The following is a 72,089-nucleotide window of genomic DNA, read 5'->3' as shown; positions in this document are numbered from 1 at the left end:
ATCTCTTTTTGCTTTGAAATTCTCATCTACCTTTTCTACCTCTACAGGCTGTTCCAGACAGAAAACTTAACTCTAAAGAAGTTCTAAGGTCTTCCAATAATGGTCAACAAAGGTAATTTAAAGACATTAAAACCTTGTAAAAGCACAGCAAACCAATGGCTCTGAGATTTCAAGGTCTAGTTCACTACTTACTGGAAGAAAATTAGAGCAAAAAATAAAGAAGCAAGGATTATGGCTAAAAATAGAAAAAGAGTGGGTGGCAGAATATATAATTGTATAGAAGTTTGAGAAATATAAAGGCTGGCAAATGAGCTTAATATTAAAATGTCAAAGAAAGAGTCTGGAAGGGATAATTGAAGGTCAAGAGCAAGCCAGAGAACCTTTGGCTGAAGAAGCCATAAATATACAGAACAGGAAGAAATACAGGAAATAAAAATCTATTTAAAATGTTTATTTAAACAAATGAAGGCTATAAAGCATGTGCCGACTACAATAAGGAAGAGGGAAATTAATTCGCATTCACCGAATACCTGTTATGTGTCAGGCATTGGGCCAGGTGGTTTACACAGCCTAGTAATTTAAGAGTTCATTGGAGACTTGAAAAGGGAAACCGGGAGAGTCATGAATAATTATTGTTCATTATGCACAAGCCTGGGGGACTCAAAAGAGTCTTGCTCGGTGGTCCTACATTTCGGTAGGACGTCAGCATAGGCTCGTCATCCGTAGTTTGAGGTTTCTCAGGTGAGCGTGATACATAGCCAGGCTTGAAAATCACATCCTTTACCCTGGCAGGTTCACATTCGATCGGTGAACGCAATACATCACTGTCATTGTGCACAAGAGAGTGGAAGATTGCGGGGCTGTGAGGAGACCGTCCCGAGAGCTGGAAAATGGAAGGGAGAGGGGAGATCAAAGCAGCCCCAGGGGCTGGACCAGACCTGACCTACTGAGGAGGTCTCGCTAAGGTGGTGAGGATTTCAACCAGGATGAGACTAGAGAGGAAGATATTGTCATAACTGACTAATCTTCACTGCTGCTCGGGGTAATATCAGTTCCTGGTAAAGTAGGGCTGGAGAGTGACGAGGTCCTTAGGAGAGTCATTGCCAAGTACAAATCACCATAGACCACAGTTCCATCCAGGTTTGTATCCAGGATGCTGTGAGGTGTGCGAACAGGTGCCCCAGGCAGGTGACAGTGTTGAGGTCCCACAGCAACTGGGCAGTACAAGGGCAATTCTTAGATGTGTCACAGGGAGAGGGGACGGAAGTAACACGAACTAAGCAGCTCAACGGGAAGGACCTAAAGTGAGCAAACAGGAAATGAGAGTTTGAACTACAGGGTTTGAAAAGAAGAGAGGATTGAAGTCACACAACAAAGGACAGGTCAAGAGGTCTTGGTGACAGGCTGTGGAGAAGCAAAGGCCCTGTGGAAGCTTCCACAGAGCACTGAAGCCTTGCTGACTGGGGTGTTATGGTAACTGGGCCAGAAATAGGAAGTATTTCTGGAGAGAGGGTTTGGCAAGAAGAAAAGAGTGAGTCAGAGATACTGGGATTTGAAACTACAGAGATGAGTCAAAGCCCCAGGTGGTGCTTGGGGATCCGTCCATAAAAGCCGAGAGAGACGCTCAGGTAGGGGGGCAGGGGGACGGAGACACGGAGAAGCAGCCTTGAGGGGAAGGCCTGCAGGTGGGGGGAGCACACACGGCAAGGAAGAGCAGAATCGGGACTGAGAGGGGGCAGCTCCATGCGGGGAGGGCAGCAGGAACAAGGAAGGGACAAAAAGCCATCAGATCAAGCAGCAAGTAGCTAAGTAGGTGAGCCCGGGTGGGTCCTGAGGATGCCCAGGAGCTCATCATCCACCTTGACTGCTGGGGGAAGAAACAGCCTCGCTCAGGCCTTAACCTTCCTCTTCAGTGAAAAGGGAGCTACCAAGTGATCTCTTAGGGCCTTTTGTCCTGTGGCATGCTGTGTGGAACCAGAGTGGTGGGGCAGAAACCAGGCTGTGCAGAATAATAGAGCTCTTTAAATGGAAGGCAGCAGGGGGGAACACGGTCTTTTGCAGAATTTTTAAGGTGAAAGGAACTTGTACAAGTAGGGTCAAAGGGGGGGGGGCAGGGACGACAGGCGCAGAGTACTGACCTGCGTTCCAGGGGGAGAATAGAGCATGCGAAAACGGTGGGCATGCTAGAATCAAATCAGCAAAAGAATCCAGTGAGGGGTAGCCTTTCTCTCGGGTAGTCTCTGCGAAGCCTTCTGGTTCTTGCAAATCGAATCGAACCCACTAGAGCCTGGAGAGGCAGGAGAGCCAGGACCACGGGGGGTCTTGGAAACCGAGAAAGTCCTTTTTGGAGAGGATAAATACGCATTTAAAGATTTCAAGGTTTTGGTTAACTGCTTATGATTTACCACGGACTAGCAAAAACCTACGTGCTCACATCCATATGCTGCATGGACCTCGTACTTTACATAAGACTGTTTGCTCCACCACTAATGAAGTCGGCAGGCAACAGTCTCTCGATACATAAAGTGCGCGTGAGATTTCACATTCACAGACCTTAAGGTGAAACGAAGTTTAACTGAGCAATAAAAGCCTAGAATTTCGGCGGTGTGCTGGCAGCGACAAAGCTCACAATTTCTTTATTATCGTGCTCTGTTTCACTATAAAATTGTTCCGGGCAAAACAAACCTTAAGTCTATGGGCCCTACAATGCAGCACACATTTAAGGGCAAACAGTGCAGAAAAATCTCAGCAGGTAATTATCCAGATCATTTAATGGGCTAGGGCCTTTAACAACGAACAGAAGATTTCTGCACCCCCCCCCACCCCAAAAAAAGATTTTCTCAGAAAAAGAAGATTGCTTTTTCACAGATGATGATGTCATTAAGAAAGTGTTTTGGGTTCAAGAAGGAAAACCTTGGGCTTGACAAAAACTTGTTGAACTGTAGCCCAGAAAATCTGCCTGGATTTTGGTTTAACATTTACCGAGTGTATCTGACATACAGATCAAGACAGATATTGGTAACAGAGCTCAATGCTGTGAGATTAGAGTTTCTGAATTTACCTCTTCCCTTAGGTCACACAGACTTTAGTTGACGCATAGTTTCCTTCCAAAAGGCAGTAATTGGCCCTTGACAGGCTCCTTAATTCACTATAAAACAAAGACAATAGGGAGTCTTAATTTTGGTATTCAGGAAAGTTTCTTGGTTGCTAACCCGTGGACAGTTCACAACAACTGGTTTCTGCTTTTTGGATTTTTTTTTGTTTGTATAGAGCTTGATTGTTTATAAATCATCTCAATAGAAATCATCTCATTATCTCTTTATAATCATCCTGAGATGTAGTCACTATCCTCATTTTCCAGGGCATTTTCTCCGTCACACAACCCTTTGGCTTGTTCGTTCATTTATTTAACAAACATTTGTCTGTTACAAACAAAGTACAAAGAAAGTACAAAGAAAGGAAATACAAAAAGCATGCCTTGGGCACAACCTAATGAGCTCCTGTACAAATAGTTTGAAAAAAAGAAAAAAAAATGGTTTGAATCTTCTTAGTCATAATCCTCCAAAAATGACTCCTAATATCTCTAGCAAACTAAATGGGAACCTATTGATATGGCATTATAGTTCTGGCCTGGTTTTACTAAGAAACAGAATGAAAATAAATACAAAGTGTCAGTGCGATATTTTCTGGAATACTGAGGTGAATTGGGTGGGAGATGGGATGGAAAGATTCCTAGGGAATGAGAAATTTGGGGAGGAGACAACACGAAGGGAAGGGCAGGAGGTGGGCCGATAGAGTCGGTCTGAACATATGAGATTTCACAATGATTATTCCACCTGGACCCATGTCATGTCAGGAAAAGAGTGACCGCCTCCTCTGAACCTACAAGCATAAGATCTAACCTGAAATTTAAGATGGAGACCCTCTTGGAAATATTCAGAACATGTGGTTGACATAGACATGTAATCGACCCTCCAGAGCTGAATTCAATGTTGAACCCATGGACTGTTAGTCGGTTGGACCTTTAAGATTTCTCCCTGGTCTTTAGACTCACAGGAATTAACATAATGAATCTTGGACCTTTTTTCTGGCTTGTGATTTTAATCTGTTTAAAATTAAAACCATACTAATGTTCTAGAAGAACTGTACATTCTCAAAATTTAAGTGTGCATTCTCTATACTAAAATGATTATAAGAACCACTCCATTTTATTTGTTTATTCAAATAAACAAAGAGAAGTCTTTTGTTTGTTTGTTTGTTTGTTTGTTTGTTTTTAGCACCTGCTAAGTACAAGGTGCTTTTCCAGGTTCTAGGGAGAAAATAAAGAGTTTAATTGTTGCTTGTTAACCCTGAAAATATAAATGTAAAGTACTTGTGCCACATAAGACTCTTCATTGAACTTATTTGGGCACTTCAATTTTCCATACCTAATATTTAGTGTATTCATTAAGGCAGAGTAAGCATATTTAATATTCAAGCCACAATGTTTAACATGTCAGTTCAACAAATACTTGTCACACATATTCCATGGATTCTACACCATGCTAGTCTTTGAGATACACAGATGGGTAAACCTCCTCTCATCATTAAACTCATTGAGACCCAGAGCCATTAACACCAACCACACTGCAAAATGTCCTGTGGTGCTTTAGAAATACAAGGACCTCTCACTGTATTCCTCCACGTTGATTTCGGAACAGGGCTTGGTATCTATTATTTTTTATGTCTCGTGGAAGATTCCAATACCCAGCGAGTGAAAAGGATCGCTAGCCTCACGGAAATTATTTTGCTTACGATCTATTCTTTATTTTTCAAAGCACCATCTACATGAAGCTTCTCATAAAACTAAACCTACACCAGCCCTATCACCCAGCACTTTTACTCCTTGGGTTACTCAAAACAAATAAATCCACATGTCCACAAAAGGACATGCACAAGAATGTTTATGACAATTCATAATAGTTCACATGCCCAAGAAAAGGAAAATGGAAAAAAAAAAAAAAAAACCTGATATACTCAAACAATGGAATACCCGCTCACCAATACCACTATCAATACACATAACAACATGAATAAAACTCAAAAAACACTACGCTAAATGAAAGAGGGATTACACAAAAACCTGCCACCGAATCATCCTATTTCTCTGAAGTTCTAGAACATGCAAAAGTAATTTATGGTGGAAAACAAAACAGTGATTGCCTTGAAGGGATTGGAAGTTGAGAAAGGCCAAGAAGGACTCTCTAACACGATAGCAATATTCTATTTATTAACAGAGGTTTGGTTACACTGGGACATGTATTTATCAAAACTCAAAGCATGCTGCCCTTAAGAAAAGGAAAAAAAAAAAAAAAAACCTCAAAAGAAAAAAAATTGTAAACAGATCTTGAGCTCTTAATGGATGTCATGTATGTTGAAGTATCTAGGGGAGGCATGTACTGAAGCAGCTTATAGTGGTGGACGTAAAAATGAGATTGATGGATGGAGATCAGGACGGATAGATAGATTTAATAAAACAAATAGAATAAATTATTAATGTAGAGCCTACGTGATGGATATAAAACTGGTTCAACTTTTTGTACATTTGAAAATTTTTATAATTATCAGGAAAAATTGTACGTGCACGTCCACAGTGTTTAAGGCGTCTAACATAACTTCAAGCACCTTGTACGTGTTAACCCATGCAATTTGCGTAAGTCATGTGACAGAGGCCAGTTGCGCACCGAATCCACTTTGTCATCTCCCTGTTGGTGCAGATGGTTTCCAACCAAGCATGTGCTTGCCTGTGGTCACATGACTGAGCCTGGCCAATGGACTGGGAGTGGAAGCGATGGCTACCATTAGGAGGCCTGGCCCGTAGGCACCTTTCCCGCATGAGACTGGATGGAAACCTCAGAACCTTGGTGCCTTCTGTTGCGGGTGATGCCCTGACCTATGCTGGCCTATCAGAAATATTTGTCTTGGACTTCTTGTGAGCTCAGAATATACTTCTTATCATATGATAGAGATTGGTGTATTAGTTAGTACTGCCTTAGTTCGTGCCACTCTAACTTGCGTATCATTCTACCGCGTGGGTACTGATAGTGTCCTTATTTAACACATAAGGACACAGCCCACAGGTAAGACAGCTCAGCGGCCACCCTGGGATTCAAACTCAGACATTTTGGCTCCAGGGTCTAGACTCCTGAGTATTGCACTAATTCTGCCTCTTCCTTCCTTGGAGTGGAGGTACTGATAAATAATTGTTTGTTTCTCCTTCAAGCAAGTGATGTAACTCCGCGACAGAGGATCACCTTTCAAAACACAAATTGGTATTCCCAGAAGCAGACTTGTAATCCTGCTCCTTGTCAGCCGGGCCGGGTGTCCAGTGTCTGGGAGGAAGGTCGAAGAGGGCTCAAACATCAGCAGCGCTGACCTTTGCACATACTCTATCGCCACTGTTGCTCTAAATAATTAGGAAGGGGGAGGGGTCCCCAATCTGTTGTCTATAGCTCACTGACATCTTTTTTGACCCGAACTTCCTCTGGCCCCTAAAAACGCATCTCAAAATCAGGAAGATTGAGCTTCCTCCTTGACCTCCACTTGGTCGTAGCTCGTCCGTAGCGATAATAACAGAAAAGAGAGTTGTTCCCCCCAGATCAATACTTGATATATACCATGTGTATTGATTTACTGAACTCCTGGTAAGGAAGCAGGTGCCCACCGGGCCCAAAATGCAAAATGGAGATGCCAGAAGACAGCCTCTGGTATTTTGCTGGACGGAATTTTGATAGGTTCACCATATTGCATAGAAATAACGATGAAAATACAACACGGGTCCTCTACTATGCACAAAGAGGCAGGAAGCGGAAAAATTTACATATAAACCTATTACATTACTGTGGTGTCTCTGGAACTTGTACTAACCAGCAGCCTCCTAATTACCAGATGCCATGCAGCTTGGAGTCACATTTAGGAAATTGTTGAGGTTGCCAGATTCACATTAAAAAAAAATAACAAGGTACCCAGTCATATCAAATAGCCTTGGGAACCAACACAGAAGCACATGAAACTCAGCCATGCCCTTCCTGTTTTCCTGTTTGTTATGCCTTATCAGGTCACTGAATACGAAAATAAATCAATACAGATCTTTACTTTTTTTATGTATAGTCGCAGGCTGCAAGCCAGCAAGCAGTCTGGTGACAGAACTATTGGCGATTGTTTCTGAATATTAGTGGCTAAAAGTCAACAATTTGAAATTCCAAAGTACAATCTTCAAAGATCTCTAGATCTTTCTCAAACTTTACTCCTTCAACTTAACCTTTAAAAATTTTTCACCGCTGGAGCCTGAGTAAGCCAGTGGCATTTTGTGATGGTGTTGACACAGCTCTCAGTGTCTTCCATTCGTGTTAGATGTCGGGGTTTGCTTTGCAAGCTTTGGTCAGCTGAGTCCTCAGAGATGACCATAATCGCTGACCACAGTCATGGCTCCCAAGGTCTGCTCTCTTGGTCACTGTGACAAAATAGAATTGGATCCTAGACTTTTTGCTCTGCTCTACCACAGAATTCCTCAGGGGTAAATATTTATTTAACCCTCCAACTTCCACATAGTGTCCCCCCAAAACTTCATGTCTACCCATAACACCAGAATATGACCTTATTTGAAAATGCGGCTTTTGCGTCTTCTTCCATTTCTTTCATAAGCTTTCGATGGTTTTCAGTGTATAGATTTTTTTCACTTCTTTGGTTAGATTTATTCCTAGTTATTTTATGGGTTTTGGTGTAATTGTAAATGGGATCGATTCCTTGATTTCTCTTTCTGTTGCTTCATTGTTGGTGTATAAGAAGGCAACCGATTTCTGTGCATTGACTTTATATCCTGCACCTTTGCTGAATTCATGAATCAGTTCTAGCAGTTTTGTGGCAGAATCTTTTGGGTTTTCCATATAGAGTATCATGTCATCTGAGAAGAGTGAAAGTTTGACCTCCTCCTGGCTGATTTGGATGCCTTTTATTTCTTTGTGTTGTCTGATTGCTGAGGCTAAGACTTCCAGTACTATGTTGAATAACAGTGGTGAGAGTGGACATCCTGTCTTGTTCCTGACCTTAGGGGGAAAGCTCTCAGTTTTTCCCCATTGAGGATGATATTAGTGTTGGGTCTTTCATATATGCAGCAACTTCTTACTCAACACATCTCCAGAGGCAAGGGAAACAAAAGCAAAAATGAACTATTGGGACCTCATCAAAATAAAAAGCTTCTGCACAGTGAAGGAAACAATCAGCAAAACTAAAAGGCAACCGATGGAATGGGAGAAGATATTTGGAAAAGACATGTCAGATAAAGGGTTAGTATCCAAAATCTACAAAGAACTTATCAAACTCAACACCTAAAAAACCAAATAATCCAATGAAGAAATGGCCAAAAGACACGAATAGACACTTCTCCAAAGAAGATACCCAGATGGCCAACAGACACATGAAAAGATGCTCAACATCACTCATCCTCAGGGAAATACAAATCAAAACCACGAGGAGATACCACCTCACGCTTGTCAGAATGGTGAACATTAACAACTCAGGCAACAACAGATGTTGGCGAGGATGTGGAGAAAGAGGATCTCTCTTGCACTGCCGGTGGAAATGCAAGCTGGTGCAGCCACTCTGGAAAACAGTAGGGAGTTTCCTCAAAAATTAAAAATATAGCTATCCTACAACCCAGCAATTGCACTACTAGGTATTTATTTACGGGTGTGCTGTTTCGAAGGGACACATGCACCCCCATGTTTATAGCAGCACTATCAACAATAGCCAAAGGATGGAAAGAGCCCCAATGTCCATCGATGGATGAATGGATAAAGAAGATATGGTGTATATATATATACAATGGAGTATGACTCGGCAATCAAAAAGAATGAAATCTTGCCATTTGCAACTCCGTGGATGGAACTGGAGGGTATTATGCTAAGCGAAATGAGTCAGTCAGAGAAAGACAAAAATCATATGACTTCACTCATATGAGGACTTGAAGACAGAACAGATGAACACAAGGGAAGGGAAGCAAAAATAATTTAAAACGGGGGGGGACAAAAGATAAGAGAGTCTTAAATATGGAGAACAGAGGGTTACTGGAGGGGTTATGGGAAGGGGGATGGGCTAACTGGGTAAGGAGCACTAAGGAATCTACTGAAATCGTTGTGGCACTATATGCTAACTGACTTGGATGTAAATTTAAAAAATAAAATTTAAGTTAAAAAAAGAAAGAAAATAGGGCTTTTGCAGATGCAGTCAAGTTAAGACGAGGCGTAAGTGGATTAGAGTAACCCATGAATCCACTGCGCCTGGTGTTTTTACAAGAGGAGAAAACACAGACAAAATGACACACAGGAGAAAAGCCATGTGATTGTCCTCAATTCAGGGAACACCAAGGATCTCCAGCAGCCACCAAAGGCTAGGAAGAGGCAAGGAGGGAGCCTCCCCTAATGGCTTCTCCAGAGAGAAGCTTTGGCCATTGGTTCTGCCAGTGCCTTGATTTCAAACTTCTTGTCTCCAAACCTGTGAGACAATAGCCTTTGTTGTTCGAAGCTACTCAGTTTGGGGTTCTTTGTTTGCCAGTCCTAGGGTCTCGTACAGAAAACGCCTGGTAAAGAGATAACGTTTTCGAAGATTTATTACTAAGTATTTGACACCAAATCCACACAGGTACACGATGGGTTCCTCTTTTTGCTCCCAAGCTACCCTCTAAATGCAAAAAGGAAACGACCGTTTTTGCCGAGGCAATAGCTAGTCGACTGCGGGACATTTGTCGCCCTCCACTGCTGTGTCTTAAGACATGAAAGCCTTGCTGTGGTAAAGGGTAGTCAGAGAGTATGACCAGGGCCCTGGGACCTCTTCCTCCATGACCAGCAGTGTCTTCTGAGATGGTGCCTGTGACACTGAACCTGAGATCACCCTTGTGGTTTACGGTCTTTTTTTTTTTTTTTAATTTTTAATGTTTATTTATTTTTTGAGAGAGAGAGAGCGAGCGGGGTAGGGCAGAGAGCGAGGGAGACACAGAATCCGAAGCAGGCTCCAGGCTCTGAGCTGTCAGCACAGAGCCCGACGTGGGGCTGGAACTCACGAACTGGGAGATCATGACCTGAGCCGAAGTCGGAAGTCAGATGCTTAACCGACTGAGCCACACAGGTGCCCCAGTTTTGTAGCTTTCTGATAGCAGTGACATAAAGGTCATTTGTGCACTATAAGAAGACCTTTTCTTTCACCTACTTGCATTATATATGCAGAGCACTCTTGACCTTTAACTGAGCTTCGAGCCAATTTTAAAGGACACGTTCAGTAGAGCGGGCGCCAAATTGTCCTCCTACAACACGGGGGCTTTGGATTTCCTCCGCATCTGAACCAGGCTCTTGGGAGGCTGACAGGACATCTCCAGGGCTCAGAAAACTCAAGTATCTTCACTGGCAATTTGATCTGCTCCGTGGTGATGTCTCCTTGGGTTCGTCTTGACTGTTGACAGTCACTCCGACTTTCATGATTCTGGTTGATCCGGACAGTTTTGAGGAGGAGTATTCCTTGGGAATTTTCTAGTGTTCCCGGCTCATCACATCATCAAGAGTGCATACCATCAACATGACATATCATTGATTTTGGCCTCAGTCACCCGGCTGAGGTAGTCAGTGTTTGGCACGTTTCTCTACTGCAAAGTTATGCTTTTTCTCCCTTTCCATTCGGTACCTTCTGGAAGGCAGTCACTGTACCCAGCCTGCACCTAAGGAGTGGGGGGGTTATGTAGTGCCTCCTTGAGGGGGAAATAGCAACATAAAGTATGTAGCGTCGGCCTCTTCTCTCCTGTGTACGGATGTAGCATGCGTCCAGTCATGTATTCCAGTATGGACTCATGGATGTTTGTTCTGCCCCTTGAGGTTATAATCTAATACTTTTTTTTTTCTTACGCAAACTCTTCCAGCTTTAGTCACGGGAAGACCACCCAGTTAACCATCAGTGTTCTTTTGAGATCCCCTCGGAATTATGGCTTTATATATTCATTTGGAGCGCATCCTCACTTCCCGGCACTAAGGCCGTACCAGGCCCTTCTTGTATATTCCCCACCTCAGTCCTAGAATCAGCCTTGGTCACTTGGACTTGAGGATACTATTAGAAACCGTGGTCTGGGTACGAGATGTGCTCCTTGCTACCGGGGCTTCCTGTCTTTTGGCCTTTCTCAGTTGACAGAGTGAGGAAATTGATGTCACAGGACAATACAAGTATATCCACATAACGACACTTTTCTATGTGTAACTGTCTCTGTATCTGTATTAACGTAAACATGGGGTTAGATCGCGGTCTCCATCTCATTGCCACATAGGGTATTCTAGCGTCCTCCCCTTGCTTGTCTGTAAGCTCCCACTCCAACTAAAAAAACTGGGCTCACACCATCGGCCATCCATGCACTTAACTGCTCAACCCCAGTATACATGTGTGGCCCTCTGGGCATTGCTAACTCTTATCCTCTTGGGGAGAAAAAACGTTATCAACCCGAGTTCAGTGCTTACATGCAGTTCCTTTCTCTCTAGTCTTACAGACTCTAGTCATTTCCGACTGGTCAACACCTTTTCCCCCACCCCTTCGGTGAACTTGTTTTATATGTTTGTCATACAGTTAGAGTCTCTTGTCATGGTTTGCATTCCTTCCCGGGACCCCCCAACCTCCTAAATCATTCTTAAAATTTGTCTACGTTAAGGTTCGCTTGTTGTAACGTAAAGTGCTGAGGGTTTTGACATATGCGTGTTATCACACAGCCATCATTACCGTATCAGGGAAATTATTTCACTGCCCTCCAAGTCTCTTGTGCTTTACCCATTTAATCTTCTCTCCTGTCCCTGGAACCCGTAGCAGTTAGCAATCTTCTTATTGCCTCCATAGTCTTGCCTTTTCCAAAATGTCACATAACTGGAGTCACGTACCGTGCAGCTTTTTAAGAGGGCCTTCTTTAACTTGGAACTATACATTTAAGTTTATGCATATCTTTTTCGTGGCTTAATAACTCTTTTTTTATCCCTGAGTATTCCATTATATGTATACACCATAGTTGTTTGTCCATTCACCTGTTGAGGGATAGTTTGGTTGCTTCTGGTTTTCAAATCACTTGGGTACATATCTAGGACTGCGATCGCTGGTTTGTATGGTAACACCGTATTTACCTTCGTAAGAAAGAGGGACTTCTGGCACCAATGTTTTATGATCCTACCAGAAGGTAGCATTAGTTGCATTCTATAGTAACGGTTAATAGTAATAAAATACAAAATATGAATATGGGAATAGTGAACATTAACCAAGGTATACCATATCAGCACCATTCCTCCCCTCCAGAGTATTCCGTGAATTAATACTTTATCTTAACTGGTGTATTTGGGATTAACAACAAATTTACATAGTAAAATATGTGCGGATTGTGACTCCGTCTCAGAGATCGCAAATAAATCAATGTATTTTCATGCTAATAGTCATTAAGAATTCATTTTCTCTTTCAGCGTTTCAAGGAATATTCGTTGGTGCATCTCTGTCATTGAGTGGGATCTGTTTGTGGCAGATATTTCAATGTTGCATGGTCATGCGACATCAGCCCAGGGGTTTATGCACTGACTTTTAAAACTGATTATAGATAGGGGCACCTGCGTGGTTCAGTCATGATCTCACTATTTGTGAGTTCAAGCCCCACGTCCGGCTGGCTGCTGTCAGCCTGTCCGTACAGAGCCCACCTTGGACCTTCTGTTCCCCTCTCTCTGCCCCTTCCCCACTTGCACTCTCTCAAAAACAAATAAATATTTAAGAACTTGATGAAAGATAACAATATCGTACAATATACCTGAAAGTTGTAGAAGAGCGGATCTTAATTGTTCTCACCGCAGAAAAAGTAATGGTAATTATGCAACATGATGGAGGTGTTAGCTAACCTGGTCATAATGGTGGTAATAATAATATCCCAATATAAAAGTGTATCACATTGACATAGTATATACTTTAAAGCTATATAGTGTTATATGTTAATTATATCTCAATAAAACTGAGAAAGAATTGAGACTTTTTGGGAAAGAAACCTGGTGATATTTGGAATATTCTGGAAGTTTTTTTTCTCAGCTTGTCTAAAAGGTTTCCAAACTACACTTCAAAGCACCGTGCTGGGCTCCGAGGAAATACACATTTTGTGTAAGACTCCAGAGCTGGACTCAAAAGCTTGTAATTGTATGCAGGTGACTAAGGGAAAGGGATCGGAACACGTTCCAAAGTGTTTCTAGAAGATAGTTTAAGTATCTTCATAAGTATCATATGAATGAAACAGAAGAATGCCACAGGAAGAGTAAAGATGAAGAAAGTTCTTCTTGTGGGAGTGACCAATAAGGTTAAGAATCCCACAGTTGAACAGTATAAACAAGTGGCCTTCTATATCTCAAAAAAAGTCATTAAGTGCCAACAGGAATCTTGATCCCATTTGAAAAAGATGCTTCTTAAACCAAGCCTTTGGTTGGTGTAGAGAGGTAACTCTCGGATACCATATGAGTGGCCTGCTATTAAAATTAATTCTTGACAGTTTTTTAACAACTGGACAATGTTACCACTCAGATGATAGTATTAGTATTTTATGAAATTGTTCTCTGGCTCTCTCATATATCTGTGTACGGATATGTACATATATGGAGAGTTGTGATTGAGAAGTATTTAATAAAAGTCACGTAAATCAATATGAAAATTTACCATCCAATGCAAAATATTTAAAACTATATTTCCGGGAGTCTGGGTGGCTCAGTCGGTTGAGCTTCCCACTCCAGCTCAGGTCATGAGCTCACAGTTCGCAAGTTCGAGCCCCGTGTTGGGCTCTGTGCTAACAGCTCAGAGCCTGGAGCCTGCTTCGGATTCTGTGTGTGTCTCTCTCTCTCTCTGCCCCTCCCCCACTCACTTTCTATTTCTCTCTGTCTCTCAAAAATAAATAAATGTTTAAAAAAATTCAAACTATATTTCTTTTTATTTTCTACATAAACAAAACTGTATGTGTGTATGTAGCATAAAACTGCTTTCCAAATGATGTAAGTTCATGCCATTTCAATCATTTCCAAATCATTTATTGAGTCTTAGAATTTCTTTTCCATGTAGCCCATTATACTGCTGGCTTATCACTGGGTGTCCAGTGTAGACCAAGCTGTGGTGAAGGAATGGCTGGGAGTGAGGGTCCGCTCTTGGGTAGCAGTGGCTCTCACAGGCCCTGTGTTCCTGCCCACGGTGCCTCCACCAACGCCACCAGCCTGATTCCTCCTTCAGTTCTCCTTCCGGGATGGCGGTCACCCTCAATGCTTCCGGTACCCTTTCCCCCTGTGCCTTCATGCCAGCTCATGGCCTCTGCTGGGAATATGCCATCCTTTTAGGCTCTTTGCCAAATGGTATGGAAGAATTTGCAGTTTGTGCCTCTATACCAGGGCCACCGTTTGGGTGTGTGTGTGTGTGTGTGTGTGTGTGTGTGTGTACAGATAACAGATACCTATGTACGTTAGATAATGAAATAAATGATCCTATGCATTTAACTCAGTTACAGTCTTTTGTTTGTGGAGAATAGTGGAAATAGAAGCTTCTGCCCACCCCAACCCCTCTGCCTTATATTTCTGTCTAAACATATATTATAAGTCTTGAATGAAAGTCACTGTAAACTAGAGTCCAAACATTTAGAGTTTTAAAGAGCTGACTATAAGCTCTCCTGGGTTTTTATTCTGTAAAGCTTTAACAAACCTGCTCCTATACCTAGTCATGTAATCTAACACCCCACTTGCCACTAATTCAAATAGAATAAACTACAAATAAAATAAACAAATAATGCCGAGAGCACATAATTATGGGCTCTTTGATGCTTTATTTGGCCTATTAAACTTTATATAATTTGCCAAGGGAAATGTATTCAACATTGTCCCAACAAAGTGCATACATCTATTTGTTTTTTTTTATTTTTAACTCAATATTAAATTAAAATTAAAAATTAAAATTAAAATTAAATCAAAATTAAATTAAAAATTAAATTTTTCAAACAACCTGATCTGATAACGGATTATCAAAGTAGATCTTCTATCTTTCTTTTTTTCGTGCACAGAAAAACCAAGACAAAGAACTGTTAAGTAGTGTTCAAAGTCACAAAGTCAGGAAATAAAAGTGATTCCAAAACCACATTTCTCTGGCTCACAAAAACATGACCTTTTAACGTTCCCACCATATTGTCGGTAATAACACTTGTATTATTTGGTACAGCATTTAGAAATAGGAAATAATATGCAATGATTAATTTAATTTTTATAAACTGTTACGGTGGGGAAACCATCCATACCTAAAAGAAACTTATTTTCTGTTTTCTTATAAAATGTCTACACTCGTTGCTTGTTTGCATCATTAATGAATCCATTACAGTATTATCTCTCAGTACACAGCTGCCTTTTTAGTTATGTCCATTTTCTGCTGTTCATGGTCCAGTGGTAGCTGGAGGGAAGGAAATCTAATATGAGTTTCCTAGAAGCCCTGGCATTTATATATTTCTATTCCGGAGGAATAGAATAGAATTGGTGAGTTAAGAAGGTTTGGAAGAAAGACAAACTTCTTAGGATGATTCTTTTCATCACGAAGAGCAGTAGTTTTTTCCCTTCTGCTGTATGGAGAGGTGGGCAGGGAGGTTTTGAGGGGAGGCAGGTAGTGAAATCTGCTTCTGTCCGTGTGTGTTACGGTGATTTTAGAACTAAAGTCCTGCCGAACACAGTGCTGTACAACAACCACCTCGTTATGCTCACTGATTCTGCGGGTGAGGAATCTGGAGACGGGAGGATGGCTCACTCTGCTTCACAAAGACTGGGTTCTCGCCAGGAGTGACTTTACAGCTAGCAACCGGACTCCCAGGGAGGTGTCTTCATTTGTCTGGCAGTTGAAGCCATCCGTTGGCTGGGGCCTCAGCTGGTCTCTTTCACTTACCCATAGCTTCTCCCGTAGCCTCTCTACAGGGGCTTGTTGGGCTTCCTTATAACATGGCAGCTGGCCCCACGAGCAAGCATCCTGAGAGAGAGGCAGAATTACGTGGTGTTTTATGATTTAATCTCAGAAATCACATGGCGTCGGGGTGCCTTGGGTGGCTCAGTCGGTTAGGCGTCCGAATTCGGCTCAGATCACGATCTCACAGTTCCTGGGTTCAAGCCCCGCATCAGGCTCTGCGATGACAGCTCAGAGCCCGGAGCCCGCTTCGGATTCTGGGTCTCCCTTTCTCTCTGCCCCTCCCCTGCTCGCACTCTGTCTCTGTCTCTTAAAAATGAATAAACGTTAAAAAAATTTTTTAAAAAGAAATTGCATGGCTTCGTTTCCACCATATTCTGTGGATTGAGACAGTAACACTGGTTTATCCAGGTTCAAAAGAGGGACACAAACCTCACAGGAGATAAGAAGAATTTCAACGTATTCACATTGCATGAAGATTACTTGGAATGAAAGATATACAGCCATGCCATTTTGGAAAATACAGTCTGCCACAATGAGTCAAAGCTTAGCATATGCTTTGTTTTATAAGCTGTCTGATTTCCCAACAGTGGAAGTATGAAAAGAATCAATGGTCTGGGAGTATTTGCCAGTTAAACTACCCATATCCTGGGCCACTCACTACAGACCAGTGAAACTTGATTGTATACCCATTCTTGATGACTGGATCTTTGCTCCTTCTGTATTCCTATGATCTAGAAAGTGTGGCATAAGACAGCTAATGCTCATCGACTGCCAATCATTTCCTAACCTGCTCCATGATAGTGGTAAGAAAGGCAGTAACGAAGCCCATTCAAGTGGACGTTGCCTGGAAAACCAGCTGAATCACAAAAAAGGAAATGCTGAAAATCTTGACCAAATCAATTCAGTAATAAAGACAGTGTTGACCTTCAAATTATTTTTTATTATCTGACAAAATATTTGAGGTTGTGTGCACCCACATATGCAGGGGTATTGTTAAAGTCCTTAATTATTGTTGAACTGATAGTTGAATGACATCATCAAGAAAATTTCCACAAGTCAGAAACAAATTTGCCTGCCTATAGATCTCAATGGAAACACCCTCTTTTCCTTAAAAAGTAGGCCTTAGAAACAGACGCTTATGTACTGAGGAACAATTTCAAAATGTAACTTAAAGAAACACAGATTTATTTTTTAATCTGCAAATAAAGTTGGAAGTGCGTCAGTATCCTAGAATAAAGAAAGCATACTGGCAAAGACCCTTGAGAGGGTCATCTTAGTAGTGTGCCCATCTAAGTGGAACTCAAAAATGAAAACAAGCTACGGAAATATCCAAAAGCTCCGCCCCCCCCGCCCCGCCCAAAAAATCTATTCAGTGTTCACCGTGTACTACTCTTCAAATTATTTCAAAACATGAACATTCTTTTTTAAATTTTTTTTTTCAACGTTTATTTATTTTTGGGACAGAGAGAGACAGAGCGTGAACGGGCGAGGGGCAGAGAGAGAGGGAGACACAGAATCGGAAACAGGCTCCAGGCTCTGAGCCATCAGCCCAGAGCCCGACGCGGGGCTCGAACTCCCGGACCGCGAGATCGTGACCTGGCTGAAGTCGGACGCTTAACCGACTGCGCCACCCAGGCGCCCCAAAACATGAACATTCTTAATTTTCACTGGAATGGAAGTATGCTCGAGCTGGCATACATCACGGTCTTGTGTGGGGTTACAAAGAGGAACGGCATAATTCATAGGTACACAGACTGAAGATACATTATTCATGGCTTTCCCCCTCATCGCTCCCGGATCATAATCTCTTCCCCATGCCAATGAAATGCCTGTCATCCTGCAAATGATATCTAATTTAGCCCTGAGAGTTCCAGGATACATTTTGGGTATAAATAGCCACCATGTGACCAAGTCTCGCCATTACACAAGACATAAGGAAGTAGAAGATATCGAAGATATGGAGGGTATACGAAAACGATGGATTCAGTCGTCGTGGTAAGCAATTGTACACTGTGGTTGTTATTAGCAGTGTCATTTTTAGTGTTATTTCTAACATCTGCAAGTACTCCTTTTTTTGCTCACAGATGTCACCTTGTATTATTTATAAAATATTCTCAGTGCTAGAACTCTTCAAAAGTATGGCTTAGTCTGTGGCTTATGCGTTACATTTTACTAAGCGTAAGACCATGTCATGATTCTTGTCTTAAGATAAAATTTGTACATTTGAATATTAATTGCTACCCAGAATCAATACTCAAGAATAGAAATGTCTTTAGTGTGGGTTTTCCTCTTGGCTCTGCATAAATCTGGAGGCCCGTTTCCAGAATGGGAGAGAAGTAACACAGCTGTCAGAACTTCATGTCCCCCAACCCTGTGGCAGCCCATGTTCATGACACTGCTCTTCTCACTCTCTGCTCATCCCACACGTCCCCTCATTCTCCACCTCCACCCACGAATACCTTTCACATGCACACTCCTTTCAGAGCTGCTGTGCCCAGTTTTCTGTTCTCACCAGATTCTTCCCCCTTTCTTCTTAGGGAGCCACTGAGGAAAGAGCGAAGGTTTGACCGGGTTTCTCTTTCCACAGTTGTGTCTTTACTGCCTGCTGGATCTCACGTGGCCATAATGTGTCACATGACTGTGGGAAGCAGCCCACAGGGAATCTCATAGAGAGTCGTGCAATTTTAAAAGTGGAAGAGACCGTGGAAATAACGGAATCCAGTGTTTCTGCAGTGCGGCCAATTGAGGATAATAGTAATTATATTAACTAACACTTGTTGCGTATGGACTTCAGTTACAGGAGCCCAGTGATTCTATGTGATAGACATTCTTTTCGTCAGTATTTTACAGAGGATACTGTCATGCAGAAAACATCCCCGTCTTGCCCAGGACCGCACAAATCTCAACTGGAACTGGGAGTTAATTCATCCATCTAATTCCCAAGTCTCTGCTTAGTGTTCATCCCCCTGATAGCTTCTTTTGCTCACCAACCGCCCAGAACACCGATCCTGAGAAATTCCATCGTTCTGCATGTAATAATCACATTTTCCCCCAACTTCTTGCCACGTCGTGAGTGGCACTGGCAAACTTGACTTTTCCATCTCATGCAACTAACTTAGAGGCTCATTGAGAGTATGATCTCAGGACATAAAAACACTCAGTATAACAATAAACAGGAGGTTTTATAATGATTTGTACTAGCCATAGCAGCACTGTTGTTTTTACATCAAAAGTTAGCTGATACTTTTCTTCAGTAAATAACTCTTAGCCTCGAAAGGCATATTTCGGGTGTGAATTTCTGGTTGAGGTACATTATGACATTAGAAATACCAAGTTGTATTTGTAACTTCAAGGACACGGAAAATCTACGGCTTCGATGAACTAGAGAGTCATCTGAGACCTCGCAGGTGGTCACTAGTCCTTCTTTCCCACATCTGACGTGGAGTTTCTTCCCCTAAGTAACAGTTGAGGAAACGTTTCTGATGAAGTTGTAGGTCACCTCCAACAGCAAGGAAAGTATTTAAGTTCTGAAACGTATCCATTTTATGCCCTCCCAAAGCACAGATCTGTATAGATTACAGGTTTATTACACGTAATCTAGCCTAGTAGGCTAGTAGTCTGTCCTGCTAAGGTCTCTTCCACCAACCAAAAATTATTTATCAGAGGTCCAGTGGAGGCTATTACGTAGTCACCTGTCTTTGCTCCTGTCCCACCTTGTAAAGAGCACGAAGCGAATGAATTGGTTGCAAACCAGCTGTTCTAACTCCTCCCTCGTTCCAATGTCCAATAGACATTGTTGAAAGTAACTACACTAGATCCTGTAGTTTGGTCTGTGTTTTACATACACCTTTCTAGCACAGTTCGTAATTCTCAGTGTCGCATCCTCTGGTATAATTCCAAGACTATATTGTTCCCAAATTATGTGGCTTTCAAAATACAGCCTTCCCTGACTATTTGAAACTCACAAAGTCACTTACAGCATTTACTAGTTGCCATTTTAATGATTTTCAAATACTAGAGTACTGCTATTCTAACTATTCTAGTAATTTCAAGTATAACATAGAGACATAGAGAAAATACCTTTAAAAGTATGTCTACGTAAATGGATAGATAAACCTTTTAGAAAAGGTTGCATTCATTGATCTGTGCCCTCGTTGCAATGCATTGCGATTATTTCCTTAATGACGTGTTTTCCTTAGACTGGAAGTTATCAAAGGTGTATCTGTTTTGTATACTTATGCAGAATCTGGCATAGTTCCTGACACAAATACAAACATCCTCTCAAGCAACAGCTTTCGCAAAATTTTTTAATATTTGTTTGTTTCGTGTTATCACTAGTTCCCACAAACCTAGTGACTATCCATAGGAATGTATCATGCAGCAAATTAATTACAGAGAGAAGGTATCGTAATGCCTGAAACTTATGGCATATTGAGCTCCAATCCCCAAGGAAATTGTGTTATCAAATCAAAGATAAATACTAGAAAGAAATTGGCTATTTTAAATGAAAGTAGGACTTGCTAGTGTGTTCTCCTCAATTAGCTAGAGGCATCCTTTTTTTTTTTTTACCTCCCTTTCCCTAAGTGTGTTTCCACTTACACACACACACACACACACACACACACAAACCTTTGTTTATGCGTGCAAATGCCATGAGGTTTAGAAACAGGTAATTCACGATAGTAGTGCAGCCATACTGTTTTGGAAGCAAGGAAGGAGAGTTTGATTTCTTTTTTTTTTATTGATGGGACAGTTTCATTCTGAATATTTTCCATAATGAAAAAGTGGTTTTCCATGAGGAAGGCCATGTGTGACACTGATTCTGGAATCTTGACAGCATTACTGTGGAAAGCCATGAATTCTGAGGGATTGGTAGGTTTTGGAATTCAAGATCACGGTTTAGATTCTTACATTCTGTTCCTTTCCATTAAATACCCACGACATTGTCATGGATGGAAAATCAAGGCGATTGTTTTTAGTTTTGAGAAACAGTTAACATTGTTCTGAAGTACAGCATCATCAAAGCCATTAAAGAAGAAATGATATATCACAGTAATTGACCACTGTGTTTTGAGCAGGTGCAATTTTTATTTTTCCACAAGGCACACAATCTTATATACAATGCATACTTATCACCTTCCAAAATTGCAAGATATAAATAATATACACTGAAGAATATATGAGTATACTTTTGTTTCAGAGAAGAAAACGGCCTTAAGACAAACAGGTTTATGTCCTTCAGGGGTGGGATTTTCATATTTATGCTGAATCTGCCAAACAGCTCTTGTTAAGAGAATAAATCTCATTGGATGGACATACAGCCTTGTCATAGTTTTTCCTTAAAAACATCTCATTTAAAGCCAGTGTATTCCTTTTTTTAAAAGTGTATTTATTTTGAGAGAGACAGAGAAAGCACAAGCAGGGGAAGGGCAGAAGGAGAGAGAGAGAATCCTAAGCAGGCTCCTTGCTGTCAGAGCAGAGCCCAACACAGGGCTCAAACCCACAAACCGTGAGATCATGACCTGAGCCAAAATCAAGAATCAGACGCTTCACCGACTGAGCCACCCGGGCGCCCTCCAATGCATTCCTTTTGTTCCAGCCCATTTATCTTATTATGTCCCAATACTAGATGAAACATCTATAAATTTTCTGATAATGGGTCTGCAGACTCAAGAACTTGTATTTCTCGGTAATTCATCACAGAATGGAACAACTTTCTTAGGATTTACGTGAATATTCCCTCATGTTTTTCAAAACTAGTTTTCCAAACTGCTTCTTTTTTAGTATTATGCTTTGAGTTTTGACTTATGTTCTTTGCAAAGGGGAGCCCTTAGATTCTGGAGTATTTCTGAGACATTAATGGTGGTTCCAGTCTCCTTCCAGTTAGAATTCTACGTTTTCACCCTCCTTGATGCATCCTGCGTGGATGTTTCATTTCTCTCTATTTTTTTTATGACCCCCTCACTAGATTTGACCTTCCAGAAGTCACCAGGGTGGGAAGATGGGAGTTTAGGTAGAGCTGACCTCGAGATTAGATACACACAATTCTGGTCTCAAAGAGACATAGCAGACAGAGTGCCCTCCTCGCTGTGATGGGACAGCAGGACACAAACATACATTATCACACACACACGCATGTGCATATGCATGCACACATGATCACACACACACATATACTCACAAACACTCACATACACAAACATATATACACATTCACATACATGCACACACACAGGCAGGCATGCAGAGATATACTCACACTTTCACATATGCATGCACACACCGTCAAGCACATGCACACACTTATGCACACAAAGACACATACGCCCATGTAATTACTCACACATGCACACGTGTGCACACATACACACTTTTGACAAGTAAATACTTTTGTGTAAGTGGTATTTTTCCCAATATATATGACTCACTTTTTCATCCTTTAAAGTAGTGCCCTAAAATGACAAGCCACTCTCTCTCCTCTTCCAGTTTGCGGCAATTGGTGCCCACAATAATAGAGAAATTTGTACAGCCCTCATGGGCACTTAGAGCTACTTCTTGGGCTGCAAACTTAGACATAAAAAAGAGCAGGATAATCTGGCTAAAATTCAGAATCCAATAATGGCCATAGATGCCATAAGGGCACACGGGGTGCTAATTGAAAGAAAACCCATTACTGTAATTTCATTCCATGATTGTGTCTCTATTATATTTTTGCACCACTTAAGAATCCTTCAAGAAACCCTCCCGGGTCTTAGTGTTCCGTAAAGAGATTTTTATATTTCTCACACCAGTAGGGTTTGTTTCTGGAACTACTCTCTGTATAAATACCCCTCCCATATGATAGCCACGATTTTTAACCATACGGCGAATGCCAATCAATATTTAAGCCCTTCCTACCTACATTTTGTTATAGGAATACAAAGCCACCAGAGAAAATCAATGAAATTTAAGAAGCCCTCAAAGGAATACTTCGTGTTCATTAGGAACCTTGCCTTTCTGCCTTACGTCATCTATTAGATGCCATGGAAATCTGGAATATACACAAATATCACTGTAGTAAAATTCTGAAGCCATAATATAAAACCCTCAGGGCAAGATTTGTTTCCAAAAGGAGAGAGTATATACACAAGACAGAAAGTACACCATGAACGGAAAAGACTACTGTGATGGTGCCTATGAGCACGAAGGCTGATACATTTGATTTCCCACTAAATTCCAGGGGATGCTGCCCTAGGAACATAGAAGAGATTGGGTGTTATTTCTAACTTATCCATTTCTTCTGCCCAGGCAAATTACAGAAAAAGCCATTACCTCTGAAATCGTAAGTTTCAGGGGGAAAGAAAGGAGACTATGTCATCTGGAAGTTTTGGCCAAATTATCCTAAATGTGCTGCCCACGACATTATCCTCAGCTGGTATACTCCTCACAGAACACAGTGCAAGGTTGTGTCCAAGCACCACGGGGGACATCACGTCCTCGTTCAGCCCACACTTCGGAACGTTTCTACTTCCTGCTGAAGGCCACACGATCCTAGCCCAAGATTAACAAGGGCAAGACCCCCTCCCTCCCCGGAGAGAGAGAATTTGGTAGCAGCTATATATTCACGAAGAGACGCTGCATGTAGATTAGATTCTGCCAAGTCAACAACCGGGGAATGAGTACCATATTTCATAATTGATTAATACGTGCGTTGTGAGTACCGTTGAAGGACTAAATGGCACTCACGGGTCTGAAAAAGACGGCACCTGACCAACTCCCAGAAAGAAGCTTATGTTGTCCCCAAATGTCTCAGCATCAGCTCTAACTCAGGGGATTTGTGTTAGTATGCCCTCGGGAGAGTGGCTGGCTGGAAGGCAAGCCCATTTCTTACTCGCCTGTATCTACTATTATTTACAGGTGTAGTTATATACATTCTTGGTGGTATTTGAAGACACGCGTTGTCATGAAATTATTTAGCTGAATGGCATGCTGAAAAACCGACTGTGGCTTCTAAGAAACTAAACTCGGTTGGAAACCACCTTTGGTCTGTTGAAAGTAACTTCATACGTATCAAGGTAACTTCCTGTTATACGTAAGCAGACACCTCAGGTGTGGGTCTGAGCCCTGCCTCCGCCGGAATCCTCACCGCACAGCCCCGTGAAGTGCGTCCACAAAGCATCAAGCGAGAGGGGCACGTGCCCTAGGAACGGTCCTTGTTTGTATTCAGGTGGTCGTCGTCAACGTCAAGCATCTGGATTGGAGGCCCACTGAGCTCTGAAACCAAGGTGCTGTCTTGTCCTGTCTTTTTTCCTCAACAGAGCTTCTGGAACCGCGTTGCATGGGAAGGCCGCAGCAGGTGGGGCCCGGACTAAATTTAGGTAACCAGAAGAGAAAAGGCTTCTTTGTCCATGAAAGGAACTCAGAATCAGCCGTGCTTCCCTGCCCTAGAAAGGGGCTGGATTTGCTTACTCAAGTCTTCTCCACTCCATCCCTACAGCCTCGATGCTTCCGCTGACCTGGGTCGCTAACCCAGCCAGCATCGTAGGACTTCAGACCACGAGACTTCTAAAAGTTTGTTAAAGATTCTACCTTTCCATCTCAGACTTCGGTGCTGATCTGAGTTAACCCTAGATCATTAAACTCTTCTCTTCCCGAAGAACCGTAGGAAGACATCTCCACGACTAGTCATACTGGTTTATTTGTCCCATCAACATCCCTCATGTAAGCAGGATCCTGAACCGCGTTTCGGACTCTACTGGTGCTCTGTCGCTCCGTCCTCATGTTAACTGGAAAGCAGAAGTCCCTAAAACACCGCTTGAAGTTTTCATCCAGAAACGCATAGAGAATGGGGTTCAGGCTGCTGTTGGTATAACCCAAGGCGATGCAGAAGTAATAGCTAGAGAGGGCAGCGGTGCTGTGAGAGGCATTCCCCAGGGCCTCCACAAGGATGAAGATGTGAATGGGGGTCCAACAGATGATAAAGACCGCCACCACCACCAGGACCAGCCTGGTGATCCGACGGAGGTTACGATCTTTCTCTCGGGAGCCAGAGAGGAGACGCACGCTCTTCAAGCGCAGGATCATCAGGGTGTAGCAGATGATGATAATGAGGACAGGGATCACGAAGGCGAAGACGAAGACACAGATCTTCATGAAGAGGTCCCACCAGGAGTACTCGTCATCCGGGAACTGCAAGGAGCACTCGATGACATCCACGTCTGGACAAAGTGAACAAAACAAACATAAGCACCAGAAGAACGTCTTTTCTTATGACCGTGGCTGCAGAGTATTCTAAAAGTGAGTGTCAGGGGCGGCTGGGTGGCTCAGTCGGTTGGGCGTCCGACTTCGCTCAGGTCACGATCTCACAGACTGTGAGTTCGAGCCCCACAGGCTCTGTGCTGACAGCTCAGAGCCTGGAGCTTGCTTCCGATTCTGTCTCCCTCTCTCCTTGCCCCTCCCCTGCTCGTGCTCTGTCCCCCCCCGCCCCCCCACCTCTCTCTCTCTCCTTCAAAACTAAATAAACATTAAAAAAATTTCAAAGTGAGTTTCTTTTTTTTTTTTAATTTTTTTTTTCAACGTTTTTTTTTATTTATTTCTGGGACAGAGAGAGACAGAGCATGAACGGGGGAGGGGCAAAGAGAGAGGGAGACACAGAATCGGAAACAGGCTCCAGGCTCCGAGCCATCAGCCCAGAGCCTGACGCGGGGCTCGAACTCACGGACCGCGAGATCGTGACCTGGCTGAAGTCGGACGCTTAACCGACTGCGCCACCCAGGCGCCCCTTAAAGTGAGTTTCAATACATTTGCGTGCAAAGGTACAATTACGGTGAGATGATATTACCTGAAGCAGATCACCAAATTGGGAATGAATGCTATATATGAAAACTACCTTATCTTTGTGCTTATTACAATGAAGCCATTTATTGGTGACATCACAATACTACGGAATAAATGAGACAAGCTCGCAATAGGAATTATGCAGTTGTGGAGCCCAGTTTAATGTGGACGACTTTCAGAAGAGCTAAATTGATCATTTATAGCATAAGCCCTTACTTGTATTTCCATTTATTAATAATTCTCCCAGACCCACGGCTCTGGCAATAAAAGCTAGTATCTATTTGTAATAAGTGATGAAATATTTCGAGTCTAGCCATTCAATTTAGCAAAAGTCAACTTGCCTGAAAGCATCAAGTGATTTATAAGAAATCATTATGTGTGTCAGTAAAAATTTATATAAAAAAAAAATGTGTCCAAATACGAACCAGGAATTGTGACTTAACGGAATCAATTGATTCAGGGCATTGTTGAAACATGAGTAAACTTTTGGAAAAGAAAGAGAAGGAGGAAGAAAAGAAAAAGAAAACAGAAGATGGAAGGGGAGAAGAAGGAAGAAGAAAACCCTCATGAACACCGTCATCAAGGAAATTCGTAAGCCAGAAACATTTTTCGTTTTACTAACATTGACTATGTAACAGATAAAACAAATATTTCAGGTGGCCACTTGGAAAATGGAGTTATTTGCTCTGCTTCTCGTGGCTGCACAGCATTCTCTGTGGAATGGCCTTACGATTGGAAAGAGCGGAGACCAAAAAGAACGGAGACCCAGGATAAGCCCTTTGATGATGCTTCCGCGGGGGGCCTGCTCACCCCTCGGGGGCTCCCTTTCTCCCCAAGCATCAGTGAGTCCACATTTTGTCCTCTTCCGTCTGAGCAGTCGTTGGGCACAGAGCAGGCAGACCTCTTTGCCTTGATCCTTCCTTACCGGTAAGTAATCATTAGCAATAAGAGTGTAATTTTCATAATGATAATATTTTCTTCCCACATTGGGCATCTCTACGTCAAAAATGGCAAAAGAATATTTTTAGAGAGGTGAAACAGATCTATTTATGTTTTCTAAAACGTTTGGATGTGATCTTAAGCAAATATCCCTTAGGAAAAACAAAAGGCATCGTCTTAGAATTTCAATTAGACATATTTTAAAATACAAAGAATATAGTTATTTTGGCCAATTAATAAAGATGACTTTCTTAGAAATATGTCTTTCATCAACCAGATGCCAGATCAAACCTTTCATTGGTAAATGCAAACTTCCAGAATAACTTGGGATTTTTGATCCTCTAAAAAAGTCATTGTTTAAACCACTATTACTATGAAGACTATTAGAAAAAAATAAGCATCTCTTTTAATTTTTGCTTTTAGTGTTTATGGGAATACTAACAGTTAAAATCATTTTTTAAAATCATCCCTATTATCACTGAAAAAAGTATTTGTTAAACAACTTTTGACAGGTGACAGATTGCAAGTGATTTGTCTATTGAGTCTAGCCTCCTCAAAGGTAGGGAATGTGTCTAATTTTTTGTTTTATTTTTTCCATGCTTAGTTTTTGTGTATTCCAAGATTGTCTCTTTCTTGAGGTCGGCCTCAGCTTAAATGTCACATCAAAGACATTTATACAGAGGCCACAGTCCTCTCCCTTGCAATCTATATTCTGTTTACATATTATACTCACCCTATTTTTAATCATCATATAATGACAGAAGCCAGACAGAAGCCCTCCTGTAATAAATAATATGTTACCTTTCCTGATGTTTTTCTCTCCATCCAGAATGCAAACTACTTTAGGGTAGATACCCAGCGTGTTTTATTCAATATTTAATCCCTGCTAGATAGGGTGGTGAGAACCACAAGATGCTTAAGGAATACAAATTGTTAAATAAGAACATAAAGTGAGGGGTGCCGCAGTGGCTCAGCCGGTTAAGTGACCGACTTGGGCTCGGGTCATGATCTCGTGGTTTGGGAGTTCGATCCCTGCGTCGGGCTCTGTGCTGACCGCTCAGAGCCTGGAGCTGCTTCGGATTCTGCGTCTCCCTCTCTCTCTGCCCCTCCCCTGCTCATGTTCTGTCTCTCTCTGTCTCTCAATAACAAATAAACAAAAAAATTTTTTTTAAAGAACATAAGGGGCTGAAGCAGTAAAAATTGTTAAATAAGTGAATAAATGAATATCACGTGGAAACCCTCGAAAATAGGGACTGATTACAGTAGTTATTCTGGAAAAGCAATCTGCTAAGACAAGTCGGGCAGCATAAGAGCTGATATTTAAGTTGGATACATCTTCTAACTGTGAGTATCAGCTTCCTCTTGAACAAATGATCTTGCACGTAGTAGGGGCTCAATAAATATTTGCCAAATGGGTGAAATAGTCAACTACAGCTGCTTTTACAAGACTTTGGGAAACATCCAGTGATAGAAACATCCTCCAGAAATGTCAATGAATTTAAGTTTATCCCAACAAAGAGAAAGGAGAATACAGAGGCAATCAACAAGGAAATTCAAGTCCAAGGGCCCCATTTTTACAAACTGTTCTCTTTTGGGGAAAAGAATACATCTTTAGCCTTCGTGATGCACACAGGCCAAAAGTGAAGGATACAAAAGTACGTTCCATGCAAATGGAAACCAAAAGAGAGCAGAAGTAGCTGTATTTACATCAGACAAAACTGACTTCAACTTAGAAACTGTCTTGAGAGGCAAAGGAAGTCACTATATAATGATACAAGGGCCAAGTCACCAAAGCGGATGCAATAATTGTAAGTATATACGCACCCGACATTGGAGGACCTAAATATATCTACCATCTATTAAGAGAACTGAAGGGAGACATAGATAGTAATAATAGGGGACTTCTGTATCCCGCTTTCAACAATAGATAGATCCTCCAGATATAAAATCAAGAAGGAAACACAGACTTGAACAGCACTATAAATAAAATGGACTTAACAGACACATACAAAACATTCAAGAGCAACAGAATACACATTAAAATATTAAACATTTAATTAATAGTAATATGTAATTATAATATTAATATAATGTTTAATACATTAATATTTAATCAATATTAATTAATTGATGTTAATACTTAATTTATTAAAATATTAAATATTTAAATATTAATGCACATGAAATCTTCTCCAGTATCGATCACACATTATGCCGCAAAGTAAGTCTTCACAAATTTAAGAGGACTGAAATCATATTAAGTGTCTTTGCTGACCGTGTCAAAATAGAAACCAAATGGGAGGAAAACTGGAAGATTAACAAATATGTAGAAACTAAATAACACTCCTGAACCACCAATGGGTCAAAGAAAAAGTCAAAGTAAAATACAAAATGCTCGAGATGAATGGCAATGCAAATACAACATACCCAAACTAGGGGATGGTGGCAGAGGCAGTTCTTAGGGGAAAGTGCACAGTGATAACCACCCCGCGTGAAGAAAAAAGAAAGATCTCAAATAAATAACCTACCTTTATGTATTAAGGAACTAGAAAAAGAAGAACAGACAAAGCCCAAAGTTGGTGGAAGGAAGGAAATAATGAAGAAAAAAGCAGAAACAAATGCAACAGAGACCAGGAAAACAAAAGACAATACATAGAAACAGACAACAAACAGAAAATGACAAAATCTTTTCGAAAAGGTAAACAAAATCAAAGCCTTAGTTCGACTCAGAAAGAGACAGAAGACTAGGCGAAAGGAAAGACGTAACTGGTAACACAGAAATACAAAGGATCATAAGAGACCACTATGAACGATTACGTGTCAACAAATTGGAGAATCTAGAAGAAATGGATACATTTCTAGAAACATACAACCTACCAGGCTGAATCATAAAGAAATAGAAAGTCTGACAGATCAATAACAAGTAGATTGAGACTACAACAAAAACCACCTAACAAAGAAAACCCAAGCGACAGATGGTTTCGCTGGTTAAGTTCTACCAAGCATTTAAAAAGGGTACCGATCCAGGGGCTCCTGGGTGGCTCAGTCGGTTAGGCATCTGACCTCAGCTCAGGTCATGATCTCACGGTTCATGAGTTCTAGCCCCGCGTCGGGCACTATGCTGACAGCTCAGGGCCTGGAGCCTGTCTTTGGATTCTGTGTCTCCCTCTCTCTGCCCCTCCTCCACTCACACTCTGTCTCTCTCTCTCTCTCTCTCTCTCTCAAAAATAAGTAAACATTAAAAAAATTTAAAAAAAATTTTTTTTTTCAACGTTTATTTATTTTTTTTTGGGACAGAGAGAGACAGAGCATGAACAGGGGAGGGGCAGAGAGAGAGGGAGACACAGAATCGGAAACAGGCTCCAGGCTCTGAGCCATCAGCCCAGAGCCTGACGCAGGGCTCGAACTCACAGACCGGGAGATCGTGACCTGGCTGAAGTCGGACGCTTAACCGACTGCGCCACCCAGGCGCCCCTAAAAAAATTTTTTAAAAAGGATGCCAATCCATTTCAAACTCTTTCAGAAGTTGAAGAGGAGGGCCCACTTTCCAAACTCATTTTACAAGGCCACCATGAACCTGATACCAAAGGCAGACAAGGACACCACAGACAAAGACACCACAATATCTCTGATGAACAGAAATGCAAACATCCTATAAAACACTAGCAAACCAAATTCAACAGCACATGAAAAAAATCATATGCCAATGTCAGGATTTATGCCTGCGATGGAAGCAGGATTTATCCCTGTGAGGATTCCCCAAATCCAACAAGGTGACATCACATCAATAGAATGATAGATAAAAATCACGGTCATGTCGATAGATGCAGAAAAATATCTGACAGAAATTCAACATCCATTCACGATTAAAACTCTCCACATATTAAGTATGGAAGGAACGTAGCTCAACATAATAAAGACCGTGTATGGCGAGCCCACAGCTAACATCGAATTCAATGGTGAAGGATTTGAACGCTTTTCCTGTAAGATCAGGAACAAGGCAAAGACGCTCACTCTCACCACTTTTATTCAACATAGTATTGACAGTCCTAGCCAGGGCATTTAGGCAAGAAAAGAAATAAAAGGCATCCAAATCAGAAAGAAAGAAGTAAAATTGTTTGGGGAGGACACAGTCTTACGCGGAGAAAACCCTACAGACTCGACTAAACCACTTTCGGTAAAGTTGCAGAATTCAAAAATCAACATAGGACAAAAATCAGTTGCATTTCTATACACTAACAATAAGCTATCTGAAAAGTAAATACAACAATCCCATTTACGTTACCATCAAAAAAGAATAAAGTACTCACAAATCAATTTGTAAATAAGCCTAAAAGATCTGTATACTGATTACTGTAAAACACTGATGAAAGAAATTGAAGACACAAATAAATGCAAAGATATCTTATGTGCGTGAATCGGAAGAACTAACATTGTTAAAATGTCTACACTACACAAAACAATCTATGAATTCAGTGCAACCTTTATCAAAACCCAATGGCATTTTTCACAGCCTTAGCCAAAATAATCCTCAAATGCCTACGGAACTACAAAGGACCCCGAATAGTCAAAGCAATCTTTTTTTTTTTAATTTTTTTTTTCAACGTTTATTTATTTTTGGGACAGAGAGAGACAGAGCATGAACGGAGGAGAGGCAGAGAGGGAGGGAGACACAGAATCGGAAACAGGCTCCAGGCTCCGAGCCATCAGCCCAGAGCCTGACGCGGGGCTCGAACTCACGGACCGCGAGATCGTGACCTGGCTGAAGTCGGACGCTTAACCGACTGCGCCACCCAGGCGCCCCGAGTCAAAGCAATCTTGAGCAAGAACAAAGCTGGAGGTATCACGCTGCCTGATTGTGAATTATATTACAAAGCCACAGTAATCAAGATAGTCTGGTACTGGCATAAAAAACAGACATATATTCCAATGGAATGGATTAGAGAGCCCCGAAATAAACCCACGCCTATACAGTCAAGTAATCTTCCAATAAGGGTGCCAAAAATAGAAAATGGGGAAAGAATGGGCTCTTCAATAAATGGTGCTGGGAAAATGGGGTATCCACATGCAAAAGAATGCACTTGGGGCCTTATACCATACACAAAAATCAACTCAAAGTGGATTAAAGACTTAACTGTAAATAAGACCATAAAACTTCTACAAAAAACGTAGGGGAAAAGCTTCTTGATAGCGGTCTTGGCAATGATTTTTTTTTGGATGCGACGCCAAAGCACAAGCAACAGAACCAAAAATCAACAAGCGAGATTGCATCAAACTAATCCAACCTAGAAAAAAAGAAGAAAAAAAAAAACCCTCTTCTGCACAGCCCAGGACACAATCAACAAATTGAAAAGGCAGCCTGCGGAATGGAAGAAAATATCTGCAAATCATGTATCTGATAAGGGGCTAATATCTAAAAAATATAGGAGATCATACAACTCAATAGTGGAAAAGCAAATAATCTGATTTAAAAATGGGCAAAGAACCTGAATAGACGTCTCCCCCAAAAAAGACATACAAATGGCCCACAGGTATATAAAAAGGTGCTCAACACCACTCATCAACAGGGAAATGCAAATCAAAATCACCTCAAACCTGTTAGGGTGGCTATTATTTAAAAAAAAAAAAAAAGATGTGTCAGCAAAGATGTGCAGAAAAGGGATCCTGTTGGTGGGAATGCAAACTGGTGACACACACACACACACACACACACACACACACCCCAGAATATTATTCAGTCTTTTAAAAGAAAGAAATCTTGCCAATCGTGGCGACATGGATAGACCTGATACACATTGTGCTAAGTGAAATAAGCCAGACAAAGAAATACAAATCCCATATGCTCTCCCTTATATATGCAATCTAAAATAATCGAATTCACAGAAGCAGAGACAAGAATTGTGCCTTCCAAGAGCTTGGGGCAGGAGGAACAGGGGAGACAATAAGTCAAAGGAAGGGTACAAAGTTTCAGTCATGCAAGTAAGTAAGTTCTGGGAATCTACTATGTAGCCCAGGTTCTGTAACTGACAATGTTGAACTATACACCTGACATTTGCTAAGAGGGAGGAGACCTTAGGTTAAATTTTCTTATCACACAAGAAACATAATAAACAAGGCAAGAAGAAACTTCGGGAGGTGGCAAAGGTCTGCGGTCTTGAGGGGATAACGGTTTCACAGGTATATAGCTATCTCCAAATGCACTGGGTTGTTTACATTAAATACGTACAGCTTTTTGCACGTCAACCGTAATAAAGTGATTTTTCTACAAAATAGTCTTTCTTCTGCTTTTATATTTATATTAGAGGGTCACGGCTTTCTTTTTTGGTATGGGTTCCAACGTCTCCAGGCTGTCGTAATTATAGAGTTAGTTCTAGTATCTAAACTAAAGCTTTTGTGGTGTTAAGAATATTTTTGTTTCTGCTTGTAGCCATTACAACAACTTCGTTATTTAGTCGTTATAATAGGCAGACTATGATTCCCAAAAGACATGGCGTGCACATGTATACTATGTAAAATGTTATATTTAACATCTTATGCCCAGAAAGTGAAAATGTTGCTGTACACAAGAGCCTTCGATATTGAATGAATACCCTGTCGGATGTTGGTAAACATAGCAGGAAGGCAGGACCTGTTAAAATCATTACGTCAGGTCAGATGCTAGCGAACATTGATCAAGTGCTTCCCAGACACACGCACTGCTTTCCAACTTTCCAGCTTTCCATGCACGGACTCGATGGATCTGGAAAACACTCTAGGAGGGAGACACTGTTATCTACCCCTATTTTGCAAATGAGGACATTGAGGTACAGGAGTCTGAGTAATGTCTCCAAAGTGATACTGTCCATAAACGGGGAAATCAGGATTCGATTCCAGGCTATTTGCTTTCAGAATCTGTGCTCTTAACCAAAAAGAAGCCAGGAAGAAACCCAGAACATTAGCTGAGATTTCTTGTCCAGATGAGCCTGGGCTCGTGAAACTGACGCCTGATTTCCTTCAGTGAGCATTGTCCGCAAACACAACACTATAAACTACCAGTGCCATTCAGCTCTAACTCAGGGCACAGAGATTGTGTAAAAAAGTCCTCTTCATGATCCAAGAGTCCTGACATGGAGTGTCATTCAGCACTCCGAAATGAGTCCAGAGACAATCTTTCATCACATAAAAATCTGCTTTAGAAAATAAAAGAAACTAAGAAAGAACAGAGCCCTCCGACGAGACTACTTTAATTTTCTCCCATTTTCTCCTCTATTTCTCCTCTATTTCTCTCTAGTGCTCCTCTGTTTCCTGCACAAATTAATCTTCTCCCAACACTGGTTGATCCCCTGTTCCACCACATCTGCACACATTCATCCACAGCAGCTCCTTCCTGGAAAACCCACATCTACCTTCATTTTTCTCTTTCAAAAGCCAAACTGAAATCCGTTGCTTCTAGGATGTCATTTTCTGACAGTGATTAGAGGAGTGTAGTGGTTAAGTCTGCAAGCATGTCATGAAATATCAAAATCAGTTCTTTATTTACCATGGGGGAAATCACCATCTTCTTTGACTATCTAGCCCATTCTTCTAGTCCTGGTGGTGTCTACATGGCCTCTCTTCTTGAATCCAACTATTAAGTATCAACACCCTAGGCTCAGAAGGGTTTCTTGCAACTTTATTTCCATTTGTTGTATGCAGGAAGAAACAAAACCCTGTGTGTAATCAATCGTATTTTAAAATGCTTCTCTGATGAAGTTTGACATGTCTTAAAATTTACCCAAGTATTATAGCTTAACATCCACCATGGCGAAGTTGGAAATTCATTTCATTGTTTAAGAGAGAAAAGATTGTATTTCATCAAAAATGTGGACTGTGCCAGGGGCGCCTGGGGGGCTCGGTCAGTTGAATGTCTGACTTTGGCTCAGGTCATGATCTCACGGTTCGTGAGTTCAAGCCCCACGACAGGCTCTGTGCTGACAGCTCAGAGCCTGGAACCTGCTTTGGATTCCGTGTCTCCCTCTCTCTCTCTCTCTCTCTCTCTCTCTCTCTCTGCCCCTCCCCCACTCACGCTCTTTCTCTCTCTGTCTCTCAAAAAATAAACATTCAAAAAAAAATTTTTTTTAATGTGGACTCTGCCACGTAAGCTATGATTTTAGCACCTGCCCTTTCTTTGATCTGGCAAGCCCCCCACTACACGTATTCAACTGTCTGTATCCCCAGGTATCATGAGCCTCCCTAATAAACTAGAACATTTAGAGAACTGCTACAGCAGTAAATAGCATTTATAAAGTCCAAAGTGGTGGTTCTGCTCCCTTCTTCCCAAGGAATCTCTAAGCAAAACTTCCCCAGCAGCAATTCTCACCCAGGCTACAGGTCAGAGTCATCTGGGGCCATCTAAAAAATCTTGACCCCCAGACGGTACCTCAGGTCAATTAACCCAGAGACCCTCCAGAGTTGAGACCCGGGCATTAGTTCAGATGACCCTTGAACAACATGGGTTTGAACTGCACAGGTGCACTTATACACAGATTTTTTTTTTTTCTAAATACAGTACAGTACTATAATTGTATTTTCTCCACCTTATGATTTTCTTAATAACATCTTCTTTTCTCTAGCTTACTTTATCCTAAGAATATAGCATAGGAACATATACAAAACATGTTAGTTGACTATTTATGTTATCAGTGAGGCTTCTGGGTCAATAGTAGACTATTAGTAGTAGTTAAGTTTTGGGGAATCAAAAGTCAGACATAGATTTTTAACTGCATGGGGCTGGTGCCCCCCCAACATGGTTCAAGGATCAACTGTATTTTCTAAAGCACCCAGGTGTTAGAACCACCATCTTAGAAATACCGGGGAAACATCAAGTGTCCTGTCTGCATTGGGTGAGAACTAAAATGTCCAAAATCTAAGTTTTGCTGATGTGTGCTAACCTCCATCTGTGAACCCGATTTTGAACGGCTTACAGCCAGATGAAGCTATTATGATAGGGACGCGAAGATTAAGGCCTAAAGAAAAAGAGTAAAGGGCCAGCATAGATGTCTCATGATTTAGGGTCCTCTTGTGGGGAGAAAGAAGAGGAGTGAGTAGGTGTATCTTAGAATCGCCAGGATGCAATGTAATTGTATTCTAAAAATCCACATGCCTGTTTCATCCCCACTCCTCCAGATTCTGATAAGCACTTCCAGAATAGCAGATAGGCTGGGCATCTGTATCTGGGTAATGTCTTTATCCTCTCCTGTGTGGAGATACGGACAGCACAAATGGTTGTGTTTCTCATCTTCCGTGGATTTAGGCATAGTATTTCCACTGGCTTTTGGTTTCTCCCCTAGCTGTGTGTCCTACTCACTTGCACATCAGGAGTTTACATCATTAGAAGTAAGGGTGTTGCAAATGAGGTGACAATGATGGTCCTTACCTTCCCTGACTTTGGTCCCTCCAAGGACTATCGCGGATATGCCGACAGATGACGATAAGAGCCAAATACAGATGTTGATGATCTTTGCTTTCATGGGTGTGCGAAAGTCTAAAGCCTTGACGGGGTGGCACACAGCAATGTATCGGTCCACACTCATCATGGTCAAGGTGAAGATGCTGGTAAACATGTTATAGTAGTCAATGGAAATGACAATCTTGCACAGCACGTCCCCAAATGGCCAGGAATTCATCAGATAGACGGTGCTCTGGAAGGGCATGGTCGTAGTAACTAAAGCATCCGCCAACGCCAGGTTAAATATATAAATGTTGGTTGCTGTCTTCATCTTTGTGTATCTAAAAGACAAGAAACAAGGTCATTTCTCTTCATCTTCAGGTCAAATCCAGGTGTCTAATATGCAAAAGGGCTGTTCTAGACATTAGGAGTAGTAGAAAACAATGGGCAAAAGTCTCTGACTTTACCTAGCTTTTATTCTCGTGCTGTGTTCAAAATATAATTAAATTTAAAAAAGGCAAAGGATAGCATACATAAGTAGATGAATACACATATAGATCTTTTGGACAGACTTGTGTATAATACAGGTCTTTATTTTGTGACTGGCAATTCATTTTAACCCTGGAGCTGCTTGGCCTTAAGCATTTTTTACATAATTTATTTTTTCCCTTTCCCTGAATAAAACAAAGATAAAACTTACTCAACTTTTCCTCGGGGTCATTTTGAGAAATCCGTCATTGTGATTATGTCTCTTGAAAATCCAAAATGGTCTTCTTTTTTAAATTTAATTTTAGTTTATTTAAATTTTAGTTAACGTACAATACTGGTTTCAGTTGTAGAATTCAGTGATTCATCACTTACATACAACACCCAGTGCTCATCCCAAGTGCCCTCCCCTCACCCATCTAGCCCATCTCCCACCCACCTCCCTCTGTCAACCCATAGTTTGCTATCATTAAGAGTCTCTTGTGGTTTGTTTCCTTCTCTTCCCTTTTTCCCCCATGTATGTTTTGTCTCTTAAATTCCACATATGAGTGAAATATATGGTGTTTGTCTTCCTCTGATTGACTTATTTCGTCTAGCATAATACATTCTAGCTCCATCCACATCACTGCAAATGGCAAGATTTCATTCTTTTTGATGGCTGAGTAATATTCTATTATGTATGTGTGTACATATATATATATATTCTATTTTATATATATATTCTATTATATATATTCTATTTTATATAAATATAAATAAAAATTTATATATAGTTATATATATTCTATTTTATGTATATATGTATATATATACATATATATATATACACATACACACACACACACACACACACACACACACATACCACATCTTCTTTATCCATTCATCAGTCGATGGACATTTGGGCTCTTTCCATAGTTTGGTTACTGTTGATAATGTTGCTATAAACATTGGGGTACATGTACTCCTTCAAATCTGTATTTTTGTATCCTTTGGGTAGATACTTAATTATGCAATTGCTGGATCGTAGGGTAGTTCTGTTTTTAGTTTCTTGAGGAACCTCCACACTGTTTTCCAGAGTAGCTGCACCAGTGTGCATTCCCACCAACAGTACCCTCTCTCCAGTTTTCACTTTGAAAATAACATTCAATTTTGTTATATGTAAGTGATGAATCACTAAATTCTATTCCTGAAATCATTATTACACTATATATTAACTAACTTGGATTTAAATCATAAATAAATAAATAAATAAATAAAATACTTTCCATCTTAATGGCTAAAACACAAACTAAGTCTGTTGATTTTGTTTGCCAGTGTGCCACTAGTTTTTTCATCTTAAATGCATTACGTACATAAAGCAGACTGAGTTCTTCTTTATACACATCATGGCACTCAATGTAATCTAGCACACTAGGTGAGAAATAACTCAGTTTTTCTTTACTCTCATCTTGAGAGATTTTTAAAGCACATAAGTTGTTTCCTCTTCCAACTGAGGGGACAGTAATTTTCAAAGCAGGTCAAGAACGACTGCCTTTAAGGGGCGCCTGGGTGGCGCAGTCGGTTAAGCGTCCGACTTCAGCCAGGTCACGATCTCGCGGTCCGGGAGCTCGAGCCCCGCGTCGGGCTCTGGGCTGATGGCTCAGAGCCTGGAGCCTGTCTCCGATTCTGTGTCTCCCTCTCTCTCTGCCCCTCCCCCGTTCATGCTCTGTCTCTCTCTGTCCCAAAAATAAATAAACGTTGAAAAAAAAAATTAAAAAAAAAAAAAAAAGAACGACTGCCTTTAAGCCCAAATGATTCTTTCCATCATAACATGGAAGTTTAGAACAATTCCATTTTCAACTGAAACGGAATTAAAAGGATCGTTTTACGTAGAGAACACTCCCTCGGGGATCTACGGGGCAGGAAATGTTCCAAATGCTATCGGCAGGTTTTCAGAGGCCAAAGGCTAAGATGCGTAGGGGAAATCCATGTTAATTACTTTCCACACACCTCCGATTTGCAGACCTTATCGTAAGTAATTCAGCCATGCCCCATGTACTTTCTTAATGTTATGGCTTTGGCTTTCATTGAAGGGCATTTGTAAGGAGGTGTCTTATGGAGAACTACTGCTTTGGCTACAAAATCAAAATCAGTGGTTATTACTGATCACTGCCAGGGTGTCTCTCCACACATAAATATCCACATAAGAAATGTCTTTTAACGTGTAGTGACAGAACAGCCGGGGCTCTCCTGGGAGGCAGAGTGGTCTTCCGTGAAGTCAGATCGTCCTGCGTCTGGGCTCAGTGTAAAACTTTCCTGAGTTTCAGTTCCTGTTACATAAAGACAATAAAATCAAATGGCCATAAAGGCAGCAGATGACCTGGCTCAAAATGTGTGACACACAGGATCATACTTCATTCTCATCGTCCGACCCCCTCCCCCCCCCCAATCCTCCCCTGGTCTCTCCTCTTCTTGCTAGGAAATGGCCTGTCAGTGCTTGGATGAAGGCACGGTCAAGACGGCCACAGAGTCAGGAGCTGCTGGTTTCCATTTTCATGCTCTGCCATCTAAGCAGTGCTCTAATCTGGAGAACGAGGAGTTTACTTTAAAATATGTCATATCTTCCCTTTACAGTTTTCACTCCAATATTACTAAGTGGCCTGTAAGTTCTAGGAAGTGATTAAATGTGTCTGACCAGTGCTCAGGGCTTAGGCTTTATAAAGGCACAGGTAACTAGGGAAGGTCCACTTGCTGAGACAGAACAAATGTTTCAAGGGAGCAAGACGGAAATAGTATCTGTTCAAATACTGTCTTCTTTAAGATGCGGTTTTATGTTTGAAAAGCGCACCTTACAGGCCGACCTCCTATTCTTTCCATTTTCTCCCCCACAAATCCCTGATATTAACAAAGATTTTAGCAAGCAGTGCCCTTAACTTCTGCTCTCGGATTTAGTGACCTTGATACTCTCCTCTTACTTTATGAAGTTAGACAGACGTCCCCTGCCTTACACAGTTGCGTCGACCTGGGTTCTGGTCTTTATGTTTCCCTCTAACTCTTAGATTTTGGACATGTCACTAAAACCTGGGCTTTGGATTCTCAACTCTAAAATGAGGAATATAATGCTTATCTTAAAGAGCTCCTGAGATAACCACGGACTGCCCCTGCTCCGGAGAATATGTCTAATTTACTCCATGGTCTTCACCTCCTCTCCCTCTTTTACGTATGTGGAAAAGCCATCAGTTACGACCAGAAGAGAGGAACCTAGTTTTTCATCAGAGCCATGGTTTAGCTTGAACACAAAAGATAATAGTAAAAATGATGCCTGCGACCTTATACGCTGGAAGAGTATGAATGGAATGAAAAAGGAGTTATGATAAAAATGTAACATGTCCTTATCAGTAACCGCCAAATTATGGAAAGGGCCCAAACGTCCACTGACTGATGAGTGGATAAAAAAGTGGAATACACGATGGAATATTACTCAGCCATCAAAAAGAAGAAAACCCTGCCATTTGCACTGACATGGATGGAACCAGAATGCATTATGCTAAGTGAGATAAGTCAGAGAAAGACAGACGCCATATGATTCCACTCATATGTGGAATTTAAGAAACAAAACAGATGAATACAGGCGGAGGAAAAACATGAGAGGGGGGCAAACCATAAGAGACTCGTAACTATAGAGAACAAACTGAGGGCTGCTGGAGGCGAGGTGGGTGGGGGTTGGGCTAGAAGGGTGGTGGGTATTAAAGAGGGCACTTGTTGTGATGGGCAATGAGTGATGTACATAAGCGATGAATCACTAAATGCTGTTCCTGAAACTAACATTATACTATATGCTAACTACCTAGAATGTAACAAAAAGCTGACACATAAAATACAATGTGCACCTTTAAGCAATCACAAAATGATGAGTGATTTGCTCTTAAGCGTTCCAAAAAGACTTTCAACGAGTAAATGTATGAAATTGCTTAAGCCTTGAGCTTCTAAAGAATTCAGATCTGGTCATCAGATCTCAGAAGAAGAGAGATGAGCACCTATAAGAGAAATGTCTACAAATTACACAAAATTTTAACGAGACTCGTCGAAGCAAGAGTCCTTGCTCCCTGAGAAACAAGCTTTTCTCAGACCATTCACGTGGGAGCTACCACTGTCACCCCCGGGGGTGACACCTACCAGAGACCTAGAGATGGTCCTGTGCCCTCCTGCCATGGACAACCCCGTATCTGCCAGCATGCTGGTGTCACCGCATCACTCTGGTTTCCAACTGGTTCATGTTAACGATGACAGTCTTGATACCCACTTATTTCAAACACTCGCTGCATCAGACTCTGCTGTACGTCCCACAGATGCACCCCACTCAGTCCTCACCCCAGCTCCACGTGGCAGGCATCAGTATCCCTATTCTACAGCTGAGGCCACTGAGAATCACCAGACTTCCGTGCATTTCTCAAGGTCATATGGTTGTAAAAGGTATTGCGAGGGGCGCCTGGGTGGCTCAGCTGGTTGAGCTGTAGGACTCTTGATTTCGGCTCAGGTCATGATCTCATTTACCACACCGAAAGGGAGAACTGACAGGTATAATTCTGAGTAGTGAATAAACTACGAGTTCAACGAGGATTTGCTGACGGTCCTTCAGGCACGTTACCCGACTGGATCCTGGGACAGCGCGATAAGACCCTCGTGGTCAAAGGCGGTCTGGTTTAGGACTCGGGGATTGTTTGTGTTTCATCAAATGGAGAGAGTAGTTAGTCCTTTCAATCAGATGTCCCTGGGCGGGGCGGGGCGGGGGGGTGGGGGTGGAGTAAGCTTTCTTATATGAGAAGATATGAAATTATGTTCCATTTCCTCCACACTGCTTTACAAAAATTTGCGAGTATTTCGAGTAAAATGGCACCATCTGGGTGGGAAGTTTTTGGCTCGTCTGGAGAAGCTGGAGGGGGGCTGGCAGTGAGTGGTTGCACTTTTTAGCTTACGCCCCACAGGAGCATATGGCACGAAAAGAGCAAAGTCTGTGGGCTGTCCCTGCGACACTTGCCAATGTTACAAACCTGGAGATGACGATAAGGGACACGGGTCGGGCCATGAAGAAAGCCATCGCCTGGCAAAGCGGCACAACGTGTCTCCGGGAGTAAGAAATGCTCCCCAGCACACATTAACTCGAGACCTTCCTACCGTAGTTCCCTACAGAGAATTGAGGGGGGAGGTGCTCTTAGATTGGCAGTCATACACGAACAGGGTTTTGTGCTGAGCCATCAGGAACCAGCGTCACCAGGCGGGGGGTTCTGGGAGAGCGCGGCACCTGCCGTGAGAAAAATGAGGCACGAGCGGGAGGAACACTGACCTTGCAACCCAGCAGTCGTGAGACGGTTCCTCGTCCTTCCCATGCGCCTCCTGTGCTCTGACAACATACGGGTAGAAGAGCCCATATTTGGGTTAGCAGCATCCCTTCCTGTTGAGGTACACTGCCCAAGTGCTGTTTGAATTGAAATTTAAATGATGCTTCTTCAATCAGGAGCTCTTTTTTTAGCTTTGCGACAGCATAATACATCCAGGATCTTGATGGGTAATCATCATCGATCTTTAAATACACACACAGGTTTTCCATTTTGCGGATTCCAGGCATTTTTAGCTCTTACCTACAATTGCCCCCCACGCTGACAATACACACACCCTCTCTTCTCTCTTGTTAGAGTCAAGCTTCCTCCCCTGTCTTTATCGTTTCATTATTTCAACACATTTTTAAGTGCTCCATACCCAGCAACATACTGGCCATTGAGCGTGACTGAAAGACTCAATATGCAGACCGCGCCCCCGGGGAGCTTTTCAACCAATGGAGTCAAAAATTACCAAGGCACTAGAGGGACAGACGGAAGGGAAGGATCAGTGTGTGGGGAAGAGATCGGGGCACATTTTAAAGAAGAGAAGACCTGGACAGGATCTGGCGCTTCGCTGTTTCTCAGGGGTTCGTGGAGTGCACACCTCATGAGTAAAGGCAGTCGGAGCTGTCATTCCAAAGTTTCTCCAGGAGGCAGAGATTTTATCAGAGAAATCATGTGGTTCTGTGAATTCTGCTTCTTCCAGCAGCTCAAGATTGAAAAACATTCTGGTAAGTGTGGTTAAGTAAGCATCATGAGGGTAAAAATAATAATAATAATAATAATAATAAAAACCTTTGAGATGAGCAAATGGGGCATGATTCAGGCGACACGAGTATAGAACATTAGCATGCCCCCCTCTGGACAAAGGCTGTCGGGTACTTTATCGTGTTGGAGTTTTTCCACAAGCAATGCCCATTGTTTGGGTGAGGAAACAGTAAGGAGGATGTAAATGGCTTGCCTCAGACCACAAACGAGTGAGACAGTGGGAAGTAAGAGCTGAGCCTTCTGAGTAGCCATGAAACCACAGCGCCAACAGAATGAAACAAACACCCGAGTGGTCATTTTTCTGAATAGACCCCTTTACTACGGCAGACACCTAAGGGCCAACAGAATGCACCTGAAGAATGGCTGTTTGGTCTGGTGAACCAATGGCTCCTGACCCACAGGAAGCTGGCCGTCATATTACAACCCTGGGGCCGTAGGCACTAGGGTCTCAAGACCCCCAACACACCAGGCTCAGGAGAAGGACATTTCTCTGGACAGTCCTGTGAAACCAACAGCGGAAGACTAGCACAATGAGAGACGTGTTTTGACACTCTCTTCTCTCTGTGGCCAACGAGCATGATTTATTCGTTTTCCAGATTTAGAGCCTTCCAGATTTTATGTTTTAAATGATCACAAATGATGGCTTTACCAATGTGAATTTTCAGAAGAGTTCATTTGAAAAACACAAGGAGTTTGCCCCGTGAATTCTCCAGATGACTTTCAGTTCATCCCGATGAAATTAATTGGCTACCCGACATCTTTTTGGATTATTTACTATTGAAATTATGGTTCTTTCCTCAGGAGTAACAGCTTATTGATATTTAAGGGAAGGAAGGGAAATTCAGTCACTTGCTCCGATGATCTGACTCTGCAATTGAATATACTCACTATATTCACAGAGTCACTATGTGAATTCGCTATGTGAATTCATAGACTCACACGGATTCATGTAGATGGTCACGCCCCTTCAGTTCCCCAGAATTACTCACCCACGTGCAAAGAGCAAAAGCTATAGGGAGTACAGTGGAGCAGACTGTGTCCCCGCGTCCCACGACTGTCACCACCTCAGTGACCACGCTGGCAGTGAGATACAGCTGGAATGGCGGACATCTGTCACGTTGCATGGCCGGCAAGGCTGTCCATGCGGGCGGTGGGAGAATGCAGAGTGGTGATTTCACTACAACAGCTGGTGCCCTGGACCTGCTCATTCTCTGTTGGCCATGGCCCTGACTCCCAGAACGAATGGTCTAGTGTACCCAGCTGTGCACTATCATGCCTAACGATGTCCAGTAGAAAACTACAAACCTCAGACGACTGACGTGTACCAATCGTCAGCTCTCTGGATACCCAGAAGTATACAGATATCTCAAATGACTTTTTCCAATTTTATACAGAAAACTGACATAGCTAAAGTAAGCCACAGGATGCTGGTAGAAAGGAGAGAAGACTACCCTCCCGCTCTGTCCTCTACCAGAAGGAAACACCCCCTTCACTAGGTGAAGAGAGTTTAGCCCCTGGTGAAGTTAAACGAGTTAATCCTGAGAAAATCGTTCCCATTGTTAAAGAAAATGCTCGCTCAGAACTCTAGCCATTGTTAATCTGAAAGCTTCCCTCCCCACCTTTGGATCAGTTCCTTTGGGATCTCTGAATTCATCACATAGTCATCACACGCTTTCTGCTTTTCTCCTCTTTCATCTAAAGTCTGGCCTGCTGGACCAGGGAAGGAGGTAAGTGTTTAAATAAAAATACGCACACACGTACACACACACACACACACACACACAAGCCTTTTACGATATTATCCCTACTCCTATAATCTACTCTCTTACGTAAATTTTCTTTATCTCAGACATAAGCTGGCGTCCCCTCCAAAGAAAGAAACAGAAATTGCCTGATTTTCTGTGGGGGGATAAATAAATCTTTTGTTAATACAGTTTTGAGCCGGCATTATTTGCACCACTCAAACCACAGAAGCCAAACCTTAGAGAAAAGGAGAGAAGACTGCCCTGCAGCCACACAATGTTACGATTTTGCACTGAGGACAGAGCCCCCCACCCGCATCCCCTGGGGGCAAGAGGAATTGAGTGCCTCTGGAAGTTAATCCGCAGTGAAGAAGGTGCCAGCTGCACAGTTCCCACCGAGATAACTGCTGCTCAAGAGATACAGCCGAGTGATTAATGGAGAGGAGCAAACACCTCCCAGCCAGAAAGAAGTCCCTCCTAAAACCAACTGTAAGACTGTCACCACGGAAAATTGTAAAGACTCATAAAGTCAACAGAAACAGGAAGTGATTTTGAGGAGTACAATTGTGCCTGGAGTCTGCTAAACGTTAGGACCTGGATAGCTGATGACCAGCTTGGTTTTCTTTCTTTCTTTTTCTTTTGTATTCGGGGGGAGGGGCAGCTGGTTAGTCTCTGATCTCTGCCGCCGTCCACAAGGATTCGGATTTCGGCTACAATCACATTCCACAGGGAAGAAACTAATTCCATTTTGCTAATCCATATCACCAATTGCAACGAAACCGATTCTCTCTTTTCAGAGCTTGTCAAGTAATAATTACTCCGAGAAATGCAAGATGGGCACGTTTGAAAACGACTTCTGGACCGATCTTTACTAGGCTGACTTGAAAGGAAACGTTTAATGCTGATTCCAAGAGAGGGCTCAGGATAAACTAGAACATATTTTTCAATCAAAGCCTGAGGTAAGGCTGATGTCAGACAGGGGGCAGCACAAGGTTAATTATACCCACAAGTCTCTGCCTTGTCTTCAACGCCTCTCCAGGTGTAGTCTGGCGATATTATCCAAGGTAGGCTACGGTGACATCTGAGAAAATCTGGAATATGTGTACATATAAGTGCAGCGATGGATGGAAAAGAGGCAGGCACGGCAGCAGACACTCTGACTGGGTCGCTTCACTTCTCATACTTCCCCACTTTGGTGACAGCCACACCCTTTTCTGGGACTGACCTAAGTTCAACCATGGGGCCCAGATGAACTCAGGGGTGACCCGAGTCAGTATATGCCACGTAACCTAAGGCGGTCTCGGCACAGTGGGACTCCTGTCAGTGGCTTGGGGAGGAAACACTATGTCCCCCAAGTTATGAGCAAGAAAACAGGTGCCTTTGTAAAAAGAACAACCTGTGTGCCCAGCAAGCTTGGGTGGGTTGGCTGCCTTTGGAGAAGAAATTGGAGTTCAGGAAACAGAACCATACCCAGACTATTTTTGCAGTTCTGGTTGTTGTTTGGTTGGTTGTTTTGATTTGGTTTTTGTTTTGTTTTGTTTTGTTTTGTTTTGTTTTGTTTTCCCAAGCCCTTACAAATGTCCTTTTAGGACACTTCAACACTGCCCAGGTTGAACTGTAGGGACGCAAAAGTCTTCTACTCTCAGGGCAAAGGTAGCAGAGGACTGACACCCTACAGGTCTTCATTGTGGTAGCAATGAAGCAAGGAAAACTGATGAGAAAAGAAAAAGGCAAACCTTAAGACCAAGGAACAAGCAATTTTGATTCCTTCTATTTTTGCCCTAATAATTTTTCCCTTGTTTATCCTTACGTTTTACTCAACAAGATGCAGACCTTCGCAAGAGTAAAACTTTTCTTTAAATTCAACAAAAGAGACCGTACATACAAAACTATCATAGAAATCGAAGCTTGAGGAGGGTGTTTTCTTAAGGGGCACGGAGAGGGGACAGGCAGTGTTTAAGGTGGAATCGTGTCCCCTCAGATATACGCAGTCAAGTCTTAACCCCGGTACCTAAGAATGTGACTGTATTTGAAGACAGGGCCTTTAAAGAGGCAAAGTGAGGTAAAATCAAGGTATAATGGGATGTGAGGGTGGGCACTAATCCAATATGGCTGGTGTCTGTATCAGAGGAGATTAGGACACAGATACACGACGTTAGACCCTGTGAGGACACAGGGAGAAAAGGGCCATCTACAAGCCAAGGAGAGAGGTCTCCGAAGAAACCAGCCCGGCCGGCACCTTGACCTCAGACTTCTGTCCTCCCTGTGAGAAAACAAGTTCTATTGTTTAAACCACCCAGTCGTGGGTGGCACTTTGTCATGAAGGTCCTAGTGCCCTGAGAAGGAAGTTCCACCTGGGGCCAGCAGCCTGCCTCTCCTGACACCTGCCCTACGGGTTCCAGACTTGCTCAGCCAGCCCCACAGTCACGTAACCCAATTCCTTACAACGAATCTCTTCACATGTACGTCTCCTACTGGTTCTGCTGTTCTGGTTGATTCCTGACTAATACAGAGAGTATGCAAAGTGAGGACAGAAGCTCCGAGAAGGCTCTGGAAAATACGACCAATTGAGAAACACTAGAGGAAGAGGGGTCCATGATGCAGACAAGAGAAACCCAGAAGGTGTGGCAGGGAGTCAAGGACAGGGTGCTATCTGAGAACGCGACGGGCATAGGATTGGTCGAGCATGCCAATCTCCCCAGAATGGCGTGCCTGGGTGGCTCAGTTGGTTACGTGTCCGACTCTCAATTTCAGTTCAGGTCATGATCTCACCATTCATGGGATGGAGCCCCACAGTTGTCAGCACAGAGCCTGCTTGGGATTCTCTCTCTCCTTCTCTCTCTGCCCCTCCCCAGTATGCTCGTGCCCTCACTCTCTCTTTCCCTCTCTCTCTCTCCAAACAAATAAATAAACTTAAAAAAAAAGAAACTCCACAGAAGTTAGGGGACAGCCAGCCTAAAATGAGCATCGGAAACATGATGATGCTCTAACTTTGGTAAAAGAGCGTCAGGGAGGGAACCCGAGTGCCCTGGGCTGAGGAATGGATGGCAGACAAAGAAATGAGCAAGAGGGATTATCCCTCCAAGGAGCTTACCTACAACACACAGGAAGATGAGAAGCCATCAGCTAAGGGAACCCAGAAAAGTAGGAGGGTCATGGACATTGATTACCTGTAAGATGACAGAGGTTTGAGGATGTCCCGATGCTTACGAGACAAAATCAGTGGAGAGATTACAGATAGCGTAGGAAGGAGATCCCTGACACAGCAGAGACTCCAGAAGAGCAGGAGGTGAGGAGATTCAGCTCACAGGGGCAGGGAATTACCCTGGACAGAAAGAAGGAAACGTCTCCACTGAGATGGCAAGGAATGAGGGGAGGGCGGCTGCCGAAACACATACGTAGGAAAAGTGCTCCCAGAAGCTGGATTCTAGAGTCTCGGTGCACAACTGGATCAGACCATTCCCCTGACCATGAAGAATTATGGTCGGAGAGAGGGCTTAGGCATTAGTATTGATTAAATTAGGGTTGGGTTTTTTTTGTTTGTTTGTTTGTTTGTTTGTTTGTTTTTAAGTGAGAAATGGGAAAAGGAATTGGCTCTTTCTGGAAATAGGAGAGAGACACAGAAAAACCAGGCAGACTTGGGGTCAGATACACTTGAAGGCGGCGACCTGGCCTTGGCAAAGGTAACAGTGACTTTATTCAGCAGAATTCAATTAGCTGTGTAGAGGAATCAGGAAGACAAGGTCGTGGCTTGATCCAGGGTGAAGCTTCGGTGGAAGACAGAGGCAGGACAAGAAGGCAAGGCAGTTGAGTGTATTGGCAAGGGAGGTTGGACTGATGCCTCACAAGGTCCGGGTGAGGCCAGAAGAAAAGAGAGTCTGGGAGCAAACGAAGGGCTGCCGGGCAAGAAGGCATCCACAGGTTTGCAGGATGGTACAGCAGGAACTGAGCTGAGCAGCGGACTAAAGCGAAGGAAGGACCTGGGTCAGGCTGGCTCCACAGTTAGCAAGGTGCCACTTCAGTCAGTTTATTTCATCAAGATTAAACGAAATAACGCACACGAAGTAGGCAGCTTTACCGGCCTGGCAGACCCTTAAGTTTTGGTCCTGTCTGCTACGGGGGAGACAGCTGTATGCGTGGAAGTTGTGGGAGGATGGAAGTTTAAGATGTCCCAGGTGAGACCGCCTGGCGAGACCCGGGTGTGGGTGGGCATCGGGGCGTGCCCTGCAGGTGAGGGACACAGGAGGCGGCGGCGAGCACACAAGGTTAGGATCCTAAGCGCCACGCCCGTGGGCACACCCGAAGTGTCAGCAGGAGCCCAAGACGTAGATCCAGGGCCAAGGTAAGAACCTCCCACCCCAGGGCCACGAACCAGAAAGCCTGGCGAGAAGGGAGGCTGGGGTGCTTCGTTTTAAGGTGCTCACAGTGACAAGTTACCGTGCCCTCACATGAAGCAGTTAAGGCAGTTGGTACTAAGACATGACGAAAACCTCGAAGCTTCCAATACATTCAGAGGATACTGGGCGACAGTTCAGGTACCCAAGGTGGGAAAGCTATTTGTCAGACGGGTCTAAAAAATAATCCAAGCCTTTTTCCACAACCCTGACTTTCTCCCCAGGTCTGAGCTGGCCATTTCAGACCCGTACCTGTCCTGACATCCAAGCATCTAAACCCCGTCTCTAGAACCATGTCCCAGATGACTGAACCATGACCCTTTCCAATGTATAATATTTTAAAAGCGTCGTTCTCCAAAGTGATCCTCAGTCTTTTCAAACAGCGTCCCTCAGTCCTCAGCACGGAAGATGAAAGCCGCGTTTGAATCTGCACTCCGCCTGGGCTCTCAGTTCCCCTGTGAACACCACAGCGCCCCCCTTCCAAATCTTCAGCTGCTTCTTCGGAGCGAAATAAACCCGAGGCCACCAACTTTTCTTCTGAAGCTTTATTTTGCAATTCTTTGACCCTCTCCCAGTCTGAACTGATTCTAAACACTCCTTAGTCCTCTTAGCTATAGATGGCAAGCAAACCAATGTTTCGGTACGTTGGCATTCCAGGACGATAGCATAACCCCTCACCTTTCATACTTCATCTCCAAGTAGTTGGGGCTGGGGTGAGAAGACGAATGGTGTTGCATGAACCAGCTAACTTTTTGTGTATGTTTAGCTGGATGTATTCCCTTCTAGCAAATTTTATTCCTGGATATCTTTTGGAGATACGTGTATACACACACACACACACACACACACGTACATATAGACAATTACATATCACATGTTACATAAATATATGAATAATTAATAAGTATACTATATTACTATTTATAAAGGTGATTATTAATTATATACAATTACATGTAATTGTTAAATGCATTTATGTTTCATTTCTATTTCTATTTCTTGTCTACTGTTCTCCCACGGAGTTGTCTTTGCACACATTTTAAGATTCTTCATTCCTTTTTATCCTACTCTGCAGAGCTATATAAATAGTTGTTAAGCAACTAAGAAGCTCTTCTCAAACTCAAAACTTCAGGTGCTCATTCAAATATCAAGAAGATGTTTTTGTTTTACCGGTGCACTTACATATGACATAAGTAGGAACAGAGTTGGTTTTGTTCCTAGCATCTTCTTTTTGTGCAACAATGTTTTATCACAAAACCACAGCCTCTGAACCAAAGATCTCCTAAAAATTTTAATTGAAACTGAGAACACAGCTGTCTTTTCTTTGCTTTCAGTTGCCATAATCGTCTTTCTAATGGAGAACAGCCCTGAAATTACTAATGACTTGAAAAAACGATGTGCTTTTCAAATCTCCCCTCCCTCTGTAGCCTTTACTCCTCACTGATAGAATTCCTGTAAAACACAATACACAACTATGGAAACCCAGGGTACCAAGGTACAAACGCTAATTGTAGGTGAAATGAGCTTTATAATATTTGGAGGCTTAAATGATGGGTTTTAGGTCCGGAGCACAGATGAAGATAAAAAACCTGAAACTCTGAAGACTAGATACACAGATAAATACATGGGCATTTTATGATGATGATGATATCTCAAGACTCACGCTACTAGAGATAATGTTCTTAAAGTTCATAATAAATAAGGAGCTAAAGTGAGAATTTTTTTAAAGTAGTTTTTCTTCATCCTTCAGCATCCCTGAAAAGAGTGACTTTGTCCTTTATCTCAAAGGAATGGAAACCCCTTATCCACTCTCCAAGGTGCATTTCCAAAGCATTACATCTTCCAGAAAGTAAAACACACATATTTCAAAGGGCCTGCAGGCCAAAGTTGAGATTTTTTTTTCTTTTCTTGTTTTCTTTGTTGAAAGAGACCAAAATAAAAATCATTTCACCTACCAGAAAACTAGCCTATATACGTGGGTATTTGGGTATTCATTACTAGAAACCGACTTCCATGTAATTCTACCAAAGAACAACGTAATAGAACCTTCAGTTTCCCTCGGTGGAAAATAAAAAGCAAAGCAGTTTTTGAAAACCTCCACAACCCACACTTCAGAGGATAAATATCAGATGGCTTATTTACAAAAAATCACTGATATTCTTAATAAATGGGATGACATTTCAGTACTAAAAGGGCTCAGGTGTGGATACCAACAACCCTAAATAGTATATTGGCTTTTGCTTCATAAACCGTAACACCAATCTGATGAGTCACAGGAAATTCTGAAGTATCTCCAGTGCATTCGATGGGCCTGAATCTCACCTTAAGAAATATTCACGGAGGGCAAAACCAAGCGCTCCAAACTGGGGCAGGCAACCAGGCAAAAAGGCCAGGCAAAGGAACTTAGCTCCCTTTCCAGGAGACGCTGACCTTGCTGCGCACCCTAGTACTTTCCCTGACCACAGTTTTCAGCAAGGGCTTGGGGGGGCAAGAGGACTGTCACTCAAATCCTCAAAACACCGCTGGCGGCCCGATCTGCGCAGTGCGAGCCTCGCAGTCCCCCACCAAAAACTCTTCCAGGAGATCCCTTACTTCAAGGAGGCCACGCTCTGAGACTCTCCGGAGCCCGGCAAGGACGGGTTAGAATCCCCGCCACCCGCTTGGCGCCCCACCCGGCGTCCGGGTGACTAGACCACCCCACCCACCCCCGGGCGCCTCACTCCCCCCGCCCCCACCCCGCCTCCCACTCCAGCCGCGACGGCGCCCAGACCCCGCGCTCACCGGATGATCACGAACATGACCAGGGAGTTGCCCACCAAGCCCACGACGAACACCACCGAGTAGACCGCGGTGATGATGACCGGGATGGCGGGAGAGATGTGCGCGGGCTCCAGCGGCGCGCCCCCGGAGCCCCCGCTGCTGTTGCCGTCGCTCTCGGCCCAGCCCGGCGGCCAGCCGCTGCCGTTGGGGGGCAGGCAGGTGCTCGGGGGGCAGGTGGGACCCGGCTCCCCGCGGAAGATCTGGACCGGGGGCTCCATGGCTGGCGGCGAGGAGGGGCGGCACCTGCGGGGCTGCGGGAGCGCGAGAACCGGCTGGACCCGGAGAGGCAAACTTTGCCGCCCACGGGCCAGCGCGGGGAGCCCGGGCCCCGCCGAAGGCCCCCCCACCCCGCCCCCGGCGCTCGTCCCGCGCTCGCTCCCGGTCCCCGGCTCCTGAAACCCGCCCCCAACCCTTCCTGGGCACGCCCCCTCCTCCCCCCCCCCGCCCCCCCGCGGCGGCACGGTCCCCACCCGGCCGCTCTGCGCCCCCAGGGACCAGAGAGCCCTGGAGCACACAGCCCGCGCTCGCCGGCCCCGCTCCTCGGAAGTCGGAAGCCCAAAGCTCACCCCCGGGTCCCGGAGGCGCGCGCGGCGGTCCGGGGCAGGTCCTGGCCGGGGCGGCACGGCGCGCTCCCGGGGCCGGCTCGGCGCTCGCGGTCGCCGCGCACCCGCAGCCCCGCGCTCAGCCCAGCGCCGTCCCCGCGGCTCCCGCGACGCGCGGCGGCTCAGCCGGGAGGACGCGGCCCGGACTCTGCCGGCTCGCCGGCCCGGGGGCGCACCGAGCGCGCGGGGGCGCTCCGCCCCGCCCCCGGCCCCGCCCACTCGGCGGGGGCGGGGCCAGCCCCGGGCCCCCCCCCCCCCGCCCCCCACCGAGGCTCGCCCCGGGTCTCAGCCGCTCTTGGATGCCCCTAGGACCCAGCCGCTGTGCCACTGAGCTTTAGTGGTAAGGAAGGGGCTGCCCCCTCAGGGCGAGTACGCATCTGGAGTATTCAGAAGAGTCTCGAACCACTGTCGCCTTCGTTCCCGGGGACGAAAAGTGTACTTCTGTGTATTTGGATGACCCATCCAAATAGCAAAGTAATCGTTAGGCCAGATCGCAAAATACTGATGACTTAAAAATACATCAGTAGAGGGGCGCCTGGGTGGCTCAGTGGGTTGAGCGTCCGGCTTCAGCTCAGGTCATGATCTCACGGTCCGTGAGTTCGAGCCCCGCATTGGGCTCTGTGCTGACTGCTCAGAGCCTGGAGCCTGCTTCGGATTCTGTGTCTCCCTCTCTCTGCCCCTCCCTGTTCATGCTCTGTCTCTCTCAAAAATAAATAAACGTTAAAAAAATACATCAATAGAATATTTCTGTGCATTCGGTTCCTTCTAGTCTTCTCTGAGATGACACGGACGACACGTGACAGGTGTTACTTACCTGCGGATGAGTAACTCTCCTTACGCAGGCCTCAGTGTTGGTCCGGGAGTTGACAAACTGTCTCCGCCTCTTTTATGAATCCCGGCAACCATCACATTCTCCTCACCTTTCCATCACTAGGGTGCCTTCTCTAGGAAACCCCCAAGAACCTGAACCCCCATAGGGAAATTCGGTCATCATCATTTCCGGGCATCACGCTGCCAGTCCAAGGGTGGCGCTCGGATTCCGCTGGGGGAAAGAGGCCCTCGGGCAATGGGACCCAGGGGACAGTGAGGAAGAGGAAGGCAGACTAGGGTGGGCTGCAGCAGGGGAGCCAGGACTCAGCTCGGAAGTGAAGGTCCTGAAGCAAGAGTGGGGAAGTTCCCCTTTCCCAACGGGATATGGGAGCCAGGACGCCAGGAGACCAGGGTGCCTGAGTTTCCTAAGTAGATTCCTCCTCCAAGGCTGACTGACTTCTGGAGACAAACATGACCCTCCACGGCTTCCCCCCAGCTCAGAGCACCATAATGGCGCATACAGTCGTTCCACTCATCAGCTGACAGCCGAAGAGAGCTGCAACCTGGTTCAAGATATGGTGACCCCCTAAAGAGGGATTTGATCACCAGAGTCTCATCACAGCCTCGAAACGCAGAGCTCTTTGAGGAGTGTGCTTCAAAGAAGCACAAGGAAGCTCTCTTTTGCCCAGCAGAATCCCTCCAACCCCGGGCGGGCACCATAGGAGTTTTGAAAATTACCGAATCTTACGTGTTTGGGGGTTTGGTTGCAGATCGTCACTGGAAAATGACACCTGCTTTCACAGAACATCAGAACCGTGGGCTCTCCGTGTGTCTGAGGGTCCGTCTCTGTTAGGAAGATGGCGGCCGGTCTTTTCCAGATGTCTGGGGGCTCACTTCTTGCCACAGGGATCCCAGACTACCACCAAAGCAACCCAGGAAGACGTTTTGTTTGAAAAGTAAGCAGTGTCTAAGTAAGAAAGAAAGTAAAAGACGTATGTTAAAGGAAAATTAGCTGGGAAAGGCAGAATTTATCTATCTATCTATCTCTGACTTCATGCATTAAAGGTATATACAACTGTTTCTGTACAACGTACTTTTGAAAGGGTATTTACAATACTTAATCTTCGTCTTGCGCTCACCACTTGCTTAGTTTTTGCTGTTGTATTTAGCACACAGGTGGCTCACACAACTGGTAACTGTTCTGCGTTGGGCTCAAACACAGGTATTTCTGGCCCTCGTAAACACAGGTATTTCTGGCCCTGTGTAAACCAGCTGATGACACAGAATGACTTCATGTAAGGGAGCAAATGCGGAGCCACTCTTTCCCAAAAGACAAAACAAAACGTATAGAGGAGGGGTTATTTGTCAAGGACCAAAAAAAAAAAAAAAAAAGGAAAAGAAAGGTTATTACTTGAGAAGATTTAGGTGGTACAATTAATTCCAATGATTTGAACTTTTGACTTCCCCGCGTGTCTCATAAATTTACACAGTTATGTGTGTGGAGAGGTTTGCTGGGCCCTTCTAAAATGAAAGCAGAACTCATTCTGGGACTTCTAAGAAGATGATGTTCTCATTCTGATCATTAATAAGAAACCTCTGGTAGGTGGGACAGTGTTTTGAAGGCAAAGGATTGCTAATTATGGTAAAAGCAGTTTTGTTTCATTTGAATACTCCTATGGGTTTTTTTTTTTTTTTGCCCTTTTTTTTTTACCGAACTAATGGCCCAAATAAAGTGAACCCAAAATGGGCCGAGCATTAAGAAACCTTCAGGCAGCGGCGGTTGCCGGGGGAACGTGGCCGGTGTCTCTGAATACAGTGGGGAAGGCTGCTTATGCGTGCTCAGGTTGTCAGGCGTATGAGATTTTATCATGATGTCGGAGAAGAGCTTAGAAAATAGCGAGGACAAAATAAACTGCTCAAATGCTGTAAACTATTATGCATTGATATGCAGCCCGGGCTATCCAACTGACTACCGCTTTATCCTACCCTCCACTCTGCTCAATGCAAACAGTGTGCCTGCAACCGCACGGAAAGGCCTTTTAAGGCTGAAAATGGGTTTTCAGGCATTCTCGTGGCTTAATGTCTTGGGTGATGGGTGCTTTGGCACTTCTGTTGTGTAGACTGGGGAACCCACCGGTACTCTGTGATCAGCTCGCTTTTTCGTGACTCTAACAACCTGCAGTGAGCGTGTAGCTGGAGGGAAGTCACGTTTGCCTAAGACACCGGGGGTGGCCAGGGCGGCCTAGGAAGAGCCAGAATGCTCCGAGTCACTTCGCTCTTCACGCATCGGATGTTGTCACGTGTGTCCCCAAGTGGCAGGTGAGCAGGCCGGACTTGAGGGAGTAACAGCAAACAAGACAAAGGCAGTCCTTTCCCGAACGGGTTGTGCAATCTGGTGTGAGAGAATCTAATTTTTTTTTCAAATGTTATGAAAAATTAATAACAAGTACCGTGAACCCTGGCAGGGGTTTTATAGGAAACATGTTCAAGGAAACAAGGTAGCCAGCAGCCAAGGCAACACGTTTGTGCACAATAAAAAAGGGCCCCCCTTCTTTGAGACACTTGACTAACACCTATCTGCAAGTTGCCATTATAAAGATTTAAGCCCCCTTCATGTCTCTGTCGCGAAGACATCCCGTGAGTTATTGTAGGCGTACAACCTGCACCTGTGCGTGTTTTGAGGGCCCTCAGCCCAGATGTCAGGGAACCTTAGTTACTACAAAAGCATCAGGGAAGCCCTTCAGGACCAAGTGGCATTGAAGCTGACGCTTAAAGACCGTGGTAGTTCTCCAGGTGAAAAGGGAAAAAGGGACCCTTCCAGGCAGGGAACAGCGTGTGCAAAGAACATACACGAGCAGGAGTGGGGCACATTTGTGGAACTAAGGGGAGTCCAAGGAACCCGAGCCTGGGGGCCCAGGGAAGTGTGGCCCAAGATAAAATGGCAGTCAGGGTCAAGATTACACTGAGCCCTAAGAGACAGGTGGTGAAGGTCTTGCATCTCGGCGTAAGACGCGTGAAGAATCTCAGGCAGAACAGCACGCTCGGACATGGGATTTTCGAAACCTCACTTATCTTTCATTTGTAGGCCGTACTGGAGGAGACAAGAGCAGATGTGAGAAGCTCCTGAGTGAATCCGGCTTCATGTACTGTTGCCCCTACAAGTCATCTTAGTGTGATGCATATCTGCGCGGTATATACATGAAGGGTAAACTGAGGACTTTCTCATGGTCCTGGAGCTGAGGCTTAAGCCTGAAACTTCTTACCCTGAACAACTTGATTGACTTGAGTCCACCGCTTTGAAAATTCAGTGCTGGTCCCACGACGGGCGCTAGGTCGGGGAGGGAGAGAGATTGGGGCAACACAAGGCAATAAAGGGCGTGTTATGGCACGTTTGCAGTGTTCGCAGGAGGTGCGGGGGTGCGGCGGCGAGGGTAGGGTGGAGCATGGAGGGAGACGTAAGTGAAGAATGCACAGTCTGCGGGGTTATGAGTGGATCGCAAGGTCGAGGTGGTGGCTGATGGGTTTGAGGAGGGAGCGTTTGGAGAGAAAACAGTCGTAAAACTATTGTGATGGTCGAGGTGAGAGAGGATCCGACCCTACAGCAAGGTAATTGCTGAGCAAATAGGGAACATGATGGTTTTGAGAACCATTTAGGAAATTAAATTGGCAAGACTTGTACTTTGAATGAATATAGAAGTTAGGGAGGAGGAAGAGCCTAGAACTACTTTAGGCTTATGCTTGGGTGACCAAGTGGAGGACGACACCATTAACTGAAATAGGAAATACAGGAGAAGTCGCAGCAAGCTTGGAGGAGAACGTAATGAGCCCGGAGTCGGCAAAGCTGCGTTTGAGGCCCCAGGGAGGCATTGGCGTATGTGGTGCAGGGGGGAGTCTCTAACGCTGGGGAGAGTCAGTGCTGGAGAGATGGAGGGCAGTTAGAACCAAGGAGAGAATAAGGGTGCCAAGGGTAAGGATGGCAAGGAAGTCGAGCTGATGAGACAGTGCCGAGAAGCCACACCCTTTCACAGGGATCTCACAAAGAGGACTGATAAAACGGGCATGAACGAAGGAGGAGAAAGAGAAACAGAGTCAGGGAGATCTAGGGAAGGGAGCACTTCGAGGAGAGGCAATGAGTGTCCGCACGACAGAGAATGTGACATAAGATACCTGACAAAGAAAAAAAGTCACTGGGGGCCCGGCATGATGTATCATTAAAATCGTGCTTGCTGTCTGTGCATTGGAACGGAAGGGAACAGACAAAAAGACATAATGACGGTCTGAGGAGCCACTCGATGTTAGGGTTCTCTGTTGAAGGAACACTTAGTCTGGAGAAGAGGACTATGTCACCTGGCTTGTGGAAAAGGCACCTGCCTCTACCCTGCCCACGGCCGTTCCTCACTTTGTATCTCACTGTGGACACAGAAAGACCCACCTGCCGGGCCAGCCACCAGGAGGGAGAACTGTGCACACTGCATGGTGAGGGCTGCCCTCTCCGTATTGGACGAGGTCCCAGGCTGCCATCTTGTGTGGTCTTTAGGAGTCAAGGACCCAGCTCTGAGGCACGAGAATACCAGCCTTCCTGTCTCCCAGAACCACGTGGATAACCTCTGTTTGCCCCATACCTCCACTCTCTGTCTTCCTCACCCTGCCCTGTGTCCGGAAAGTACTGGTCAAGTCCAGGTATGGAAGGTACCCCGGTAAGAGATCACAGGGTGGGTGGAAAGTGAAGTCCTAGCAAGAAGTCCTCCTTCTTTTTGCCGCTTCAGCCAAAAGGTAGAAGAACCTCCCCCCCCCCTTCCTGCTTCTCCCACTGAAGTACTCAATTCATCTTCCTCTCGGTTCCCTCAGCTCTTTCCACACCTTATAGATATCTTTTCGTTGGGAGGGCACTTGTGGTGGTGAGCACAGGGTGACGTGTGGAAGTGTTAAATGACTGTATCGTACAGCCGAAACTAATATAACACCGTATGTTAACCAACTGGAATTCAAACAAAAACAAAAAATAAATAAATAAATTCTCTCAGTTCTTAAGTTTAAGGTAACTCGTAGGACCCACATGCCCCAATTCACGCAACGTCTTTGCTGGTCACAGGCACCCTGCTGCAAGGAGCTGGGCAGAGGCACCCCATCACACCTGACCCACCCTCACCCAGAGAGAAGGAGTTGGTTCCCTTTCTTTCAGCTCATTTTGGAAGAGGACACTTTTGTGTTTGATGATCTGTCTTCCCTCAGGCTCTCGTGGAACCGAAAAGATACTGTCTGGCCCAGCCTTGACTTTCTTGGGAAGAGCTCACCTTTTGAGTTGTCTTAGAATGGAAGAGCCAGTGCATTAATGCCACAAAACGCCATCAACACGGAGGCACCCCAAGCGAGAGATTTCCTCTCCCTTTTAACCGTCAACATTGGACATGTTTCCATTGAGGTTAAAACATAGTCCGGCTCCACACCCTGTAGGTCCCGACCAAACTGGGGGTTGGCCAAAGGGTGTCCTCACTGGCTGTTGTGGAGAGACGTGGCCAACTGATCCAACGCTGACGGTCCATGGGGCCACACGTGTTGAAGCCACATTGTGGCTCAGCTGATTAGACGCTATGTGAATTATCTGGAGAAATTAGAACATTTTTATGTGGTTCCCAGTAACATCATATCTCGTATAATTTTGCCTCAAGCTTCTTACAGAAACATGTTAGAACTTAAGGGATTCTTTCTTTTTTCTTCCTTTGGTCGGTGTGTTTTCTGTCAAACTAATGGGATTGCCGATCTCCAGCACCGCCCGATTAACACCTTATGTTAATTGTCACCGGGCCTGCTATTCTGGGAATTATGCTCAGTGTTTGCATTGCTCCTCATTTGGCTTAGAAGGAACACAGTAAAAAGGGGGTCCTCCCAGGGGACCTTTTCATGGATATCTCCTGAGCGGTCTCTTCATCTTTGATGCAATCTACCCCAAATGGGTCTAGAGAAGAGGAGGGCGTCCCTCCACTTCCACCTTCACTGCCCCCTCTCTACTTGAAAACCCTGCTCTGGAGTATAGCTGAAGGCACTTCAGATCTTAAACTTCCAAGAGCTGAATCAGAAGAGCCATTTTAAAAACATGAGCACATTACTGGTGTGGTTCATGGTTCGTACGATTATCGTATGATTTCACTTTATGCATAAAAACATGAGTTTCAAGGGAGAGCAAGGTCAGGAGATTTTCATTTAGAGATAATCATAACTACTGATGCACAACGTAGCAAGCAAGGACATGTAGAGCAGGTTTACAAAAGCCTGTCGATTGAGGAATTGGCCAACAACTAGTTTGAAAGATAACTGGTTTCCCAAGAACTGAGGAAATCGTTGGTCCCAGAATAGCCGCTTTCTGCCTTCCCCTTGAACGGCTCAGGAGAAGCTGAACAGACACCCCAGAGTGTAGCCAGGGCATGCCACGAACACAAACCCTCCTCCTCCCCACTCATCCGGATCACTCAACCCCACCAAACTCACTACCATATGCAAAGAGTGGAAAGTATTTTGATTGAATAAATATTTGTAATAATATTAGTACTCACATTCCCAATAGTGTCTGGCATCTATAAAAACATATATTGACTGCAAGAATTAAGGAGAGTCGCAGGTTTGGGGCGCCTGGGTGGCTCAGTCAGTTAAGCGTCGGACTTCGGCTCAGGTCATGATCTCGCAGTCCACGAGTTTGAGCCCCGCATTGGGCTCTGTGCTGCCGGCCCAGAGCCTGGAACCTGCTTTGGATTCTGTGTCTCCCTCTCTCTCTGCCCCTCCCCCACTCGTGCTCTCTCTCTCTCTCTCTCTCTCTCTCTCAAAAATAAATAAACATTAAAAAATTTGAAATAAATAATGGCAGGTTACATGTTACATTTCACAGTGACGACACAAAAGTGTTGGATAGGCTTGAGACCAGAAAAGGGGTTGATATAATCTCAGCATGTGTTTGAACGGTAGCGTTAACTCAAGACAACGGTCACGTTTGATTTACCTCCTATAATAGCATTTTCTCTCCCTTTTTCTTACATACTCCTTAAAGGAAAATTATGAGCAAAGTGATAGAACTCAAAGGTTAATCAATTTGGAAAAAACAAGCCGGTAGCTTCCTTTGCATCTTAGGCAGCGTGTGTACATTTATTAAGATCAATAAACTCACTGAGCTTAACAGAATTTAGAAGTTCATGACTCCAAAAGGTTCAGACGCAGAATTAGCTTTGTAATTGAAGGCAGTGCTTGCCAAAAATGTCACACATTTTGCAGTAAGTTTTACAATTATTCAGTTAGCACTCAGAGTCTAGAAACAAAATCCCCTGAGTGGGGAAGCCACAATAACTCATGACATCTAATAATACTATCTCTGACTGAATCCTTTGTCTTTTAAGAAAAAGATCTCCATTTTCTAGCATTTTTTACAGCATATGCCATTCAATTTAAAGGCTGCGGACTACACTCAAAGAGTGATATTTAAAAAGAAGATCAAAGCCTAGTTCTACAAACTACCAGAAAAAGGGTACAGAATATTTGAATACCCTAAGAAAGAAAGGGATAATTGCAATAATATTTCAGGTGACACAGCAGTGAATTTTGTCTTTTATTCCTGATTTCTTCTTCTCCATTCCCTCGACCCCAGTTTAATATTTCAGGTGACACAGCAGTGAATTTGGTCTGCTTTTATTCCTGATTTCTTCTTCTCCGTTCCCTCGACCCCAGTTTAACAGAAAGTGAAAACAAAAACATTTGAACAGCAGAGGGAGTAGGTGCTATAAAATAGTACTTTGGGTAAAAAGATAAAAGTAAATAAAAATAGAATTCCCATACAAAAATTTTCAACAATACTGCAAGATTGGAGCCTAGTTTTTGCTTCAAAGGACCTATTTTTTGCGGATTTCAAAATCTTTGCAGTATATCAAAGCATCTCCTTGTACTGATGGCAATAACCGTGTCATAAATTTGTACGAAGCTTTGATTTGGTCAAAGTACTTCACACGATGATATTTCATCAGGTTGTGATAACTTCCGTGTACTTTATGCAGAATAACCCTGTCCCTGTTTTATAATCAAAACACAAGCTCTGAGCGTTTAAGCCACATAACTGTGATCATTTAGTAAGTGGAGGAACCAGAAATAGAATCGTTCTTTTGAATCCCACCCAGTGATCTTTTCACCTTCTCAGGATGCACAAAAATTTTGGTTTGAATGAAAGCAGAGATGAGTCGTAGGAGTAAAATTAAAATGTGAGAGGAATGGCAAGTCTTTGCCTTGACATCGAAGCGTGAACTGTGGCCTCGTTGTCTATTGTGCAAGAGGTAGTTAGTTATGTATTGTGAAACAGGCAAATGGTTACGACTGAAATTACTTTGAAAAATTTCATCAATGTTAGTATGTTAAACTCCCCTAAAAAAGAAGTATATTTAGACAACTAAAGGAAGTACAAGGAAAGACTGGTCAATTCCACAGTAAAGTCAATGAAAGACACTGACTACGTGAATATGTTTATTTGAAGAAAAGTAATTGATACAACAGGATTACATCACGCATGTGGAAGTAATATAGTTAAAAATAGAGGGCGATGTATCAAGTTTAGGTGGTAAGTAAGAAAATGTCGTTTATCGGGGTGCCTGGGTGGCTCAGTCCGTTAAGTGACTGGCTCTTGATTTTGGCTCAGGTCATGATCTCAAGGCACATGAGTTCAAGCTTTGTGTCAGGCTCCGTGCTGCCAGCGAGGAACCTGCCTGGGATTCTCTCTCTCTCTCTCTCTCTCTCTGTCTGTCTCTCTACCCCTTCTGCGCCCCTTCTCTCTCTCAAAATAAATAAATAAATGTTTAAAAAGCAGAAAATATCATTTATAATTTAAGATAGACAAAGATTTCTTTTCATTGGCTTAGAAAGATTGTTACTTGCTTTGGTAATACGAACCAAATGTCCAAACTACTTACAAAGGTGTTGAGAAGTTTTGCTCCTGCCCATGTTATCTCTTTCTCCCCTCTTCTATACCCATGCATACAGGTAAGCTACTTTTTTTTTTTTTAATTTTTTTTTCAACATTTATTTATTTTTGGGACAGAGAGAGAGAGACAGAGCATGAACGGGGGAGGGGCAGAGAGAGGGAGACACAGAATCGGAAACAGGCTCCAGGCTCTGAGCCATCAGCCCAGAGCCTGACGCGGGGCTCGAACTCACGGACCGCGAGATCGTGACCTGGCTGAAGTCGGCCGCTTAACCGACTGCGCCACCCAGGCGCCCCAGGTAAGCTACTTTTTGACTTTTCTTTGTGTTCTTTTTTTTTTTTTTTTGTATTCCTTTATGCAAATGCAATTAAATGGCCTTCTCTCCATTTTTACACCGAAAATATTCATCGTCCTGCACCACGTGATTTTCATGTAGAATACACACGGAAGACATTTCTCTATCAAGACATAGTTTTCTCATTCTTCTCAAGATCGCTTACCTTCGCCGGAGCATTCCAGTTTGGGTATAGCAACAAGGCCCTCACACATATAAACTTGGATTCGTTTCATCTCCCGCTTCCAGAAACAATACTGCGAGTGTGTTTGTATGCCTGTGCATGCATGCAGGTAGGTTATGTTCCCAGAGGTTGCACGATTTGATCAGAAGGTAGACAGAGTTATACTGCAAACAGCTGTTGATATTTTCGGAATATTTGATCAGCTGTTAAAAACTGACACTTCGGGGCGCCTGGGTGGCGCAGTCGGTTAAGCGTCCGACTTCAGCCAGGTCACGATCTCGCGGTCCGTGAGTTCGAGCCCCGCGTCGGGCTCTGGGCTGATGGCTCAGAGCCTGGAGCCTGTTTCCGATTCTGTGTCTCCCTCTCTCTCTGCCCCTCCCCCGTTCATGCTCTGTCTCTCTCCGTCCCAAAAATAAATAAACGTTGAAAAAAAAAATTTTTTTTTAATAAAAATAAATAAATAAATAAAAACTGACACTTCTAAAAGGTACATTGCTTCAACTGACAGTCAAATACATTATAAATGAGGGTGGTGCATACTTCAAAATGAAGCATTTCCTATTACGTAATTATGTTTCACTATGATCTATGCTTTGGAGGTTATGGCTGTTGTATCAGTATGGGGGGGGGGGGACTGTATAATGGGTCACCACTGCCTAGCTATTCCCAACTTCATGTTCAGTAGCATCACATTTTTCTTTTTATTTATTTTTTATTTTTTTTATTTTTCTAGTAGCATCACATTTTTAGCTGAAATCAACAATGATAGGAATAGTTACACCTCAGAACCTGGCAAATGTTACAAATGAGGGTTTTCGAAGTGTTTAGCAGAGAGCTGGCTGTTAAACGTTAACTTGCATCCCTCTTATTGATGACTTTAATCTGATTGCAATCCGTAACAGTTTTGTAGACCTTACTTTGGTAAACTGAAATGAAATAATTTAACTTATACCTGATTCTCACCTGCCACTGAATTCATTTATTTTTGAGACTCCCTACCTTTCATGGCCATATAATTATTTGAATAAGCTCAATAAGGATCTCGTGGCTTCACTTGATGTATAAAAACATGAGTTTCAAGGGACAGCAGGAAGGCCAGGAGCTTTTAATTCAGGATAACCGTAACTAATTATGCACAACTTAGCAAGCAAGGATATGAGGGCAAATTTACCAAGACACTGTCCATTGAGGAACTGACCAGCTGTTACTTTGGAAGACAACTGGTTTCCCAGGAACTGAGGGGCTCTTTGATCTCTGAACAGGTGCTTTCTGCCTTACCATTGGATGCCCCAAGAAAGGCTATGCAGACACCCCAGAGTGTGAACAAGGCATGAACAAAGTGGGAATTTCAACAAAGAGATAAAAAATATTAAACCACACCAAACAAAAACTACAAAGCTAAAGAATACAGCAATTAAACTGAAAACTGCAATATAGAGGTTAAATATCAGACTAGATCTAATGAAGAAAGGGTCAGCCAACATGAAGACAGGGCAGCGGAATTCATCCAATTAAAAGAGCAAAAATGAAAAAAAGAATAAAGATAAAGGGATACTATGAAGTGGTCAAATACACATTATAAGGGTGCTAGAAGGCGAAAAGAGAGACAAAAGGCAGAAAGCTTATTCAAAGAAATAATGACAGAAAATTTTTCTAACCTGGGGATGGGAACAAGCATCCAACTAAAGAAATTCCAGAAAGTTTTAAACAAGGTGACTCTGGAGACACTCACACCAAAACACATTATAATTAAATTGTCAAAAATTAAAGGCAAGGAGAGAATCTTAAAAGCAGCAAGAGAAAACACAACTTTTACAAACAAGGGAAGGCCCGTAAGACTATAAGATTTTTTAGCAGAAACTTTGCAGACCAGCAGAAGTGGGATAACGTATTCAAAGTGCTGAAAGGAAAAACCGAAAACCAAAAACCAAAAACCAAAAACCAAAAACCCTGCCATCCAAGAATGCTCCACCTGGCAAAGTTGTCCTTCAATTGCTGAAGGGATTGTCTTTCAAATTAAGACAAATTAAAATTAAAATTAAAATTAAATTAAGCTAAAAAGAATAGCCTTTTAGCTTCAAAGAAAGCTGAAAGAATTCATTAGCATCACAAAAAACTGTTAAAGGTAGTTCTTCGTGCTGAAGTGCAAGGACATATTATGAAAACATATCATGAAAGTATAAATCTCACTTATGATAAAGCTAAATATATAGTTAAATTCAGAGCCCTCTAATATTGTACTGGAGGTAGGTAAATGGTTTATAACTCTAGTGTGAAGGTTAAAGGACAAAACTTAAAAATATCTACAACGAGAGTAATTTGTTTCTGGTAAACTCTGTGGTAAACAGTGTGGAGGTTCTTCAAGAAATTAAAAATAGAACTTCCGTATGATCCAGAAATCCCAGTTCTGGGTATATATCCAAAGAAACAAAACCATCATCTTGAAGAGATATATGTACTGCTAAGTTCAAGGCAGCATTACTTACAATAGGCAAAGAATAGAAATAACTTTTAGTGTCCATTAGTGGATAAAGGAATACAGAAAATGTGAAATATTATTCAGCCTTAAGAAAGGAGGAAGCCCTAGGGGCGCCTGGATGGCTCAGTCGGTTAAGCCGCCGACTTCGGCTCAGGTCATGATCTCACGGTGCGTGAGTTCGAGCCCCGCATCGGGCTCTGTGCTGACGGCTCAGAGCCTGGAGCCTGTTTCCGATTCTGTGTCTCCCTCTCTCTCTGCCCCTCCCCTTTTCATGCTCTGTCTCTCTCTGTCTCAAAAATAAATAAACGTTAAAAAAAAATTTTTTTTTAAAAAGAAAGAAGGAAGCCCTGCCATTTATGACAGTGTGGAAGCATGGTGCTAAGTGAAATAAGCCAGACTTAAAAGCCAAACACTCTATAGTGACACTAAAGCGTAAAGATTAAAAGGAAAAAAAAAAGTTGACTTCATGGAAACAGAGAGTAGAAAAGCAGTTGCCAAATGCTGAGAGACGGGGAAGTAGGGAGTTTTGGCAACAGGTACACATTTTCAGTTATGAGATGAATGAGATCTGAGGATGGAACGTGAAGACTATACGGTTAACTGAAATTTAGAACTGCAACTTGCAAAGAGAGAACTTAAATGTTTTCACACACAAAGAGGTGATGGATGTGTTAAATCGATGTGGTGGGGTCCTTGCACAATGCATGCGTATACCCAATTTTTTTTTTTATTTTTTTAACGTTGATTTATTTTTGAAAGAGAGAGAGGCAGAGCGTGAGCGAGGGAGGGGGCAGAGAGAGAGGAAGACACAGAATCGGCAGGCTCCGAGCTGTCAGCACAGAGCCCGACTCAGGGCTTGAACCCACGAGCCACGAAATCATGACCTGAGCCGAATTTGAACACTCAACCGACCGATCCACCCGGGCACCCCAGTACCCAATTTTTTAATGCTTATTTTTGAGAAAGAGAGAGAGAGAGCGAGCAGAGAGAGAGGGAGACAGAATCGAAAGCCAGATCCAGGCTCTGAGCTACCAGCACAGAGCCCGATGCAAGGCTCAAACTCAGGAACTGTGAGATCATGACCTGAACCAAAGTCAGACACTTAACCCCCACTGAGCCACCAGGCACCCTGTCTATGTATATCAAATTATCCAACTGTATTTTAAATAGCTTAAAATTTTACTTGTCAATTCTACCTTAATAGAAAATAACTAAATTTAAAACTATAGTCTCCTTGCATCCAAAGGATTGCCAAAAGAATCCCAGAAAACATGCCATGTAGGATTCACTTTTGTCTCCTACTCTTTGCCCAACTTAAATGGATCTGCCTAGCTATATTAGGAATAAAATTTAAGGAATGTACAAGTATTATGTAAAATAACTTTGCTCCAGAAACTTATTTGATTTTTTAGTGACACATATCAAGGTGGAATTTAAAGAAATTTTACTACTTACCTAAATAATTGTTACGTATTGCCATCATTAAAATGTAAAAAGTTGAGGGGCGCCTGGGTGGCTCAGTCGGTTAAGCGTCCGACTTCGGCTCAGGTCACGATCTCGCGGTCCGCGAGTTCGAGCCCCGCGTCGGGCTCTGGGCTGATGGCTCGGAGCCTGGAGCCTGCTTCCGATTCTGTGTCTCCCTCTCTCTCTGCCCCTCCTCCGTTCGTGCTCTGTCTCTCTCTGTCTCAAAAATAAATTTAAAAAACGTTAAAAAAAAATTTAAAAAAAAAAGTAAAAAGTTGAATAAGGGTTGTCTGAACTTTTTCTTCTTTCTTCCTTTTTCTCCTTGTTGGAATATATTGTAATTTGTTTCTGTGACTTAGTGGAAGGTAAATGTGAATGTTCCTCGAACTTTTGAAACAAAAAAATTTCTCCAATTTAAAAATACAGGCTTTAAAAAGTCAATCAGAGGTACTTAACTAACCGTGTGGTTTTTGTCTCTTATATTCTGATTTCTTCACCATCATCCTGATGTATTATGTGAAAGGTGAATTAAACTTCCTTGCCACAAGTGTGTTTCTTCCTTTTTCTCCTTGTGTTTTTGTAATTTCTGTTTCATGGACGTTACTTCCGTATTTCTGATGTGCTGCTATTCATGGCTATTTACCAGTATTCTGCTTTCCTTGCAAATTTAACTTACTAACATTAATGTTGTTCTTTCTGTCCTGTATTTCATGTTGTCTGACATTAACATCCAGGAAAGAAGAAGGTAAGCAGTTGGCCTGCAATTCATGTCTCTTCAGTTACAGGATTTGGAGGACTCCCCTGTGTCATATGGAGTCAGATGGCCATCTAAGTACTTGTAACCGTGCCATAATAGATGCTGTAGAAAATAAACTAATGGAAACAGCTAGAGTAAACACCCTTGTTTATTAAATGCTTTCAGCACGATGTTCCTGGCCTAGGATTGTTTGTGGCAAATAAGTGCAGAATCTTTGGATGCATGAGCCATGGCTTCCTGGAAAATGACACACAAATTGGGTACATCTGAAAGGGAAGGTGTTTCGGAACTTAAGTGCTCCCTCCTAAGCGCGTAAGGTGATCACATGCCTACTTAGAGATTTTATCTTTTGAGCAGACCATAGAGTATGTCCGGGATAAGAAGGAGGGATCTGGAGAGTGTGCTAATCTCCTGGACACCTCGATGCTACAACTGTGATATTTGATGGCTCATCTCTTTAAAATCACTAGTCTATTCGACACGGGCTCAATTGTCGGATTCATGTAACTGATTTGATGATTGAATCCTATGTGTTAGCACATCACTACCCCTGATTTCTTTTTTTCCTTTGCATTTGTCCACTGTAATTTTTCATCATTTTATTTGTAACTCTTCTGAATCACTTCAGTTTAGGAATGTCCCTTACACATCACACAGACCTGAAGTTTGACTTGTAATTCAATTTGAAAATCTTTTGTACATTTATAGGTGAATTCAGCTCATGTGTGTTTATTCACTTCACAGATATGTTTGGCCTTAATTATCTCAGATTATTTTGTGTTAAATTTTTTGCTTTCTGTAGTTTTTTTCTTATAACTTTTCATAGTATAGGCTTCTTTCTTTTTCTTGTCTTTGTTTGCTGTTGTTGTTGTTGAGGTCATTTTGTTTATTTTTTATTTTTTTAATATAATTTATTGTCAAATCGGCTTACATACAACATCCGGTGCTCATCCCAACAAGTGCCCTCCTCAGTGCCCATCACCCATTTCACCTCTCCCCTACCCCTCCCCCATCCACCCTCATTTTCTTCTCTGCATGAATTTACCCAAGGGATACAGGAGTGCTGATGCGTAGGGGCATGTGTATCCCAATGTTTGTAGCAGCACTCTCAACAATAGCCAAATTATGGAAAGAGCCTAAATGTCCATCGACTGATGAATGGATAAAGAAGATGTGGTTTATATATACAATGGAATACTACTTGGCAATGAGAAAGAATGAAATCCTGCCATTTGCAGCAACGTGGATGGAATCGGAAGGTGTCATGTGAGCAAAATAAGTCAGTCAGAGAAGGACAGATATCATGTTTTCACTCATATGTGGATCTTGAGAAATGTGTCCTTGTTGTTGTTTTTTTTAATTTTTTTTTCAACGTTTTTATTTATTTTTGGGACAGAGAGAGACAGAGCATGAATGGGGGAGGGGCAGAGAGAGAGGGAGACACAGAATCGGAAACAGGTTCCAGGCTCCAAGCCATCCGCCCAGAGCCCGACGCGGGGCTCGAACTCCCGGACCGCGAGATTGTGACCTGGCTGAAGTCGGACGCTTAACCGACTGCGCCACCCAGGCGCCCCTGTTTCCTTGTTTTTTATGTGTAATTCTTCTATTACTTAGAGTGGATTATGTGTTTGTATTAGTCAGCTAGAGATGCCATAACAATATACCAAGACTGGGGAGTGTAAACAACAGAAATTTAGTTTCTCACAGTTCTGGAGGCTGGGCATGCAGGGTCAAGGTACAGCAGGGTTGGGTTCTGGGAAGAACTCTCTTGGTTCACAGATGGCTGCCTTATCGCTATGTCCTCACATGACCTGTGAGCATGTGTACAGAGAGAGAAAGCTCTGGTGCCTTTTCCTCTTCCTATAAGGACACCAGTCCTACTGGAATTGGGTCCCACACTTATGACCTCGTTCAACTTTTTTCTGCTTAAAAACCCCATCTTCAAATACAATCACTTTGAGGATTATAGCTTCTACACACAAATTTGTGGGGACACAGTTCAATCCATAACAATGTTTCTAAAAACCAAGTGGTTGTGTTTATGATTACGATTTTATAAAATTTTATTCTATAAGCTTTAAATATTCAAAGAAATTTGCCTTTGTCATTACATATGAAAGGCAGTTTGACGACATATAATATTCTTGCTTCACGCTTTCTTTCCTTGAATATTTTGTAAATATTATTTCACTGTCTATGACTTTAACTCTTGCCAGGGAGAGGCGAAGTCAGTTTAATTGTGTTAACTCCTATAAAGACTTGATCATTTGTCTCAACTCCCCACAGAATTTTTCATTATTTTTTTAAGTCCAAAAAATTTACCTAGATATTTTCCAATATTGATCACTTCAGACCAAAGGATATCATCATTCCAGATTGTACAAGTCTGTCTCTTGGTAGAGACTCTGAATTTGGGAGCATGAAATGTCAGCCTTTCATCATAAGGCCTTCCTACAACTCTAGAAAAATAAAAATCAGTCATAGTGAATAATCAATAAGGGAAAAATGAAAAGAAAATATATTTGAAAGGAGATTGGGAGGAAATAACAAACAGAGAAGAAAAGTAAAAATGTATAATTAACTGAGGAAGAGAAACAAAACAATCTTATGGGATAGTTTAAAGATATAAATAGGAAACATTTTCTGAAACATCAGGAAGCTCCAGCAATCGGACTAGAGATGCCTCCCCCTTTCACCTCTTCATGTGCTCCTTTTCTCCGACCTTCTTTGCACACACATACACAGGGGTCTGCCTTGTGAAAGGGCTGGCCCAGCACACGTGGCAGTTGAGTGGCAGGTCCTAGGTCCCCCAGATCCGGGTGCTTGCAGCGAGCTAGCTGTAACTGGTTGAGCATTCTGCAAAACTCAACAGGTCCCATTTTCTATGGCTCCTTCTTGCATAAATACTTTATCGTGAAGATGGAAGAAGCCAGGCAGTGGAGTCCATTCCTCAACTCCCCACCACAGTTGAATCATACAAAGTAGGTCTCAAACAAAAATGGAAGTAAATTACATCCCTCTAAAGGTATCTGTTGAAAAAGAAGAAAATCTCAAATCGATAGTCCAAACACGCACCTTTGGAATTAGAAAAAGAAGAGCAAACTAAACCCAAAATTAGCGGAAGGAAAGAAATAATAAAGATTGGGATAAAATAAGTGAAATAGATATTTTAAAAACCATAGAGAAAATCAAGAAAGTTGGTTCTTCGAAAAGATGAAAACTGACAAACCTTGAACCTGTCAGACCAAGAAAAGAAAATTCAAAACACCTAATCAGAAATAAAAGAGAGAATATCATTAATGGTCTTATAGAAATGAAAAAGATTGAAGAGAGAACTGGTAAAAGTGTATTACAACAAATAAGATAACTTAAATGATATGAATAAATGTATAAAAAGGCACATTTGACCAGAACTGACTCAAGACAAAATAGAACATTAGTATATATCTATAACATAGAAAATGAATCAGTAAGTTAAAAACGTCCTCAAAGAAAAGCCCACACCCAGATGGCTTTGCTGGTGAATTCTATGAAACATTTAACAAAGAGTAAACACCAATTCTTTACAAAATCTTTCAAAAATACTTGAGAAGGGAAAACCAAACTATTCTATAAGGCCAGTAGTAACTAAAGCAAAGTTGATGAGGACATCACAAGAAAAGAAAACCACAGTCAGTATCCCCTATGAACGTAGAGGCAAAAATCTTCAAAAAAAAAACCCTAACAGAATCCAGCAACATATAAAAAAGAATCGTGTACCACAACCAGGTGGGATTTATCGCAAGAATACAAGGTTGTTTTAACATTCAAAAACCAGCCAATGTAATTCACCGTGTAAGTAGAGTAAGTACAAAGTTATAGGATTATTTCATAAGATGTAGAAAAACATTTGACAAAATCCAACACCCTATCATGACAAAAACGTCCAACAGAGTAAGAATAGAGGAACCTCCTCAACTGATACCATTCATCAATGGAAAACTGATTGCTTGCACCAAATTTAATAGTGAAAGATGGAGTGCTTTCCCTGTAAGGTCAGGAACAGAAAATGGAGATACATGCTTGCCACTTCCAGATAATATTGTATCAGAGGTAGTGGTCAAAGCCATAAGCATAGAAATGAAATAAAATATTTCCAGACTGGGAGAGGTAAAATGATCTCTATTTGAAGATGATATCAAGTACACAGAAAACTCCATAACATCCATGAAAGAAAAGAAATGCTGGAACTAATAAATGAGTTCAGCAAAGTTGTGGGATACAAGCGCAATATAAATACTATTGAATAATCATAAAATAAAATTGAGAAAGCAACTCCATTTACAAATTGTCGGATTGTTTGCTCTAGTTCTGTGAAAAACGCTGTGGTATCTTGATAGGAATTGCATTATATCTGTAGATTGCTTTGGGTAGGATGGACACTTTAACACTATGTGTTCTCCCAATCCATGAGTATGAACTACCTTCCCATCTCTTTGTGTGACCTTCAATTTCTTTCCTCAATGTTTTATAGTTTTTTTTCCGAGTACAGGTTTTTCACGTCCTTGGGCAAGTTTATTCCTGGCATGTGATTATTACTTTTGGTGCAATTATAAATAAGATTCTTTTGTGAATTTCTCTTAAGGCTGCTTCATTATTAGCGTGTACAAATGCTACCGATTTCTGTACGTTGGTTTTGTATACTATGATCTTACTGAATTTATTTATCAGTTCTAGTAGATTTTTTGGTGGAGTATTTAGGGTATTCTATAGGTAGTACTATGTCATCTGCAATTAGTGAAAGTTCTACTTCT

The 72,089-nt window shown here is 43.0% G+C and overlaps 1 protein-coding gene across 2 annotated transcripts; it reads right to left on the bottom strand.

The window, feature by feature from the left end:
- Positions 1 to 22,284: 22,284 nt before the first annotated feature.
- Positions 22,285 to 51,936, bottom strand: OPRK1 (opioid receptor kappa 1). 2 transcript variants are annotated; one of them, XM_030304503.1, is made up of 3 exons: positions 51,680 to 51,936; positions 36,137 to 36,489; positions 22,285 to 25,184 (listed from the first exon to the last, which is right to left on the bottom strand). In XM_030304503.1, exons 1-3 carry the CDS (start codon positions 51,934 to 51,936, stop codon positions 24,652 to 24,654), a joined length of 1,143 nt encoding a protein of 380 aa, XP_030160363.1. In that variant the 3' UTR covers positions 22,285 to 24,651. The 2 variants fall into 2 exon arrangements, with proteins under 2 accessions (XP_030160363.1, XP_030160364.1); XM_030304504.1 differs by lacking the exon at positions 51,680 to 51,936 and adding an exon at positions 41,961 to 42,046.
- Between the last annotated feature and the right edge of the window lie 20,153 nt (positions 51,937 to 72,089).

The sequence above is a fragment of the Lynx canadensis genome, chromosome F2, assembly GCF_007474595.2.
Source record: "Lynx canadensis isolate LIC74 chromosome F2, mLynCan4.pri.v2, whole genome shotgun sequence".
In the NCBI taxonomy this organism is placed as follows: domain Eukaryota; kingdom Metazoa; phylum Chordata; class Mammalia; order Carnivora; family Felidae; genus Lynx; species Lynx canadensis.
This window is presented reverse-complemented; position numbering and strand designations above follow the sequence as displayed.

What these genes read in the sequence shown, in the direction of transcription:
- OPRK1 (XM_030304503.1), bottom strand. Translation starts at nt 51,936, where the DNA reads ATGGAGCCCCCGGTCCAGATCTTCCGCGGGGAGCCGGGTCCCACCTGC. An exon ending in GTCATGTTCGTGATCATCCG is followed by an intron (nt 36,490 to 51,679) that starts GTGAGCGCGGGG and finishes CTTGTCTTTTAG; the next exon opens with ATACACAAAGATGAAGACAG. An exon ending in AGGGACCAAAGTCAGGGAAG is followed by an intron (nt 25,185 to 36,136) that starts GTAAGGACCATC and finishes CACTTTGTCCAG; the next exon opens with ACGTGGATGTCATCGAGTGC.